The sequence below is a fragment of the Chelonia mydas genome, chromosome 3 (genome assembly GCF_015237465.2).
Source record: "Chelonia mydas isolate rCheMyd1 chromosome 3, rCheMyd1.pri.v2, whole genome shotgun sequence".
In the NCBI taxonomy this organism is placed as follows: domain Eukaryota; kingdom Metazoa; phylum Chordata; order Testudines; family Cheloniidae; genus Chelonia; species Chelonia mydas.
The window spans coordinates 36,879,898-36,950,893 of record NC_057851.1 but is presented as its reverse complement, the minus strand read 5'-3'; the positions used below and the strand labels follow the sequence as shown (position 1 = coordinate 36,950,893).

Genomic DNA, 70,996 nt, shown 5'->3' with positions numbered 1-70,996 from the left:
ACACCAAGCAGAAAACCCACCGCTCTTTTAAGGTGTCAAGGGAGCCAGCAGATGCTGCCCAGAGGAACTCTGCCCCGATGTGTGAATGGATTGAGCAGTGGAAAATAGTATATCTAAAAGGAGCCAGAATAGGGGCTGCAATCTGACGCACGCCAGATATACATGCACCAGCGTCTCCCTCATGCGCAAAAGGGACAGGTGTCTGGGGCGGGTGTGAACTGCGCCAAGTACACGCCCATGTAAGGAATAGGAAGCGCTTACCTGGGGCAGCTTCCATTTAGTGCAAGGGGTGCAGGTGAATATGTGGGCAGGAGGGCGCAGGAGCTCCCCATTTGGTGCTCAGGGTGGGGGTGGGGATGTGGGGGGGGTGCAGGAATCAGGGCATGGGGCTTGGGGGGTATGTGTGGGGGGTGCAGGAGTCAGGAGATGGGGTGTGGGGGGTTGGGTATGTGTGGAGGTGCAGGAGTCAGGGCTGGGGTCGTGGGGGGTGCAGGAGTCAGGGCAGAGGGCTGGAGTGTGTGAGGGGGGTGCAGGAGTCAGGGCAGGGTGTGTGAGGGGTGCAGGGGTCAGGGCTGGGGTTGGAGGGTGCAGGAGTCAGGGCAGAGGGTTGGGTGTGTGGGAGGGGGGTGCAGGGGTCAGGGCTGGGGAGGTGGGCTGGAGTTGTGGGGGTTCTCCCAGCCCCCTGTTCTGAGCCGTTCACAGCAGGGGGCTGGAGAAGGGATTCCACCCCTGTTCCCAAGGCCCTGCCCCCGCCTCTTCTCCACTTCCTCCTCTCTCTCCCCAGTACACAGCTGAACGGGGGCAGGGAGAGAGAGTGAGAGGAGGAGGGACGAGTATGCTGCACGTTGAGGGAAGAGGTGGGAGTTTGGCTGCTGGCTGCTGTGGAGCAGCAGGACACAGCCTGGGGTGCGCAGCACCACCAAGCTTCTGCTCCCGCGGGGGAGAGCAGAGGTGGAGAAGAGAGGCCGGGCCAGGGCTTAGTGGTAGCCAGTGCAGAGTTCGTGTGTAAACTTTGTAGGAAAACAGGCATTGCCATACTGTATCAGACCAAGGGTCCATCTAAGCAGATGTTACATAGTGGTCAAAGGCAAAATTCATGGAACAGTTGTTACCAGAAGATTTTAATTCAATTATATTAAGCCAAGTACACTACCTAAAATAATATTTCTAATTTACAACCTTAATTTCCAATTTACCTAAACCGGTAACCAGCCCGCCCTAAAGGAATTGCCAGGGAAGCAAGTTAACCTTGCTGACCCTTGAAAGAACACGGATACAGCCCTCCAATCAAGAATAGACAAGCAAGCAGTAAATCTTCAAAAACAAAGTCTTATTTATTGAGAGAAAATTAGGTGGTTATAGTATGTTCAATTAAAGCAGAAAGGAAAAGGGAAAAAATACAATGTATAAGAGGTAATAAGGCACAATTGGATTACTCTTTGAGATCATACTTTTAACTGGTACAAGAGACTACAGACTAAGACAAATACAATGTTGTGATATTTGCACACACTGAACTTTTTATACATATGCATAAGGCTTCTAATAAAAAAAAATTGGACTTATTACAAAGTACCATACAAGTCCCTCATGCATATGCATAAAACAGCACTACAATATAGCATTAAAGAAAACTGAATTAACAGTTACCATTCTGTGAGCAGTGGTCGGCCTCTCACAGAATGGGGTTGAGTAAGTCACACTTAAAAGCAGGCATCCAGCTTTATTGACATATGCACACAAAGTTATTCTTTAAAATTGATAGAAAATCAAACTTACAGCTCTTGTATAATTCCTCTGTCTTGTCTGGGTCAAGAGTCAGCAACCTTTCAAAAAAGAAGAGCCATTTTTTGTTTTTGTCTTTGACCAAAATATTTCAAGAGCCACATGAGATGCAAGGCTACTTGTAGAGTTAGAATTTATCAACTAATAATAATTGAACATATTAAAGTTATTACTACTCACCAATACTTTTAATGTGACTTCTGCTGTTGGACATCTTTAGAGAGTTGCTCAATTTTCGGTGAATATTCTGTAATTTTCATTTTCAAGCAGAACTCAAAACTAATATCTTGCAGTTGGCTCCTCAGTTTATTTTTGATGAAATTCATGTTGGAAAACACTTGTTCACAGAAGTACATTGAACCGAAGATTGAGAGAAGCCCAAATATGTATTTCTTCAGATGACTGTACGATCTGGTAGACAATTCCAAACATTGAAGTGCAGTGGAAGTCATTGAACATTTAGGTTGGATATTAGGAAAAACTTTTTCACTAGGAGGGTGGTGAAACACTGGAATGCGTTACCTAGGGAGGTGGTGGAATCTCCTTCCTTAGAAGTTTTTAAGGTCAGGCTTGACAAAGCCCTGGCTGGGATGATTTAATTGGGATCGGTCCTGCTTTGAGCATGGGGTTGGACTAGATGACCTCCTGTGGTCCCTTCCAACTCTGATATTCTATGATTCTATCTGGTCTTGCCGTTTAAGGTCGTCCATTTCAGACCACTTGTGTTGTAGCCCCAGGGTGGATTTCTGCCTTTCCAGATTTTCAAGTTCAGTGATAAGATCTTTCAATTTTGAATTCCATAAATCCTTGTCTTGCATGTCTGCTACTTGAGTTGATCTGTTCCTACAAATTTAATGCAGAAGTGTCAGCTTCAAGCGGTTTCAACAGAAATGACAAAGTGGCCTTTTCCCTTCTGAACTCATGAAATCGGTCAGAAAATGCAGCTTGCATTTTGATGACTGTTTCTGCAAGGAACCTAATGTCAAAGTCACAGTCATTTGTTTGTATTGCTTCAGTGTTGGGAAATGCACTAACATGCCAGTCTCAATGTTCCTTGCGAACAAAGACAGCTTTCATTCAAATGAAAGAACTTCTTTCAGAAGCGAAATTGCAGTATTTCCTTTTCCCTATGTAGCTTCCGATTCAACACGTTTAAAAGAGAAGGTAAATCCACCATGAAACTGAATTTCTGCAGCCACTGAGGATCTTTTAGCGCTGTATATTTAAGGCCCTTTTCTCGGAGGAACACCCTAATTTCCTCAAGACATGACACAAACCTCACCAGGACTGTGCCTCTGGAAAGCCATCTTACCTTGATATACATGAGAAGATCAGAATATTGGCTGTTAACTTCTCAAAGAAACTCACAAAACTGCCGATGATTATTTTGTTAATGATCTGCATGACCATTTCCATTACTTTTAAGATTTCCTCTGGAAAAGTTTGTGCACACAGCGCCTCTTGGTGGGTTATGCAGTGAAATGAAATTACATCGTGCTCCATACTTTTTTTAAGTAAAGAAATGAAATCTTCATGCACCGTGCTCCATCTGTAGCAATAGAAATTATTCTGTTTATGTCAATATATTTTTGTTTCAGATGTTCAGTGACAGCAGATGCAATATCTTTGCTCCGAGTTTGTCCTTTGAGTCTTCTTGAGGACCTTGATCTTTAACGTATCTGCCGAGTAAGGCAACCTGAGTGATGTCATCCACATCGCATGTCTCATCGCAGGGAATAGAAAAACCTGGTGCTGATCAAATGTCACTAACCTGTTGGCTGGGTACGTCTGTTGCCATCTTAATAGTTCTGTCCTTTACAGTCTTCGCAGATAATGGCATTTCTCTGATTTTCTTAACTATTTCATCTTTGTTTTTAAAATCACCAAAGAGGTGCTCAGGTGTTTTAATGAAACATTCTTTCACATATTCTCCATCTCTGAATGTCTTCCCTCTTCTGACGATTTCTTGAGATGCCACGAAATTAGCAGTAGTGGTTCTGCTTGCCGCCTTCATCCATTTAGCAAACGTACATCTTGTTTACTCTGCTTTGCATCGGAGCTCCTCTACTGCTTTTTTCCTCACATCTCCAGCTGGATAGCAAACGTCCAATCTTTCTTTTCAAAATGTCTTTCTAGGTTTGATTTCTTATTGTTGGATAATTTCTTGTTGCAAATGAGGCACAGTGGGAGTCCAGCTGAACTCGCTATACAAGCGTAAGACTCAGTCCAATCATTTTGAAATTCTCGATCTTCGTCTTCTAGCTTTCTCTTTTTGGTTGTAATTTTTTTGATTAAAGGTATTTATCTGATCTATTTTATTTCTGACCTTAGATGTTTTCAAACTGTTGGACACTGGAACATATTAGTAAAGACAGAGCACGTCCGCTTCCTTTCCCTGTAGCCTGACGCTTTCCACAGCTCCCATTGGCCAGGAATGTCAGCAAAATGTCTCGTGGCCCGCAGTCAGATTACCCTGATGGGCACCGTGCACCCTGCGGGCCGCAGGTTGCCCACCACTGCTCTATGCCTTATAACAATAGAACAACTAAACGTGAAAATATATCAGTTAAACATTTAATACTAAATACTTAATACTAAGCATCCAACAAGTGCTGATCAGGCAATTATTAGATGGGTAGGGGGAAGATCTCACTCAGACCACAAACATCCAACTTCATTTACACTCGGCACCCATACACTCTGGGATGCTAAGATAAAAGACTTACAGAAGCCTTCTTAAAAGTCCCTCTGAGTTGTCTTACAAGGGTCCTTCAGCTATGTCAGTAGCTAGAGATCGCCGTTCATAGGGGGTGAATCACAGATGATAGTGGCTGCGTTGGGTGGCCGCTTGCTCCTGCTGAGGTGAAGTTTCTCCTCAGATGGCAGATATGGAAGCCCGATTGGTAGCTGCTGTGGTGGCCTCCTGTTGGTGGAGTGGCAGAAATGGCCGTTGTCAGGGCAATCTCAGAACCTTATGTGGACTGCTGCTGCTTCTGTAAGAGCTGCTTGAGAACAATGCTCGTGAGCATGTGCTGTGAAGCTGCTATAGAAACTAGGGTAGAAGGGCCATTAACTACTTATAAAAGCCGTTGGTTGTGGCTTGTAATGTTGCTGCCGTAATATCTGCCTTGAGAGTGATGGCGGCTAGTGAGCATTGTCAACGCTGTGAGTGAGTGCTGTCGATGCTCATGATCGTAGGTAGCTAGCTACTCTGCTTCTGCAAGGCAATAGTTAGCTTTCTTACCCATGGTTCTGCTGGCATGGTTGCCGCAACTCTGTGAGTGTCTTCTTCCTTCCATGTGTCCTGCAGCGTTCTGTTTTCCTTCAGGTCCCTGTCCCCTACAAGATTTTAGCCTGCTGGTTGTCACCTTTTGTCATAAATATAAAGGGAAGGGTAAACCCCTTTAAAATCCCTCCTGGCGAGAGGAAAGATTCTCTCACCTGTAAAGGGTTAAGAAGCTAAAGGTAACCTCGCTGGCACCTGACCGAAATGACCAATGAGGAGACAAGATACTTTCAAAAGCTGGGAGGAGGGAGAAAAACAAAGGGTCTGTGTCTGTCTGTGTGATGCTTTTGCCAGGGACAGAACAGGAATGGAGTCTTAGAACTTAGTAAGTAATCTAGCTAGGTATGTGCTAGATTATGATTTCTTTAAATGGCTGAGAAAATAGCTGTGCTGAATAGAATGAATATTTCTGTCTGTGTGTCTTTTTTGTAACTTAAGGTTTTGCCTAGATGGATTCTCTGTGTTTTGAATCTAATTACCCTGTAAGGTATTCACCATCCTGCTTTTACAGAGGTGATTCTTTTTTACTTCTATTAAAAGTCTTCTTGTAAGGAAACTGAATGCTTTTTCATTGTTTTAAGATCCAAGGGTTTGGGTCTGTGTTCACCTATGCAAATTGGTGAGGATTTTTACCAGACCTTCCCCAGGAAGTGGGGTGCAAGGGTTGGGAGGATTTTTTGGGGGAAAGACGTTTCCAAACTACGTTTTTTCAGGAACCCAGATAAAGTTTGGTGGTGGCAGTGGAAGTCCAAGGGCAAAGGGTAAAATAGTTTGTACCTTGGGGAAGTTTTAACCTAAGCTGGTAAAAGTAAGCTTAGGAGCTTTTCATGCAGGTCCCCACATCTGTACCCTAGAGTTCAGAGTGGGGAAGGAACCTTGACACCTTTCTATATAATTTCAGCTCATTAGCTATTAATTTATTATACTAATTTAGCCAGTGAGCTTCCAGCAATTTGCATATGCTAATTTATGCCACATGTACTGACGTGATACTCAAGTTCAGCCAATCAGCTTCCAGATATTAGGATATGTTATTAGTAATTAGCGTATGCTAATTAGTCACATGCACAGACTTCTATGGGCTGAATGTATTCCTCTGGGGTTTTTCAGCTGACCTTTAGATGACCCCTAGCTACTTCCTGTCTGGAAGTCCCATTTGTTTCTATGTGCTACAGTGTATTTCTATGGGATACAATACCTTGCCTTGATTGCATCATCCCTATTCATTTCTATGGGCTCCCATACATTCCCATGGGATTTCCCATTACATAACCCCTATAGCTGCCATCATTGTATTTTCTAATTTAAACTATTCTTAATTTTTATTTAATTGAAGATTTATTTCTAAAACTAATTATTATCCTAAGCATGACAAAGAATCCTGATATTATCACCACCTATTTTATGTTCAGTTAAGCAGTTTATAATTTTTCTAATTTTAAACCCCTTTCCGAGGTTTTTCTGCAAATTCCCAGTTTGAATTGTAAGGCATTTCAGGCAACTGAGGCAGAACCGCTGGTCACAGACCAGGTAAACTTTCCAGGAACTCCTCTAAATCTCATTCTATCCAGGTAGAGGGAATGGAAGGTGGATACCAATCTTCCTCATCCCACATCTTGTTCCATACTCCTTCGCTCTGCATTTTTCCTAACTTATCTTTTGCCTGTCTCTATAACAAGAGAGATATTATTGTAACTATTTTTGGTCTCCCTTCCACGTTTTTTAATTGTGATGAATGGAACCATTTAGAAGCTTTCTTTTCCCCTTGTCAAATATCTAACTGATACACTGTGGGACTTGCTTTATTTACTATTCTTACTGGTCCTTCCCATATAGGGCTAAGCACATGATCTTTTTCTTTAAATTGCCTGTATATGACCGTGTCCCGTATCTGCTGTTCCTGAGGGTGCAAGATTGGTCCCATCTTCTTATCCATTTGTTGAGCATTTGCTTTAAGTGCTATTCCCATCTGTGTATGCATTTCAGCAATGGATTTCAATAATTGCATCCATTGGTCTGTTATCACCAAAGTACACTGCCATTATCCAGATTTAACCCTTTACCCCATATTATGCCTTTTCCTTATTTGGCTATTCAACTACACCCTGTTGGTCCTGGTAAGGGGAAGTTATGGGGACTCAGAATACCCCAACTGTTACCTTAAAGATTTTAGATGCCAATTAAATTACCCACAAATTTGTCTGACAAAGGGTAAACAAGGTTGTGGTCCGCTCTAAAGGAATTGCTAGGGTTTTCCCAAGGGGCTTGTCTCTGACCCGCAGAGTGCTCCCCAGAGCAACCTAGTCTTGCTGACCCCTGAAAGGACACAGATACCACCTTCTGCTCAAGGATTGACACACACAAACAGAAATTCTTTAAAAACGAAAATAATCATTTATTAAGGGGATTAGGTAGTTACATAAAAACAATAGGAAATTAGTAAAGCAAGAATTACAGTTTAAAAATAAAACAGTGCATCAAATAACTGACACAGACTGTATAATCTGTCACAAGGTAATCATTCACTTAACACTATCAGTCACATTTAACATCTAACACTAACAATAAACATTTACCATTTGACATTTAAACATTCTGTAGGCGCTGGCCAAGTGGCTACCAAATTAGTAGGGAAGATCTCACTCAGACCACTGGCATCCAACTTTATTTACAAGCAAAACCCACATTCCTTAACAATAGATGAAAAATTACACTTCTATTATTCTTCAGTATCTCTTGAATCTTCAAGGTCCTTCAGCTCTGTCTCAGTGCTGTTCCTCTCAGGTGAGACACGATACTAAAGCTTACTCTGGCAGGCAGCTCAGGGAGCGACTAGTCCTCCAGCATCAGTTATAGAGCTGATGCTGGTGGAGGCCGTTGGCTTGGTTGTTACAGCAGCTGTCGCCAGGACAACCTCAGGGTTCTCTTGCTGCTGCTGCGGCTGCTGCTTCCTGAGGCTTCTTGCAGGCAGTGTCTTTCTGGAACCCCAAAACAACCCCCTCCCAAAGCCTCACAAGACTACACCCAAAGCTGACTAGGAACCCTTTTCTTCCAAAGTAGGAGTCTTGCAGTTTCTGTTCTTCTTGAAGGTCTCGAACCACTACAAGTTCAGCCTACTTGCCTGTCACCTTATATACAATTTCAGCCTACCCAGCTTGTCTCTGATTGGTCATCTCTGAGTGATATAAAGTTTTCTCAGCCTCTGATTGGTTGCTCTTTCAATGGGGTGACATTCTCTCAGCCATTCTCTCAGCATAGATGGTGTTCTCTTCTATAGTTCTGGTCAAGGGTGGGGACCCAGGCAGAGACAGATGCATCCTGGAAGTGAATGCCTGGCTGTTAGGTTACTTGGTGGGTTCATACGCATGACTGGAATATTGGTATAGAAAGGTACAGCTTGCTCAGGAAGGACAGGCAGGGAAAAAAGGGAGGAGGTGTTGCCCTATATATTAAAAATGTATACACTTGGACTGAGGTGAGATGGAAATAGGAGACAGACTAGATGAAAGTCTCTGGGTAAGGCTGAAAGGGGTAAAAACCCAGGGTGATATCATGGTAGGGGTCTAATACAGACCACCTGATCAGGAAGAAGAGGTGGATGAGGCTTTTTTAAAACAATTAACACGATCATCCAAATCACAAGACTTGGTGGTGAGGGGGACTTCAACTACTCAGACAGAGCACAGCCAGGCACAGATTATCCAACAAGTTCTTGGGATGTATTGGAGACAATTTTTATTTCAGAAGATGGAGAAAGCTACTAGGGGAAAAGGCTGTTCTAGATTTGATTTTGACAAATAGGGAGGAACTGGTTGAGAATTTGAAAGTGGAAGGCAGCTTGGGTGAAAGTGATCATGAAATGGAAGAGTTAATGATTCTAAGAAATGGTAGGAGGGAGAACAGCAAAATAAAGACAATGGATTTCAAGAACAGAGACTTTAGCAAACACAGGGAATTGGTAGGTAAGATCCCATGGGAAGCAAGTCTGGAGAAAAACAGTTGATGACAGTGGCAGTTTTTCAAAGAGACATTATTAAGGGCATAAGAGCAAACTATCCCACTATGTAGGTAAGATAGGAAGTATGGCAAAAGATCACCCTAGCTTAACCAGGAGATCTTCAATGGTCTAAAAATCAAAAAAGAGTCCTACAAAAAGTAGAAACTAGGTCAAATTACAAAGGATGAGCGCTGGAATAAATTGCTAGGGAGGTTGTGGAGTCTCCATCATTGGAGATATTTAAGAGCAGGTTAGACAAACACTTGTCAGGGATGGTTTAGATAATACTTAGTCCTGCTATGAGTGCAGGGGACTGGACTAGATGGCCTTCCAGTTCTATGATTCCATGATCTTTGGAGTGTTGGGGAGCCGTAGATGTGATTTTTTGACTTCATGACTTGCCAGTCTTCATAGCAGTTCTTCAGTGGGCAACCCATTAATCTGATCCCTAGGCTCATATTGTGACACTTTTTTCCAAAGCCAATTTCTACCTAAATCAAAAGTTTTCTTTTTCTCATGAGCAACAAGCTTTTTACTTTTCTTTTACTCTATTCTTTGTTCTCCTCTGCTTAAGTTATGCTGTCCCATTCTTTTATCTCCTTTTCCCTGTAGGCCATTATTGGATAATGTTACTACAGATACTCTGTGTTTTTCTTTGGGGATGGGAAAGTTTCACTTTGTATTTTATATAACCTTTTTGCCTTTTCAATTTCATGTAATGAGGTAAGTTCAGGGTGGTCAGAGACCATAACCAGTCTCAAAATCTGATTGAGTCCGAGCAACAAGGCTCTTTTGAATTGTATGGCATCATAATGGGGTTAGCCCAGAATGTTTGTTCTGGCCTTTCCCCTGGTTGTTGTCTTTCCTTATGGAACCACACAACTGGGTCTTCATTAGGGAGAAGAATTTCAGTATTTCTTCCTCTATTACATTTCTATCTCTTTGTTCTCTACCCTGGATTTTGCAAGGAAGTTCAGCAAAGTCTTCTGAGCTAATACATTCTTTTATCGAAGCTCAGAAGTTTCTTCCTGTTAACCCATGCATCCCTAATGCTTTGGCTAAGTACCTGACTATGGTATTCTTATTTAGAAAACCCATGGATTTCCGTATGGCCTTAATTTGTTCTGGGGTATAGGATCTTTCCTCTGTTTGCTCTTCTCATCCTCCCTCATTGCCATGTGCAGTAGTTTTAGTAACAATAGTTTGTAACTATTGGGGCCATAGAAGGCGGCTTTTGTAATTCTTTCAGTTCTTTGCTTAGTGGACCATAAGGTCCTGAGGGAAACTCTTCTGAATTGTTGTAAGAGGGAGAATCAAAACCCTCTTCATCTGATTCTGTTTCGTCCCTGATCCACTGGTTACTACCAGACTTTATTGCTGCTTTTACCCCTCTATTCACTCTTAATTCGTCTTTTAATGTTTGTTTTTTACGTGCCTCATGAGTCTCTTCCCCTTTTTCTCCTGCATCTAAGAGAACAGCTCTCACTGTGACCTGCCTATTTGTTGCCTTTTGTTTCCATTCCCTCATTTCTTGAATAATTTTTTCCTGTTCCTTCTTTCCTTTGTTTAATTTGTTTTGGAAACTAATGATCTGGACAGTTTGTGTCAACATAGTTGCTCTTAAGATTTCTTAGACTAATTAATTCTTTATCTTTTGTTTCTTCTCTTTTCCTTGCTGTGACAGTTTGCACCCCTCCATCTGGGGTGCCACCTGATATACTGGAGTCCCACTGAGCCTGCCCGTTCCACCAGCCTGGGCTTCCTCAACCTATCCGTCAGTTCCAGAGCAGCTTTATGCCTGGCCTGTTCTGCCTCCATTTCTTTGTCAGCCTCTAGCTGTCCCAGTTCCATGGCTCTCTGGGGGGCTGCTTTTTTCTTATCAATTTCCATCTGTTTTAATTCCATCTGTCTCTTATGCATCTTTTTGTTTTCTTCTTCTTGCAACCTGTGGAGCTCCAACTTTTTGGTAGCTTCACTTATTGTCTTACTTTTTTTGTCCCTACTTCCCTTGCCCGAAATAAGCAAACAGAAAATAAACCAGTAACCACTTTCTTCTCTAGCCAACACTCTTAAAATTCACTTAAAATCACCACCAGGGTCTCAGAGCATCAAGCTGTGCACATTACCCTGCTTGCTCCGCCACTGTGATGTTGGACCCCCCCCATCCAGGATGCTACTGTTATACTGGGGTCCCATTGAGCCCACCCATTCCATCAGCCTGGGCTTTCTCACTCTCTCCTTGCTGTGCCAGGTCCTCAAGCCTTCTCTAGCACACACACAGGAGTAGTATATGGCTCGATAGCATTCATCACCATGCATTTTTGACAGGTTTCCACGCCCCCTTTGGGACTTATTTTCCGCCCTCCAACCCTGTTTCCGTTGGTGCCGAAGTTTGGCGCCATTGGCCATTTTGAAAAAAAAATGTTCTTGTATTTGAATGGGGGAGTATTGTGTGTGTTTGTGCTTGGATACATTTAGAGAAAAAGGTCGAAAGACTAGAGTGAGAGAGTTTAAGATGATAAAAGAAAGTCTGGGTAAGGTTTAGAGGAAAAAAAGGAAAGAAAGGTTATTTGGGGAGGTAGAGAAAGGAGAGAGGATTGTAAAGAGAGAAAAAAATAAAGCAGTAAGAGAGTCTGTGTTACTGAACACATGCAGAGTGAAACATCCTACCCCAGCGACTGGTGGTAGTGAAATGATAGCTGTTCTGGGTGGTGCTCCTGGGGAGCTAGTCCCTCCTTTCAGTGGATCAGTCTGTAGCTATTTTACAGCTAGGTCACAGAATGCACTTGTTGAACCTATTCTGTAGTCCCAAAATTTTAAACCAGAGCCTTTTAGAAATGGACTAGTGCGGGGCGGGTTATTTGAAAAACTCTAACCAATGAGCATTTGGCCATGTGTATAAAGCCACATATTTTGGGAGCAGGGCTTTAAAACTGGGAGCCTAGACACAAAGACATGTCCATGTACAAGACACCTACAGAAGCCAAGAAGCCGGAATTGCCCCTGGGTGCACCAGTTCGTGTTCAGAAGAGAAGACCCTTTTACGCTTATTTTGCTAATGAGGCGGGACCATTACTGAACCCCGTATTTCATCCTGAAATTGAACCTAAGAAACAGGAAGACTTTATGGAGCCACAACCATTTGTAAAAGAAAAAAAGGATAAAGTGCGAAAAAATTTGTTGTCGGCTTTGGAGGAAGCCGACTCGAAGGCAGAGGTAAGACCTTTTTTATAACAAATTAATGAAAAATTACAAATATTTTATAAATATTGATGGTTAAATATTTTTATTTTTTATAGGTAGGAATGGAAGAAGAACCTGTATACGAGGACATGGCAACTGAGGGACCGTTGGAGGATAGTGATGTCGAAAACCAACCGATAAACCCCAAATCACGGAAAGACGGCGACGTTGTTACTGGCAAAGCAACAGAAGTGCATGATGAGGTAAAAACAGCTTAAATTATTTGAAAGAAAATAAAATATATCTATGTAAGCCACCAGTTAAGCGCCACTATATGGTTGTGCTTAATAATAGATTGCTGAAACGATGACCGACGGAGCCCCCGCCTGTGGTGATTCAGAAACAAACGACACAGCCTGGGGGTGCAGCGAGTGGTTGTCAAATGTAGACCCAAAAGAACATGATGAGGTAAAAGCTACTTAGAGAATCTTGAAAGAAATATAAATATAAGCATATATGTAAGGGGGCATTAAACACAGCTATATGTTTGTGTTTAATAACAGGAAGGTGCCATGGGTCCGACGATGCGTCTGCCGGGGATGATGATTCAGAATCAGACGAGGGTAGATTGAGGTAGCACAATAAACTGTAGGTCTTTTTTTATTTTTAAAAGATTGCAACAAAGAATTTAATACACGTTTTTCTCTGTTTTTGACAGACATCTTCAGAGGATGAAGAGGATAAAGAGAGGTGGCCCTTGAGAAGAATAACCATGATATGCACCTGTTGTTTTTGCATGAAGCAAGATTGTAAAAAAAAGTCTGTAAAAAGTAAGGAGGGTGACCAGCAGAGCTGCGAAGATGATGTTATGGCCGATATTATTAGGGCCGTTGTAGTAAAAACCATTTACCACTGCTTGCAAAAACAACTTCTGGAAAACTGTGCAGCCTGCGTGGTAGGCGAGCCCAACTCATTTAGTCACCCTTGTATCTTTTGGGGTCGCTCAGAAGTATTTCACCAGATTAGACATATTTCTTCCAAACTGAATGTGACCCAGCTTCTAAATGTAATTATAGCTGAAGGCTACGAACTGAAAAAGCTTAACATGACCACTGAAACTGTAACTGAAGTTGTTAAAATGATCAGGGAGGTTGGAGAGACATCTGACCCGGTGGTCTTGCTGGTAGACCTGTCAAACGAGGTGGCAGCCAAAATTGGCCGATCAGTGTGTAGCAGGATTCGTAAAATGGATTGTAAAACTTTTTACATGCCAGCTCCTCACCCTAAAGGTTAAAAAAAAATAGTGATTAAGATGTATTGTAAAATTAAAAAAAAGTTTGTATAACCATTTTCTATATTACTTTCCTTATGCATTAAATAAATGTGTATAGTCGTACCGTATATTACTTTGCTGCTGCATTAAAAGCTTGTCTTTTTTTTTAAAGTAAAATGTGTATAGCCTCTTCTGTATTAAATAAAAACAAAAGCAAAAACTGGATCTTGTGTATACATGTGTTTTAAAGTAAGATGGGTTAGACATGGCGAGGTTGCTAAAGAAAATGTATTACTCTCCCGGAAAAGTTGGAAGTTTGGGGGGTGTAACACCCTTATTTCAGGCCGCTAAAAGACACTGCTAAAAGACAAAGCAGGTTGCCGCGTGGCTTGCGGATAAAGAGGCTTACGCTTTACATAAATTGGCAATGCTTACATTTAAAAGAAAAAACGGTTGTGTCTGATGTGGACGCATAATGGCAGGCGTATTTGGTTGACATGGCCTCCTGTTCTAATCACAACGATGGTCATAAATATATTTTAACAGTGATAGATATTTTGTCTAAATACGCTTGGGCGGTAACCCTAAAGAATAAGACCGGGGAAGAAGTGGCAAAGGCGTTTAAAGCTATTTTTACACATTTTTGCCTCAAAAATTATAAACAGACCGAGGAAAAGAGTTTTTAAACAAAGCTTTAAAAACTTTGTTTAAGCAACATGGGAAACACCGTTTTGTAACCAATAATGAAGTCAAGGCAAGGGTCATGGAAAAGTTTAACAGAACTTTAAAATCAAAGATGTGGAGGTATATTTTATTTTTGCTACATCGATGTGCTGCAGGCCTTCATAGATGGTTACAACAGAAGTTATCACAGAACTATTAGAGGATGCCCGATCGACGTGACACACTCTAACGCACTGAGCGTGTGGAAAACCGGCTACGGGTTTTAAATAAAAGCGCCACATGTGATTTTTAAGAAAGGGGATCACATAAGGGTATCTAAAACGAAGGGTACTTTTGAAAAAGGATATCAGCAAACCTTTACTGATGAAATATGTTTCATGAAATTGTGTCAGGGGTTTTATTACGAGGACAGAGGCTTGTGTACGCATTATAAGATTACGGAGAGGAGGAAGTCGCAGGTTCATTTTACCCCGAAGAATTACAAAAAGTAAACCCTAACCAGGACCGCATTTACAGGGTAGGAAAGTTTTTAGCGAAAAAAGGTTGGGGAAGGAACGAGAATTTTTTTGTGAAACAGAAAGGATGGCCTAAAATATTTAACAGTTGTGTTAAAGCGTCTCAAGTGCAAGACCTCTAATAAAGTAGGGGGGAAATGACTGAACGGAGACTTTACCTTACCTTACCAAGCAACGCCTCTGCGGGGGCTTTTCCTCAAAATACTAGTTCCAATTTTACAATACAACTAGCCAAGCCTTTAAATTTGATAGGTTATTGGGATGTTGCTTTATCGGAAATTCATTATTGTCACTCGTGAAACACACTCTTTTACGACGCACCATTTATATTAGCATTGAAAAAAGAAATTCAGTCCTACAACATAGACGCCAGCTATTATTCAAGCATTCATCATTTAATAGAGAACATTAAGCATATCGACAAAGATACCGAAAAACCGAAGGTCAACTTAATTTACAACTCGGTGACTAGAAGGGTTCGGTTAAAACCAAACGATGAAAATTACTTTTTTTCCACACTGGGAGAATTGGCAGCAATATTGGGAACGATTCTGGATTATCCATGTAGGGTAGCACCATACCCCTTAGACATTATGGGAGGGTTTAACTCTTTATATGTGTACACGGACATAGTGGAACATCAGTTAGTGGGGGACTACTACGTGCCGCTGTTGCGCTGCATTCCCATCCGCGGTAGCGCTGCATTCCCATCCGCGGTAGCAACAACAAATTTATTACCATCACGTATGACAAACTGCATTACGTCCCCGTGAGTAAACAGCATATCGGTACCATTACTATTGAAATAAAGACGGATCAAAATAAACACGTTTCATTTAGTTTTGGGAAGGTGATTGTTTAACTACATTTGTGCCCCAAGAAAATGAAAGAATGGTGACTATGAAAAAATACGGGGATCTCATTTAGTGTAGGAACTACTACAAGGCCCAGGCTGGTTATTCCTTACCGGGATTTCAAGGATTACCCGTCACGTACAGGGCTGGTTTAGGAGGGATATTTTGCAGTCTTTTTAGAAAAGCCATGCTGCTTTTGAGAAGCGGTTTTGAAATTAATAAACCCCACATGAAAACAGCCACAAAAAATATAACCAGAGAAGTAGTGAACCACGTGTCTAGCACCATTATAAACAAAATAGGAGCGCACAAGCCACAGGAAGGTTCTGGTTTAGTCATGATGAGGAGAAAGAGAGCAGCATCGTGCCAGCCGTTTAAAGGGCCTCCTAGGCCCCTTAAAAAAAAAGCTGTCAGAAGACTCCTCAGTCATAAAACTAAAAGGTGCCCTAAGAAGAGGAAATGATGTATCGCCCGTGGTAAAAGGGATATATTTTAAAATGGCTTTTATTCATTGTGGCTCTGACGAATGCACCAATTCGGAACTGGATTTATTTCAAATAGCCCCCATACAAACCAGTATTGAGAATAGCTTTTATGTAGAGGTGCCGCCTTTGGCTGCTTTAACGGTGAATGCCCCTCTAGAATTTTTTATTTCGGGACACGGGGATCATTACTTAGATCTTAACAACACATTGCTGTATGTGTGCTGTAAGGTGGTAAAAGAAGATGGGTCAGACATTGATGACGACGCCAGGGTTGCCCTAACAAACTGTCCCATAGCCACCCTTTTTAACCAGCTGGATGTCACTCTAGGCGACCGGCTTATCAGCCAGAGCAACAATTGTTACCCTTACGGAGCCTTGATAGAGCTGATTCTGAACTACAGCCATGACACCCTTGCAACGCAGTTTTCGACAGGAGGTTTTCATAAAGACATGGCGGGGACCCATGAAAGCACCCTTTTGGTCGGTGCGACTAATGAGGGGTTTATACATAGGGCCAGACTAACGGCTGGCAGCAGGAAGCTGAATTTGTTGGGGCCTCTACACAGCGATTTGTTTTTTCAAGAAAAACTATTGCTGAACGGTGTGGACTTGAAAATTAAACTGACGCGCAGCAAAGATGGTTTTTGCCTCATGAGCGGGAATGCCAACCAGAATTATAAAATTCACATTATTACACATACTGAATAATTATTACACATTATTATTATTATATTGAATAATCATTACACATATTGAATCTGTTTGCGCATGTTAAGTATCCTCACACCTTCTTGTCAACTGTCTAAATGGGCCATCTTGATTATCACTACAAAAGTTTTTTTTCTCCTGCTGATAATAGCTCATCTTAATTAATTAGCCTCTTACAGTTTGTATGGCAAATTTCACCTTCTCTGTATGTATATATATATATCTTCTTACTATATGTTCCATTCAATGCATCCGATATAGTGGGCTGTAGCCCACAAAAGCTTATGCTCTAATAAATTTGTTAGTCTCTAAGGTGCCACAAGTACTCTTGTTTTTTTTGCGGATACAGACTAACTCGGCTGCTACTCTGAAACCTCACATTATTTCAGTGTCCCTGTTTGTAAAAAGGGTGAAAGTGACCCTGGGGGTCCATTTGGAGCACGCTGAAGCTCTAATGACCACCAGTGCTAAGTACCCGGTAGACAGGGTGGGCATAAAGGCGTTTAGTATTCTGGCCGGCAGTCTTGTCAGTAACCAGGAAAACCTCTTTTTAGGACAGTTACCCAACAGCTCATAATCGGTTTTATAGATAACGAAGCCTTCAGCAGCAGCTACATTAAAAACCCTTTTAACTTTAAACATTATAACATTAATTTTGTGGCCTCGTATGTGGATGGCGAACAGGTGCCGGCAAAACCCCTACAACCCGATTTTGAGAATGAAACCGTGTGAGGGAGTACATGCAGCTTGTGAAGATGACTGGGAAATATGCAAAAGACTGATCGCTCTTGATTGACAGTGGTGAATTTCCCGAGGGCTATACGCTGTACGCCTTCGATCTGACCCCGGACCAGGAGTGCACTGATCATTATTCTTTGATTAAAACTGGAAACCTGAGAGTGGAGATTTGGTTTGCAACGGTGCTGCCCTTTATGGTTAATATGATAGTGTATGGGGTTTTTGATAATGTGCTCAAAGTGAATCATACGAGAAACGTCCCGTTTGACTATATGTGATTATGAACACCGTGCAGCTAAGGCGTATTTTATCAAAGGATGCTTCTTTTTTTAGATGTTTTTCCTAGCGACTTGCTCCCGAAGGGTTTTGTGTCTGGAAGACCTTCGAGGCTTATTGTTATCATGCACCCCCACGACTTACCAGGGGAACACTGGTTGGCCCTCTATTTACCAAAACAGGGCCCTGGTGAGTTTTTTTACTCCTACGGATTTTCCCCAGACAGTGACTTTTTTTCTAAATCTATTATTACTTTTTTAAACTGTAACTCTAATAACGTTGTGTTTCATCAGAGACAACTACAGGACCCTCTAGCTGTAACCTGCAGTTATCATTCTATTTTTTTTTTAAAGCAGCATAGTAGGGGTTTATCTTTTGATCTTTTAAAATTGTACACTGATGATTTACCAGAAAATGACCACCTGGTGGTACGTTTTGTAAAAGGAAAAAGGCCAAGCATGCCCAGACTTGTTCCAAACATGTTTCAATATGTCCAGACGTGTTTGTCTTGTCGTGAGTTTAAAGAGGTGCATCAATAAAGCACACGTTGAATTTTGTTTACGTCTTTTATTTACACCATTAACCATTCAATTTTTTGTTTTTTAAGAGGGACATTTTTAAAAGGGGTGCTGCTACTTATGGCTCTAGCCCTGTTTTAAGACTTTCTAAAAACTGTTTATTGGTAACATGGCTTACAACGGATGTAGGCACGTTCAGCTCCGCCAAGGCTTTCATAAAAACATTCCGCCCCTTAGGAAACCTCTTGTTAGTGAAAGAATACGAGCCGGTTACCCCCCTGACTTAATCGAGCATGTGAGACCCCTCAGTTGCTTCTCCCCAGTACACAAAACTGCCATTATTGGCCCAAGAAGAAACATCTTTATGCTGTCTGAGTTTATTTAACAATATTTCAGCTTTTTTTTTTATAGCGAGGATTTACCCCCTCCAATACCTCCTGAATGACAAAGTCCGATGAACCCCACTGGACTTCAGGAGGTTGAATTTCCTTTTGCTCTTGCTCAGGAAGAAAGAGGTTTATTTTAGTCTTTTCCATTTCACCATGCTTGGCCAATACCAGATATCTTTGCAGGACCCCCTTGTAAAGTTTAGCCTTCTTGTAGTCAGATAAACTGGATCTTTGAAGAATGTCTTTCATTTCTGAATCCAACTGGCGAGTGGTTGTGGTTCTGATATTTTATTCACTGCTGGAAGCACGCTTTATTTCTTCTAACTGATGGCTGTGAACGAGGTACAATTTTTCAACATGTTCCATTATCTGTTAATTAAAAGGCTTGACAGTAGAGGGAGTGCCAAGCTCAACAAAGGTCCGATAAAGCTCCCGGCCTGTTTCACAATTAGCTTTTTTCTTTTGAGGGATAGTTTTTTATTGCTCAGCTTTTAAATAATTCCCTGTTTTCTACTAGGTCATCAGAAGCTGAGCAAAGAATAGCCTTTCTTTGCTGCTGTTTGGCTTTGATGAGAAATCTTAAAAGAGCCAGTTTCTCTGCATGTGGCTAGAAATGTTTGTCAGGGGGATGCTCTTTTTTAAAATGGAAGTTTGATAAAAATAACTATTTTTCATGGAATTTTTTTAAGGCATATACACAGGGCCAGTCTGTGGGGAAAAGGCCTGTTCTTAACCTGAAGGCTTCAGGCGTTGAAGTGTTTAAATCCACCAGCAGATACCTGTAGGGTTTTTTGGTAGCATCCTCAAAAACCTCCAAAAAGAATTGTGTTTTACCAGGGTACATTTGCCGGGCCAGAGTGGTGATTTGCAGTTTATTGTGTGGGTTTTTAAAAAGAACCGTATACTTAGTATTTAAATTAATCGTTCAGCTTTTTTTCCCCTAACAAAACATGTTTTGCAAAATATACACAATACTTAGGTTTTTGTGGTATTCGTATTTCGTAAAAGCTTTTTCGATTTTGCCGCTTTCAGAAGCGGACTCCATTAGATCATCTATAATAACCATATTCATTTTATTACTAGGAAATAAATGTTCACCATTAAAAGTATTAGGTAAACCTTCCAAAAATGTAATACATGGAAATTTTTGCAGCAACTCTTTATACAATGGTTGCCAACAGCTATAACACCACACAATATTTTCAGGCACACACGATAACAATTTATTGCCATTTTCTAACAATTGCTTTATAAAAAATGATTTTCCAGAATTCGAGGGGCCACAAAGCAAACAGGAAAAGGATTGAACAATCTGAACGTGGCTTTTCATAATAATCAGTACCTGTACGGCAAGGTTTTAAAATCCGCCTCGAGGGCTCTTTTGTTGTAAATGACTTTCTGGTTTTTTCCCCAGAGTTCTTGTTTCTATCAACCAGTGCTTTTTTACCCTCATGATTCCTGGCTGCTGTACCACAATTTCTTTTGGGCCCTCTCCCATGCGGTAATCCCAGACGAGTTCTTTTAAGCTTTCAAAATTAATTTTTTCGCTATTCCCTGAGTTGAGCGTGATCCCTTTTAATTTCATACAGGTCTTACCGCTGGACAGTTTGTACCCTATGTTTTAGGCCCAGCAGACACAAACTCCACGATGTGGTCATCTGGTGGTATTTCGCTGGTCAGATCCCTTAAATAATCCCCTAGGGGCGGATTCCACTCCCCTTGTTTACTCCCAAAAATCACAGAATCCGTATCGTGATAAAGACACCGTGCCTGTAAGCGGTCTAACAGGCGGTAGAGCTCTAGCCTGGCATAAGCGGTGGTAAAGGACTCTATAAACATGTTAGTGTTGCTGGAATGGGTGTAGCATCCTTTTGCGTACTTCCAAGACACCACGGCCGTGTCATCATCAATAAACTCGCACGCTGACACGTCGTAAAGAGGTACAAAGATATACTTGAAGAGCTTGTCGGGGTCCGTCACTATACTGGTGTTAGTCAAATTTGTTTGCTGACCAAATTTTCCCCACAAGGAATTTAAAAACAGCTTTGAAATTTGCCTTTTTGTGGGGTTTACCTTAATCTTGTTTAGATGCAGACACATGCCTTCTCATTCACGGTACTTTTTAACGTACTGTTTTTTTTTCAACTCGTCCGTACACCAGTGAGGGAACCCCGAGGCCTCTTGTTTCTATCTCAGGTGTGTTTTAGTGTAGTCTGAAAACAGGGTATCTGAAGAGCTGTTAAAATGCCAGACTTCATAAATCTCAGTGATTCTGTACCCTTTGTCTAAAGCCTCCACCAACTCTATTGTGCACCAAGTCCCTGTTAAAGCCCTCTTCTCCTGACTGTGTGTGCAGGGGTCCTTTTGTCTTCTTTCTGCACAAAGGGCGCATGGGGGAATATTAGTTTACTACCGACCCTGTATGGCAATACGGGGAACTACAGACCTCTTGGAGGGTACACTTTAACCTTGGTGATGCCAAAGTACCCTCTGATATCCCCAAACCCCTCATACACGATAACGGGGTGTCCCACAGGGTATTGTTTAGTCTTCTTAACAAAAGGGTAGAGGCTGGTAAAATCGTAGTAATGAATCTGCACCCCGGGCTGTGGTTTGTAATAAAGGCAGATGGCATTCATTCTACCACCATAAAGGGCATATCTAGGAACCAAAGGTGGTGGCAGTTTTTTTTCTCAGAAAATATCCCCCACCCGCTTATCGTTAGCTAGCATAGCCTGCCATTAGTGTTCCCACACAGTCCTTACCTCAAACCCCTGTCTTTTTAGAAATTCAGCCTTAATCATGGTTCGGTTGTACAGTTGTCCATAGGTAACATTAAGCAACGGATTGTAATCATTTTCACAATAGCAGACAGGACAGCCATGAAAAAACGTTAAATTCAAAGTCTGTGGATTTACCTGCTATGACAGCATAACTGTCCAAAAAATAGGACCCCACTTTAAACTCCCCACCCTGAAAAGCATGTTGGATGTAAATGTTCTCAGTGTGGGCTACGTACAGCAACCGTTGAATGGCCTGGGTGGAATATCTCTTCTGCTGTTTGTGGTAATTGTCTAATGGCAGAAGGGCTATGGTTCGTGGTTTTAAAAAATTAAACCGGTACATGGCCATACAAATCAAGGCTAATGTAAGGTACTGAAAGGGGTCTATACACTTAGTGACCACCTCCTCATCATCCTGTCCTGGGTTTTTAACAATCTGCTTCTCTGACATTTTTATGACTTCATTTCTGAACCAATCGCAAGCCTCTTGCAAAATTTCAACATCTTTTTGACAATAATAGGGCAGTTCTTTCTGGAGATCGAATTTGTTTTGGCGATTGTGTTGGTACCAGTTCAGAAATTCCTTTTTTTCTTCAGGCAGCATGTATTCTACTCCAAAGTACTCTATCCTGGGCATAGGCCCCACACAGTTCTGATTTTCAACGGTGTTCAGCGGAAAGTACCCCTTGACTTCCTCAAACCCCATAGCTTTGGGTAACTTGCTGAGTGTCATGGGAAGAAAATGTAAAAAACCTATAAATCTGATGTCTAAGTCCACCACTGTTACACACATTAGTTTTCACCTTGCATTACCGGGCTGACAGCCATTTTTTCTTTAATCAGCTGTCTAAGAAAAAAAACAACAATTCTAACATTTAGCGTTATGAGCGATAAAAGTGTATCCCTTAAAGCGCTTGTCTACAAAGGTTTGAACAAATTTACTAATACATTCTTTCCCCTTAAATTCCCAGCTGGTTTCCTTTATCTAAATACAAGGCATAAACATAATTTGGCACATGTACCCCTGTTTCTTGCATGCACTCAAAAATCATAAAACACATAATCCTTCCCCTCTTCTGGAGACCAGATATTACGCATATAACACTCGTGACCATCTGTGTTGTTGGTCTTCTGATAACACTGGGGACAATTTTTGCTTCAATGATTTTTAACTTCATAGAAGCTGCACTTATCGCAAAAACTTCTGTTTTTACAATCAACTTTACCGTCCTTTGCCAGAGCATTGTGCCTTTCTAAACAGGCCTTGGACCTGCAAAATAGCTTACAGCTGGGGCATCTCTGTTTTTCACTGGCCACTTCAAGGCACTCAGCACTATTACACAAACAGCAGTAGTTTTTACAGGCATGCTGGTGTTTGTGGCTGTACGTGGCGTAACAGTAGTTGCACAAATATGGTGTGCCTGTGAAGGCTTTAATATTTAAGATGCCGTAATAATGTTTGTCATGTAACCGAACAAAACAGTTTTGGGGTAATGTACACCAAGCATTGTAAAAAAGCACAAGTTCCCATTTTCATGATACATGACGGTAATAGCCACGCCTAAGTGCTCTTCAAAAGAGCTCATGTCTGTAAAGCTAATCAGGTTTTGGTCCGAAAGCCCCAACTCCTGATGGAGATGTCTGGCCCCCTCTAATAGTTGGGCATCTGTAACTTTTTCATCTGATAAAAGACCCAGGGCGCTACAGGCAAAACACAGGTTGTTACCCTGGTTATTTAAATCAATTAATTGTTTTATTTTTTTCCCCGATGATTTTACTGTATGTGATAGTCTTTGAGGGTCTTACAGACCCACCTCCACCAGCCCTGTTTCTAATAATCGTAACAACCAGTTTTAGAGTTCCAGACCCCACAATCTCTGCGTTACTTTGCAACACCGTAATGATGTTATTTAAAAAAATCTATGGTGTTTAAATCTTCCCAAGGCCTCCGTAGAGAAAAAAGCGGTTGATTTAGTCCTGGGGCATCTAAGTGTAGCTGTACAAAATCTTCAGGGCCCACCTGATTATTAATATCACCTAGAAAATTTTGAATAGCGGTGTCAATGGCTGCCGTGGCCTCTGTGAACCCCATTACTCTGTCCAAATTAGTGAAACGAAATTCTTAAAAATATTCGTAAGTGTTAAACTCTCTTCGGGGTCTTATCCAGTGTCTCACACATTCCAAATACACCTAAGGAGGTGTATTAGGAGCAGGAGAATCTGGACCTTCAGAAGAGGGGGTCGGGGGGGAGTCTATGTCTATTTCCCTTTCTTGGTTGGGGGGGTTATTTTCTGTAAAAAGCTCTGGCTTTTTAAAGTTTTTGGCCAAAAGCCTCCTCAATTTTTTAGATTTCTTCCATTTTTCCCCCTAACCCCTCTTTATGTTTTTAGGTTTCATGTTTAGTCACACCCTCCCTTCCACCTTCAATGCGCTTTCCACCTTTTCAATCAGTGCCTGGGTTTCTGTTATCTTTTGGTCTAAAACCACCCTTTCTTCTGGAGCATTTTGCTTTTGAAAAACCTCAAGAATTAGCTTCGAAAACTTTTTATCTATTAAACGCTCAAGAGATGTATAAACACTAAACATCTCATTACAAACAACAACTGATGCAGCAAGACCTACGGGGAGGTTGTTATTTGTAGCAGAGGTTCTGCGTTGCCCAGAAGCAGGGGGGCTGGCCCCTAGTCCCTGCTCAAACCCATCTCAGACATGGTTGCTGCTACAGGGTTGTTTGCTTTTACCCTTTTTAAAGCTGATTCCTTCTGGGCTGTGAAGGCATAGGGTTGTTGAGAACTAAGGGCTTTGACCCCTTTGGATTGCTTACCAATGTCCCTGGAAGCTGCAGAGGTAGATTTCTTGGCTCTGGAGGTGCAGGGCGGTTCAAAATTGGGGGGTCTGATCCCCTATTTCCCACCTCTGGAAACTGTTGCTGTTTCAGAAGTAGATTTCTTGGCCCTTTTTAAGGATGGCTGGCTCTGTGTAATGAAGGATTTGGATGTGCAGGGCTGTTCAAAATCAGGGGGGCTAATACCCTTGCTTCCACTGCAGCTGCCTCAGAGGGAAATTTTTTGCCCCTCTTTAAAGGCAGTTGGCTCTGTGTAATGAGGGATTTGGATGTGCAGGGCTGTTCAAAATCGGACTGCCTAATACCCTTGCTTCAAACCCTGGAAACTGTTGCTGATTCAGAGGGAAATTTCTTGGCCCCCTTCAACGTTTCTTCTTGAGGGATAACGCTTGATAAGTCTGCCAATACACATAGACAAAATGTTTTTAGCACATAAGCCTGTATGTTCTTTTTACTAACAGCAACACAACATATGTGAAATTTATATATATATATATATATATATATATATATATATATAGGGGATAACCTGCCCCTCAATGCTGAAACATTTTTTTTAGTAAGGGGGGCTAAAAACTATGTTCAAATACAATGTACAAAAATAAAGCGCTATTCCCGCTTACGCCATATGGGGGCAGTACAGCTTCCAAATTCTCAACAACGTCCAGCGAAACTTTTTTATAGTAAAACCTTTGGGGGCAAAGGCAGCTTTTTTTTTTTTTTTTTTTTTACTAACAACAACAAACATAGTCCCCAATACACCTGTTAACGCACCCCCCCTAGAAACATGAAAACTATTTCCAATAACCGTTATTTCAAACACCTATTTAAAAACAAATCATACTGTCTTCTGTAATCTCATGAAAACCTATTGGTTGGTTTTGACTTCCATCTTGTTCTAAATTAAAAAAAAAAAACTCCATAAAACCATTTCTTTTAAAAATAAACCATAAATGTGTAGCATATTAATCAGCTTACCAAAATTTAAAACTTCTAGTGAAGAATCTGGTATGTCAAGAAAAAAGGCCTTGTCCTATTTAAAATATATATATCTTGACTGTTAACTAAGCACAACACAGGTATAAAACCATGGTGGCAAACACACAGACACACACCATAGTAATTTTTCTTACCATGGCGTTGCTCCCCGTGGCGGCAGAAGTCTTGTATCAGCAGTATTTCTTTAACAGCGTTGTCCAGTTTTCTGTCCCTATTTATAGGTTTAAACCTGTTGGAAAAAAGGTCTTGGGACCTCTAAAAAATAATATTTAAAAAGGCATTTCTTCGAAAAACCAAGGTGTGTAAAGGACATTTTTTCTAGGAAAAAAGGTGGGTAGGTGTGTTGGGGGGGGGGGCATGTGGCTATATACTTTAGCTTCTTTAAACTTTAATAATTAAAAAGTTCTTATTTTCTATAGTAAATGTGTTTAAACAGTTAATAAAAAGACACTGTAAATGGTAATATACCCATTAACATCTCTGTAACCAGAAGTCTTTAAAAGCTGCAACCTGTATTCTTTAATTCATTTTGTGGCCCTGGCTTTTTAAAACAAGCTTGCTCATTTTAAAATAATCCCTGTTAAACTTATTACTAAAAACCCTTATTTTACATTTTGTTAAAAAGGTTGCTGTGTTTTACTGTGGGTTTTAATTTTTTTTTTAATATGATGGTCTAACCTTTTTTTTAAAAAGTCACAGTTGGTATGGGTTGTAACTGAACCCTGGCTTTTAAAGCTTTCTGCACAATTTACAGGCCATGAGGGTTGTTTTTAGTTATCTTTTTATTATTTTACATTGTTAATAAGTTGAAAAGAGGGGTTTTTTAGGCAACACGTTAAAAAACACATTTTAAAATTGTTTATATTATGTGTTGGTCAGCTTTTGTTACAGGGTGGAAAAAAACAAAGAAGGTCCTGGTTGTTTAGATAAGAGCAGAGCAGAGGCCCTTTTTCTCGAAAAAAAAATGCGGGAGGGCCTCTGGCTACATACTTTAGCTTTTTTAAACTTTCATTGTAAAAAGTTTTTATTTTATATATTAAAAAGCACAAGTTCCCATTTTCATGATACATGACGCTAATAGCCACGCCTAAGCGCTCTTCAAAAGAGCTCACGTCTGTAAAGCTAATCATTTTTTGGTCCGAAAGCCCCAACTCCTGATGGAGATGTCTGGCCCGCTCTACTAGTTGGGCATCTGGAAGTTTACAGTTAAAGTTACCATTCTTTCTAATACAAGTCTTTGGTATCATTTTGTTTTAAAAGCAGGCTTAGGGCTTTGTTATGTTCTGGCCTTCTTATCTCCGATCAAGAGGCTGTTTTTGCTAACAAATGGCTTTGCTGCTGTTTCAAATTGTGCTTACTAAAAAATAACCCACGTTAGTCTAAAACCTAGGGGACAACTAAACAGGTTTTCAGTGTTTTTAACCCTGGGTTGTTTCTGCAGACTCACATTTTATTGAAACACCTATGCCAAGGGGGTTAAATAAAGGAATGTGTCTTCAGCTGGCCTTGTTTTTGAAAGTGGTCGTCTTCTTTTCTAATCCACTACCTTCAAAAGGCTGTTTCAAGTTGTTCTTACTAAAAACCTTGGGGAAAAGCTTTTAAAAACTTTTTGTTAGTCAGGGTTTAGGCTATGGGTGCTTCAGCATGCTCTTTTTTACTGAAACACCCCTATAAATAAAGGAATGTGTCTTCAGATATGTTTGTCTTTTCAAGTCATTATAAAGCAGAGCTTTATTTGTATACAAAGCTTAATGTAACTTTTACTGGTGTTTGTTAAAAAGTTTGGGAAAGAAGCAGACTGCTTCTCTCTGATCCACTGACTCACAGAGGCTGTTTTTGCTAACAGGGGCTTTGCTGCAGCTTCACATTCTTCTTACTAAAAATAATCCATGTTAGTCTAAAACCTAGGGGACAACTTTTACAAATTGTTTGTTACGAAAAGCTTATGGTTTTAACTTTTATGAAAGCCCCTATGTAAAAGGACTATATTGTGGGAAAAAATGCTGGGGGTCTGTTTTTTTAGATAAGAATAAGGCAGTTAAAAGGGAAGGGGGAGAGAGGAGGGGAGCGGGGAGAGAAGGGAGTTGGCTATTGTTTAAAATCTTGGAACTATAGGATTGGTTCTGGAAAATTAATTCCATTACGCTTCTGTAGAACAACCTCTGATTGGGCTGATCCAAAGGCAGTGATAACAAGGCGGAGAGGGTCTGAACCAGGGAAGTTGCCTCATTCTACAGAAAAACTTGAAAGGTAAGAATTCTCTCTCTCTCTCTCTCTCTGATTCAATCATGTGCTGTCTATCTTTGCCCTTTGCAAAGGGGCTTTCTTTTCCCTTTTCTTGCCCTGTTCTTTTTTCTTAACTTACCCTTGTATTTAAATGCTTTTGTATTCACTTTACCATGTGCTTACTAAACAGGCTCTGCCTTAGTAAATTCCCTTTTTAAACCTAGTTTTTATTATTATTTAACTTTTTTCTTAACCGACCCTGCTAGTTAATAACCTTTTACATTTATTTCAAATTTTTCTATTCTTTAATAACATGCCAAACTAGACCTTTAAAATAATCTCTCCTTACTTAAACTCACCAAAAATCTCTTTTCTTTAATAACTTACCTCTCTTCTTTAAAACTAACCCTTTAAAAACAAAAATCTCCTTTTTTCTTCAAGTTCTCTTTCTATTCTTGAATAAAATGCCAAACTAGACCTTTACAATCCTCTCTCCTTTCTCTACCTCCCCAAATAACCTTTCTTTCCTTTAAACCTTACCCAGACTTTCTTTTTTCCTCTTTAAACTCTCTCACTCTAGTCTTTCAACCTTTTTTTCTAAATGTATCCAAGCACAAACATACACAACACTCCCCCTATTTAAACATAAGATTTTTTTTTCAAAATGGCCGATGGCGCCAAACTTCCGCGCCAATGGAAACAGGGTTGGAGGGTGGGACATAAGCCCCAAAGGGGGCATGGAAAACTGTCAAAACATGCATGGCGATGAATGCTATCGAGCCATATACTACTCACAGGTAAGGCTACATCCAGCTACAGACACAGACTGAAATCAGCTCTGTGTGGGAGGATTCAGCTCGGGGATTTACCCAGCACTCTTGAGAACACCTCCTTTGCTGTGTAAACCCAAAATAATATTGTCTTGCACTGTATAGAGAGATCTGTACAGCACAAGCTTATAAAATTCGCCTCCTCCCTAAATGTGGAGGGCGATATGCAGCGCTTTTTACTGCTTCCCTTCCCCCCCAATATGAATTATACAAACTGGTTTATAGAAAACAAAGACAAGTTTATTAACTACTAAAGACTGATTTTAAGTGATTAGAAGGGATAGCAAACAGATTGAAGCAGATTCCTGAGCAAATAAAACACACAACCTCGGCTTAATATATTAAAGAAATTGGCTACAAATAGTAATTTCTCACCCTAAATGTTGTTTTTATGCAGGTTGCAGAGTCTCTTGAAGGTAAACTGCACTGCTTGCAGCTTAAATCTCCAGGTATACCCTTCACAGGCTAACCTTTCTCCCCAGATCAGTCTTAGGTGTTCCCAGCAGTCATCCTGGGTGGGGATTCAGTGAAGAACTGGCAACCTGGATTAACTCACTCTCCAGCCTTAAATAAAATTTATATATGACCGGGATCTTGTTTCCCAATCTGATCCCCTTTAATGGAAAAACAGTGAAAGCCCAAGATTGGGTCTAGTACCCGGTGATATAATCACCTGACTCTGTAGTGTCAAAGCAGGAAACCAGGAAGCTTCTCAGGAAGGTGGGAGGTTAGTATCTTCAAAGTCTTATTGTTCTTCCTAATGGCCCGTTCAGGCTGATTGCATCTGGGAAATGCCCACGAGACAGTAGACAAACACTTTTGCAATTGATACAGAGCTTATATCCCTACCTTCAGATTCCACAATGATACATACATTCAAATAGGACAGTCATAGTCAGTAAATCATAACCTTTCCAGTGATATCTCACAAGACCCATCTTGCACCAAATACAACTTAGTTATGCCATATTCATATCATAAGCATATTTCTATGAAGAATATGGGCATGGTGTGACACTTGCTTCTTATATTTCTTCCATAAGGTTATCTACATCTAAATCTAAAATATTTGTTACTATTCATAAACCTTGTAAAGCTGCTTGTCTCTTTTCCTTTTTGCTGGGTTTTCCTGAGAGAATCCCTTTCTTCTTGGCTGAAGCCATTGCTTACACAGTTGGTAAGCACCAGGCCCAATGCATGCTTCTAATTTCCAAGTGCCGCACCCCATCTTTTTAACAAAGTCTTATAATTCTATCTCCCAACAGCATTTCTAAGTGATATCACGACTTCGTATCCCTTTCATTGTTGTATTATATTTTATTTCAACCACTTAGCCCAGCAGAAATTTAGGCTGTGATCCTCAATTTCCACCCTTCAAACTGTGCTATTATCCTCAGAATAATACTTCTCTTCAGAGGCTCCTATACTTTAATAATTCTCAGGAAAAAAAGTCTGCCTCCCAGGGCTTCTCTACCCTCAGTACCCGATTCCAGAATCTGCCTTCTTGGGTCTTCTTACCCTTGGTGGCTGATTCTGTTTCCTGTGGGCCTTCTTGTCTTGAGCACATAGCATCAGTTTTTTAAAGCAATTAAAAAAAATACTTCCTGCTGTCAATTGTCCTCCTATCTATTAGGGGTTACTATACCTTCCTTGAGGCTTCAAATAACACTGTGGGCCCACCTAGGGACGTAAGATATGTTACCCCCCAAATCAGAATCGAGCCAGCCCTACAATGGCCTGCCTTTACCCGTAACTTAATTCGCAATTTGTCTGTTTTTGGTAGGTGAAAAGGGGTGGCCCACCCTAGGGGAACTGTCAGAGTTTTACCAGCGGGTTTCCCTTCAGCCTGTGGAGAACTCCCCAGAACAGACTAATTCTGTTAACCCCTGGAGGGCATGGTTACAGACTTCCACTCAAAGGATTGACACTCAGGCAGTAATTCTTCAAAAACAAAAATAACCTTTATTTAACACAACCCTAACACAATAAATCTAAAAATGTATATTTAGAGAAACAATACATTAGTTCTTACAGTTTATGTCTTATAAACTGTATTAGCACAGATGCATATTAAGGTATAATCAGGGCTGGATTAAGACCTTTAGAGGCCCTAAGCACTGAAAAGATTACGGTGCCCCCTCATATGTAATTCAAAATAAAAACAATACTATACCGTAAAATAAAATTTTATTTTTCGAAATGACATAAAACTTACATGTATGCTGAAATTAAAATAGCTTCTTTCTAGCTTTTCTGATTGCAAAATTCTGGATAAGTTCATCAAAGCTGATTCAACGAAGCATGTCCATTTCCATACACAATAGGGAAAGTGAATCAAGTCTGTCCTGACACACTGTTGTTCTCTGAGGGTTTTTTATTCTTTTCAGCTGAGAAAAAGAGGATTCTGTGGAGCAATTAGTTATCATCAGTGTTAGAAAAAATATGTAGTGCGATCTCTACATTTGGAAATACACATTGTATTCTGTCTTTCAATATTGTGTCATGAAGATCAATGTGACTGAATTTCATTTTTCCTGTTTCATTAAACTTTGCGTGCATATAACAGTGGAACTGCCATACTTCTCCACAGAGACTTATGCTCAAGTCAACAGGGTATGAGTCAACTGACTTTTGGGAACCTTGTGAATATTGTTTGTCAGATAAGTCCATATCATTTAGAAAAGAAAATCTACTTGATACTTCTTTGTACACTTCACCTCTCCTCTTCATATGAGCTTCAAGTGTATCAATTATAGCGTTGTAAATAGATATGCGAAATTTATCTCTAGGATTCAATGCTGTTTCTGTTGCACTGCTATCATTTGCTTGTTTTTTCCTGATTTGCTTGCAGGACTGGGCTTCTTTGTAGTTAGTATCAGGCAAGATATCTTTTGATATGTCTTCAAATCTTTCGAAATCATTCCTCAAAGTGTGTAAGTGGTCTGCTAATGATTGGCAGAAGTCTGCACATGTTTTCAAATCCAATTATTTTTCTTGGAGAGCTTGACTTGAGTGGTAAAAGTGTCGTAAAATTTCATTCCACATGGTCAACATGAATACAAACTCTAGTTCTTGCATCTTGTTTGCAATGTTTTCTGCCTCTCGTATAGTTTCTCCCTTTTGTGATTGGTCTTCAGCTATACTTTCTAATGCATCCACAATCTTTGAATAGGATTCCAGAATTGCACTTGTTGCCACTGCATGTGCCTCCCAGTGAGTATTAGAAAGAGATTTCAACACACAATCATTGCCCAAATATGTTTTAAGAACTGTCTATCGGTGTGTTGAGGCAGAGAAAAATGTATAAAGTAACTGGACTGTTGAGAAAAAACTTACTGCCACCGGACAACAATCAACAGCACTGCGGCCAACAAGATTGAGAGAGTGTGCAGCACATGGTATGAATATGGCATATTTGTTCTGTTCTAAAAGCTTCTTCTGCATTCCTTGGTAATGCCCTGACATGTTGGCAGCGTTGTCATAAGATTGACCTCTGCACTTTGAGAAATCTACTTTGAAAACTTCACACAGATAATGCAGTACTTGATTTGCCATTTCTTCACCAGTGTGGCTTTTCAGATTGAGGAATGTTATAAATGACAGGATCTGATTTCCTCACATTATTTTGATCTATGTTAGTAGGACACCCCCTAGTTTAGGTGGGGATAAGTAACAAAAAGAGAACAGAAAAATGGGGGAAAGAGTGTGTAGTGGAATGTAAGGAAGTCTAACAAAGTTCTGATTTTTCCCATGATGACTACTTCAATGCTTTTTTTGAAATATCAAATTCCCCCCCCCCCCCAAATATCATTTTTTGGGGTTTCCCCCTGCTTTGCTGGTGCCCTAAGCACGTGCTTAGTCTCCCTATTGAGTAATCCAGCCCTGGGTATAATACAGTTAGAAAGGGCTTTTCAGTGGTTACATTCTATATGCAATGGCAGATCACATACAGGATGCTGGCAACAAACTACTTATTTAAACATTAAAACTACATAATAATAACAACATAATAAATATACATACACAGACATCCAGCTTTATTATTTCAGACACACCCACTGGCACAGTTTATTTCTTATTGAAATCACCAAACTTACTTTTCCTGTAGTCTTCCTTCCTCTGAGTGGTCCTTCTGCGCTCTCTCTATATTTTGCTGCTTTGCTGCTCAATGTTCTGCTTTCCTTTTTCCTGTGATGTCACTCTTTTAGATGTGTTCTTCTTTCCTGCTTCTGCTTCCTTTCCCTCAGGCTTTCCACACATGCACTCACTGACCCAGACCTGTCAGCTCTCTGTCTTATATACAGATGTTTGCTTATTCTGACTGATTATTTTTACAATCCTAAGCATTCCCACCAGTCAGGTTTAAGCCTTCAGTCAATCAAAGCTGGACCTGATTGAGACCTGTGTTATGCTTAATTGACCCCTCCCTTTGTTTCACCTGAGCCTGCTTGCTTGATATTGGCTGATTCTCTCCCAGACCTCCATTTTGGATTTCTCTGACTGTGTTTCTTGCAACTGCCATCTTGTTATTTCAAGCTGTAACCACCTAAAACTATCTTTATTAATTATTAAACCTCTATATTTATAAACAACTATCCATATGTAAGTATACTGTAACACTGATTCACTGTCACCACTCCATTTCTGTTATTTTAAAGAAGTTTAATTTTGATTTCTCCCTGCTTCAGCTAGTGGTGGCAGCACAGTGCTCTTAGTGCTGTATTCTTTCCACAGAACAGAGCAGCTGGAAAATCTCTTGTATTAGTTTCCAGTTCTTCCATCTACTTCTGCTCGAATCTCTCTCTCTCCCTCTGACTCAGACTCTGATTCCAAAACTGTCTGCTGACAGCTGGCCTTTTATGCTGCATTGTGGCTCTCTTCTAATATACCTTTGTATTCTTAGAAATTATTACCTCACTCGCATGTGCCCAGGATCAACCATTATTTCAGAGTTCTGATTGACAGCTCTGACCTTTAGAAGAAGTTTTGACTAGTATGAGTGGGCTCTGATCAGCTAGCTCTTCAGCTAACTGACCTCTCTGTCAGCCCTTACTGTGCTTGCTCAGTAGCCACCAATCTTGCCTGTGCTCACTGTTATTTACCTGAGAGCTGTGATTCTGCTGATCAATACACACACATACCTGCCTCTTTGGCAGGGCACCATTTTAGAAATTCTGGGCTTTCAACTCAGCATACTCTGGGTCTGTAGTATTCATCTCAGTGTGGAGAGATCAGGCAAACAAAGTGTGACTGGAGAATTTCTCTGGAAACAGGTAGAGAAGGTTTTGAACACATTTATAAATTAAAGAGTAAGAAATCACCAGGCCTAGATGGTATTCATGCAAGAGTTCTGAAAGAACTCAAATATGAAATTGTCGAGCTACTAACTGTGGTATGTAACCTATCACTTAAATCAGCCTCTGCACCAGATGACTGAAGGATAGCCAATGTAACACTGATTTTTTTTCAAAAAGGCCCCAGAGGTGTAATCCTGAAAGTTATGGGCCAGTAAGCCTAATTTCAGTGCCAGGTGAATTAGTTGAAAGTATAATAAAGAACAGAATTTTCAGACACATAGATTAACACAGTTTGCTGGGGAATAGTCAACACGCCTTTTGTAAAGGGAAATCATGTCTCGCTAATCTATTACAATTCTTTGAGGGTGTTGACAAACACATGCAGAAGGGTGATCCAGTTAATAATGTACTTGGACTTTCAGAAAGCCTTTGACAAAGTCCCACATCAAGGGCTCTTAAACAAAGTAACCAATCATGGGATAAGATGGAAGGTCCTCTCACGGATCACTAACTGTTTAAATGACAGGAAACAAAGGGTATGAATAAATGGTCAGTTTTCATATTGGAGAGAGGTGGAGAGCAGGCTTCCCCAAGGATCTGTACTGGGACCTGTTCTGTTGAATATATTAATGATAAGGAGATGAACACTGAGTTGGCAAAATTTGCAGATACAATTACTCAGAGTAGAAAAGTCCATAACTGACTGCAGAGAGTTACAAAACCCACAAAACTGGGTCACTAGGCAACAAAATGGCAGATGATGAAATTCAGTGTTGGTAAGTGCAAAATAATGCACATTGGAAAACATAATCCCAACTATACATACAAAATGATGGGGTCTAACTTAGCTGTTAGGACTCAAGAAAGAGATCTTGGAGTTATGTGAGTAGTTCTTTGAAAGATGTGCTTAGTGTGCAGTGGTACTGAAAAACTAACAGAATGTTAGGAACCATTAGGAAAGGGATAGCTAATAAGATAAAATATCATAAAGCTACTATATAAATCCGTATTGCACCCCCACCTTGAATAATGTATGGAATTCTGGTTGTCCCATCTGAAAAAAAATATTAGAATTGGTAAAGATCCAGAGAAGGGCAACAATAATGATATGGGGTGTGGAGCATCTTCATATAAGGAGAGATTAAAAAGACCGGGTCTGTTCAATTTTGAAAAGAGACGACTAATGGGGAATATAATAGAGATCTATAAAATGATGAATGGTAGGGAGAAAGTGAATACAGAAGAATTATTTACTCCTTCACATAACACAAGAACCAGGGGTCACCCAAATAAATTAAAAGGCAGCAGGTTTAAAAGAAACATAAGGAAGGACTTGTTCACACAATGCATGGTGAACCTGTGAAACCCCTTGCCAGGGAATGTTGTGAAGGTCAAAAGTATAACTCGGTTCAAAAAAGAATTAGATAAGTTCATGGAGGATAGGTCCCTCAATGGCTATTAGTCAAGGTGGTCAGGGAAGCAAGTCCATGCTCTGAGTGTCCCTAAACCTCTGACTGCCAGAAGCTGGGACTGGATGAGAAGGGATGGATCATTCAATAATTGCCCTGTTCTGTTCATTCCCTCAGAAGCATCTGGCACTGGCCAGTTGGAAGACAGGATACTGGGATAATGGGCCATTTGTCTGACCCAGTATGGCAATTCTTATGTTTCTCTTTGAAACTGATTAAATGTCTTCTGCTGTATTGCACTGTGTCAGGTGTCCAATATTGTTTCATCCACATCAGACATGCATTTTTCTGCAGCTCCAGAAGATATATACAAGGGTGTTACCCCAACATTTGGACCCAAGGCACTCCAATACTGGCTTGCCTATAATAATAAATTTATCGTCAATTTATTGTGCCCAAATGGGTTATAAGGTGGTGGCCTGCCCTAGAGGAATTGTCAGGGTTTTACCAGGTTTACCCTGTGGGAGGACATGGATACAGCCCTCCGCTCAAAGGATTGGCATTCAAGCAGTAATTCTTCAAAAACAAAGTATCATTTATTTAAAGGCAATAAGCAGTTACAATGCATTCAATAAAGCAAGAGGGAATATATTATAATACATAAAATATAACATTATTAACTTTTGTTTAGAAATTAAACATTAAAGCAGTGCAATAAAAGAAAGACAAAAACTACACAAAACACATAGCTACACAAATCATATAACAGTTACAACGTGATACTTAAGGCACACAGAGACCCTCCGTACATATGTATACAAGCCCTACAATGCTGATATATTATACTGCACTTATTACAATGTAGCAGATGGAGTCTTTCTCTCTCTCTCTGAAAACTGATACTACTTCAGTGTGGGGGCTATGTCTAGGGCAGTGGTTCTCAAACGAGGGCCGCCGCTTGTTCAGGGAAAGCCCCTGGTGGGCCGAGCCAGTTTGTTTACCTGCCATGTCCGCAGGTTCAGCAGATTGCGGCTCCCACGGGCCGCAGTTCGCCGCTCCAGGCCAATGTGGGCTGCGGGAAGGGCGGCCAGCACATCCCGCAGCCCGTGCCGCTTCCTGCAGCCCCCATTGACCTGGAGCAGCGAACCGTGGCCAGTGGGAGCCGCGATCGGCTGAACCTGCGGACACGGCAGGTAAACAAACCGGCCCAGCCCGCCGGGGCTTTCCCTGAACAAGCAGCGTCCCTAGTTTGAGAACCACTGGTCTAGGGTATATGATTTGTGGGGTTTATTTTGTTCAGATTTGGTTGATAAAAATACAGTAATGGTTTTTTATGCTGTATTGAGGCTTAATCAGATATTTCACTTGCATGTCCATTAAAGTTGGCTGCAGTAGTCCAACAGTTGAAGGTTCCTTATTAATACTTGTGCACATAACTTGATGTTGCTCTTTTATCCAATAGTTTCTTTCTAAGATTTTTCACAGAACAATATCTACAACAACTACTTTCCCACAATCTCCAAACCACTTAGAAACACTCTGAAATACAAATATTCTCTAGAGAGACAAGGTGGGCGAAGTAATATCTTTTATTGGAACAACTTCTATTGGTGCAATGAAAGATATTTATTACCTAACTTACCTTGTCTCTAACATTCTGGGACCAGCATGGCTACAACACTACAAACAAGTATTCTTTAGTTCAGTCATCAGGACACTTTTACCTATGTTTTCAACTAAATCTAATTAAATCAGTAGGGAAATTGAATGGCTTCCAGAAAACTTATGGCTGTAACTTTCAACATCAGTACAGGAAGCTGTAAAATGAGAGCCTTAGGCTTTGGCAGCTTGTATTGGTGAATTCTGCACCTCCAGTTAACAGAAACCATTCACAAACTCCACCAGTCTCACGTTTAAAGAACGTTTTAGCCCTTCCTCACTGACCTGATGTGTTACAGTAAGGCAACTATTTTATACCTCTCCTGGGCTACTTTTCAAACGTGGAAGAGGCCAGGCCAAACTGCAGGTGGAAAAGCAGCTTTGGCTCCCTCATAATCCTAGGTACTGCCCCATAATTATTCATTTGAAATAGCTGGCTAATTTGTAACCAACCAGTTTTATTTCAAGAGAATTGCTACAATGATTGTCAGCTCTGCAGTGCCATCAGGTGTCATTTTGCAGAATGGCAGAGAAATGGAATACGTTTTTTTAAACATGTACAGTTGCCTTATTTTCAGCCCACAGTTCACTGTCTTTTTTTTAGTTTGAATCACAGGCCATAGTAATAAAAAGGCAAAAGGAGTTTTAGTGTTCTGATTAACTTTTGTAGTGTCCCCTCTCCACCTGGTTACCTCCTTTAATGCCAATCTTCTTACAGGTATCAATGGACAGGCCTGGGTTGTTCTGGATCCTGCCACCCACTCAGCAGGGTGTAACTGCTTTATTTTCTTCCTAGAGAAATTTATTTGGCAATGCCTCTACTCCACTCACTCCTTCCTGGCAGGGTCACTGGGGCAGCTTGGGAGGAAAATTCAAAACACAGAGTAATCCCCATTTACTTGCCAAATAATTGGGGACTCCCAAGAAATAACACAAACACATACAATATATTCAACTCAGTAATTATATTAAACAGGAGATAAATATAACAGGGTAAAACATTAATCTCAGGGTCACTGGTGCCCCTGTTGATAATACCTGCAAAGTTCCCCAGTCATGTTACCTGATATAGCAAATATAAAGTTAGTGTTCCATTGCTACATGTACTTTTCTGTGGCCCTTGATGACCTGTGACCATGATATCTTCTGTGCAGCAGTTAGCAATGCGACTGACTGGGTTCAGTACAGTCCAAAGGACTCACAAGTAGGATAAGGTGGTAACTCCTTCCTCAGGTTTAATATGCAGCAAGTAATAAAATCCCCAAACCCTTACCCCCTGGCTTGAGGACATAGTTCAGGGAGTAAGGGGTCTCCCAAACAATTTCCCTGACTAGCTAACTAAAAGATGGTGCACTCACAAACTCTGTGAATGATCCTCAGGTTCAGAGATGTAGTGGACTCCTCAGTCTCTGTAGAAGGGCTGATGATCACTGCTGGCAGGCGTCCTCTTCATGCAGGAGTCAGGCTACTTCTAGTCCTAGGATTTCCCCTCACCACGAAGGGGTGCAGGGCTAAAGGTGCACATTACAAAAGTATCCCAAAATCCAAACTTTAGTCTCCCACCCCAGAACTCAGACACGCTCACAGCAGGCAGCAGCCCTGGACTAGCAGCCAGATTAGTGGTGCCATGTGGTGACTGATCTCACCTAGAGAGCTGAAGTGCAAACTCAGCCTGCCTGGGAGAAGTTTTCCTAGCAAACTCTACAAATTGGAAGAATGAGGAGTACTTGTGACACCTTAGAGACTAACATGCATGCATCTTAATTCATGCATGCATCTGATGAAGTGGGCTTTAGCCCACGAAAGCTTATGCTCAAATAAATTTGCATCTCTACGGTGCCACAAGTACTCCTCGTTCTTTCTGCTGATACAGACGAACACGGCTATCACTCTGAAACCTGTCTACAAACTGGGAGTCACCTTGGAGAGGGAAAGGATCAAGATGAGGGATCTTGCCTTTAGGTCCCCAGGGGCCAGTTCTCACATGGAACCCTGCATGCAGACCTGGGACTCACTAGCTCCTGCCCTTTCCCTGGCTGGCTCCAGACTGCTCCAAAATGGCTTCTTCCCCTTCCTCATCTCCCTGGGAGGGACATCTCTCTCCGTATTGGTTGCCAACCAGAGCAGACTCTGACTCTGCCCTTGGCTCTCCCTCCCTACCAGGGTCAGTGGGCCTCTCCCTGAGCTACCAGCACACAGAGCCCCAGGAACCTAGGTGAGCTCCTTGGGGGTTACAGTTTGATTCACAAACCATGAGTTTGCCTGAATAAGGAGTGAATAAAACTAAGGACTTCAGAATTTTGTCCTTAGGTCTATCTGGCTATGGTCTTTGCTATCTTCCAAAATCTGACTTGATGATGAATGAAGGTCTAGTTTAGAATAGCTGGTATCTGTATACATATTTGCAAGATTTTTCCTCCTGTTAAACAGCCTTAGCTCTATTTTTGTTGGTTCTGTAAGCCTCTTGAATGCCTGTCCTTATGCATCAAGAACTTATACATTTGGGTACCTGTTTATCTCAAAAGCTGCTGAATTCCTCTAAATTCTACAAGAATAAATCTTTAGTCTTCTTTGAGCATCTAATTTATGCCACTCATTTTGTTGGTTGTCTTTAGTAATGGACAAAACAATGGAAATACTGTGTGTGAGATCTGTCAAATGGTGATTGATATATGCTTAGGGATAATATTTATGGTAATTCTGAGAACTTATCTTGTCTTCTGTTTACCTCTCTCTCGTGATGGTGAGAGAAGAAGACTGGAGGGAGAGAATGTTGCTTTTGCAAATAACTATGTTGCTTTGGGATGATTTGCTTCTCTACCATCCCTAAGACTCTCTCAACCATGACTCAGGAAAGTAACAGAGATAGAGTACTGAATGGGTTAAGTTGATAAAGTCAAATTTCAATACAGAACATTGCTCTGTGTATATGTATATATGTGTGTATATAAGTAGCCATTTTTTTCTGTTTCCAAAATGTGCAATATATAATGTCCTTCACTGAAAAATGTACATTTGTTTTTTTTTTTAGCTAGAACCGTAAAAAATTATTACAAGCGAGATTTTGAGAGGTTTTTTGAAAGAGTTTTTTCATAGTTATGTTGCATAGGAAAGATTGTGCCCTACCTGCTAGATCATCCTTATGTCCAAAGTCTACCTGATGTTTGTTTTAATGTTTCATTTTGAGTTGACATTGTGTTACAGTACTTTATTAATGGCATACCATGCAATTCTAGTCTTTGTTAATGCTAATGTCAATATGTGTACATAACTAGAAAGAAAATAACTGCAAAGATTAACACAAGTTTTTTACAACAGAATGCAAAGTATAATGAAGGAACATCCTGACATTTTTTTATTACACAAAATAAGAACAGTAGATGGCACTATTACTTGGTATTTCTTGAGTACATTATTTTTTCAGGAACATAATCTTTTAGTGAGCACTGTTGACCACATAATACATTTTCAGGGATATAGTGAGTTCAGAGAAGCTTTGTGATCATAGAACCTAGTATGAATAAAAAAAAATCTTTGGGGTTTATGGATTGGTATCTACACTTCTTCTTTTCCTTACTCACTAGTAGCCACTTAGGTCCCAGTGCTGATTAGTTTGGGCATAGCCCCACTAACTTCAGTGTGACTGTGCATCGTTATATAAAGATTCAAGGTCTTACCAATAAAACCAATAGCTAGGAGAATTCCACCGTGCCTGCTCACTCTAACAGTGGATAGAGAGGGGGGTTTTAGTTTTAGATTTTTTTCTTTAGTCTATGTTCTATTTGGTATATTTATCTGAAGTCTGACACCAAGTAACCAACTGTTTATATCGGCAAACAAAACTGTAAACTTACCAACAATTCATCTGACACAAACATTAAAAAGATAGAAAAGAGACATTTAAGGTAAATATTGCAAAATATAATAGTGATCTCTTTTAAACTACAGTTGCAAAATTGGTATTCAAATAGATGTGTAATCTAGATTTCTGTTCACATATGCTTTCTTTTATGGTATAACTGTTTTTTTTTACAAAGCTTTTTGTCTGGGTTTCTTGGGGTTTCAGACAGTAGTATAAAATAAAAAAGGCAACATAAGTACAAGGGCACAGTGTGGGAGTGGGAGTGCAAATAAGGTAGGTGAGGTTTTTTGCTTGACATGCTGAAAACCCAAATAAGGAATACAGCAAGCACTAACTTGTGATGAATGTGAGTGTGAAATGCAGAAGTTGTATGGACTTGGAATGAATAATTTTATCATATTCCAGGGATGTGCTGGTTGTATGCATTGCTGTGGCCAAAAGTAGTGATTTCATTGGCCAATATAATCATTCTGATGGGAGGCTAAAGTGGGAAAACCTTCCAGGCAGTGATCTTTCTTTTTGTGGGTCTAATGTCTCATGTAAATGCAAGTCTGAAATCTCTGTCTCATGAAATAAACTTCTGTTGGTTTTCTCCTACCATAGGAGGGGAGGGTGAAAGGTAGGCACAAAATATTGATAAGATACATTTCAAGTGATGAGGCTCATCAGATATATAGTGACAGCTAGACCACAGACTAGCATATGCCTGCACCCCGAAAAAGACAGAACTTGTCACTGACACTTAACACATTGGAGATGCTCCCTATTAGCTATGCCAGGGTAGGAAATAAAGCTAAGGACAGAGTGCTTAGGTTGCTTACACCTCAAGGGCAGGGGTTAAATTTTAAAAATTCCAGTGACATCTACTCTCAGCTTTGACAATTGCTGTAAGTTCCATAAAAGAGTGTTCAGATTCCCTGTTGTATAGTCACATCATCCCCTTTGAAAATCCCCCTGTTAATGATTCCATATTCAAAAATTTCTCTCATACAAACATTACAGATGTTATATTAGTTTACAGAAAACAAATACTGAGGAAATAGAGAGAAAGGGAAAATACTACTGTGAAGAAATTGTAGAGACAGAAAACATAATGGAAGACACCTGAATATTGTGTGGTGAATAAGGAGATAATGGAAAAAACTAATAGGATTACTTCTAATAAAATCTAGTTTGTAAACTGCAAAAAACCCACTGAGAGGTATAAATCATTTAGAAAGTAGTATGCAAAAATTAAGCAGTAAGATAGACTGCAGTTTCACCACATTAATGTCAGCTGTAAGCAATCTTAATGATAATTGTGTGTCCTAATTAGTGAAATTAGAGAGTGTAAAAAGAATGTTTAATTTATCATTAATGACAGATGTAATGTTAAAATGTGGTTCATTTTAAGTACTTCACAGCCTATTTCAAATTGTAATAATTTAAAAAATTAACATATTTAACATTAAATAACTCTAAGATATCGTTTACATGTGTGATGAATACATGAAAGTAAAGTCACTTCCAGTAATATTGATGCTAAAGGGGAAATACTTTTAATACAAAAGGAAAATGTTAGAAATGGGAACTTGAACTGAAATGTTGGAAAATAAGAAATATTGACTTACTGGATTGATTCTTTTTTAAAAAATCATATGTGCCTGAAAATCTGTGTATTCTGCATTCTCTGTGCTGTAACCACAAAAGATGGAGCGAAATGTTAAGTGTTAATTGTAGGAAATTCAAGTTTCTTATAGAGGTTTGTTGAAAATACATAATTTCTTTTCTGTTTAGGATCTACCATATTTCTGTGCTGCAGCCAATCTTATCAAGTTTGAATACTTTTGGGTAGAATAAAGCCCATATCCCCTTGTCTTAATAAACAGGCATAAGTCTGACTATCCTCAATATGTCAGCATCTCTCCAGTGCTGTTAGGTTTTTCTTCATATCGCCAGTGTTGACATTCTGATTCTCAGAGTATAGGACATGACCATCTAGAAATATATTAACCTGTAGCATATTGTCTAGGGCACTGGTGGGCAACCTGCAGCCCGTGGGCTGCACGCAGCCCATCAGGGTAATCCGCTGGTGGGCCGCAAGACAGTTTCTTTACATTGACCGTCCACAGGCACGGCCACCTGCAGCTCCCCGTGGCCTTGTTTTCCAGGACATTGTTCTGTGCATAAACTGCAAATTTGCCAATTCTTGTGTTTTCTGTTAACTTTTTATTAATTTTTTAAATATATATATATATACACACACACACACACACAGGATTTCTCAAGTGCTTATATACAAATGCACAAAGCCTTGGAAACAAGCAGGAAGAACTGGAGGTCCTGGTGATGTCAAGGAACTATGACGTGATTGGAATAACAGAGACTTGGTGGGATAACTCACATGACTGGAGTACAGTCATGGATGGTTATAAACTGTTCAGGAAGGACAGGCAGGGCAGAAAAGGTGGGGGAGTAGCACTGTATGTAAGGGAGCAGTATGACTGCTCAGAGCTCCGGTACGAAACTGTGGAAAAACCTGAGTGTCTCTGGATTAAGTTTAGAAGTGTGTGCAACAAGAGTGATGTAGTGGTGGGAGTCTGCTATAGACCACCGGACCAGGGGGATGAGGTGGATGAGGCTTTCTTCTGGCAACTCACGGAAGCTACTAGATCGCATGCCCTGATTCTCATGGGTGACTTTAATTTTCCTGATATCTGCTGGGAGAGCAATACAGCGGTGCATAGACAATCCAGGAAGTTTTTGGAAAGCGTAGGGGACAATTTCCTGGCGCAAGTGCTAGGGGAGCCAACTAGGGGGGGCGCTTTTCTTGACCTGCTGCTCACAAACCGGGTAGAATTAGTGGGGGAAGCAAAAGTGGATGGGAATCTGGGAGGCAGTGACCATGAGTTGGTTGAGTTCAGGATCCTGATGCAGGGAAGAAAGGTAAGCAGCAGGATACGGACCCTGGACTTCAGGAAAGCAGACTTCGACTCCCTCAGGGAGCGGATGGCCAGGATCCCCTGGGGGACTAACATGAAGGGGAAGGGAGTCCAGGAGAGCTGGCTGTATTTCAAGGAATCCCTGTTGAGGTTACAGGGACAAACCATCCCGATGAGTCGAAAGAATAGTAAATATGGCAGGCGACCAGCTTGGCTTAATGGTGAAATCCTAGCAGATCTTAAACATAAAAAAGAAGCTTACAAGAAGTGGAAGGTTGGACATATGACCAGGGAAGAGTATAAAAATATTGCTCGGGCATGTAGGAAAGATATCAGGAGGGCCAAATCGCACCTGGAGCTGCAGCTAGCAAGAGATGTCAAGAGTAACAAGAAGGGTTTCTTCAGGTATGTTGGCAACAAGAAGAAAGCCAAGGAAAGTGTGGGCCCCTTACTGAATGAGGGAGGCAACCTAGTGACAGAGGATGTGGAAAAAGCTAATGTACTCAATGCTTTTTTTGCCTCTGTTTTCACTAACAAGGTCAGCTCCCAGACTGCTGCGCTGGGCATCACAGAATGGGGAAGAGATGGCCAGCCCTCTGTGGAGATAGAGGTGGTTAGGGACTATTTAGAAAAGCTGGACGTGCACAAGTCCATGGGGCCGGACGAGTTGCATCCGAGAGTGCTGAAGGAATTGGCGGCTGTGATTGCAGAGCCCTTGGCCATTATCTTTGAAAACTCGTGGCGAACGGGGGAAGTCCCGGATGACTGGAAAAAGGCTAATGTAGTGCCAATCTTTAAAAAAGGGAAGAAGGAGGATCCTGGGAACTACAGGCCAGTCAGCCTCACCTCAGTCCCTGGAAAAATCATGGAGCAGGTCCTCAAAGAATCAATCCTGAAGCACTTACATGAGAGGAAAGTGATCAGGAACAGTCAGCATGGATTCACCAAGGGAAGGTCATGCCTGACTAATCTAATCGCCTTTTATGATGAGATTACTGGTTCTGTGGATGAAGGGAAAGCAGTGGATGTATTGTTTCTTGACTTTAGCAAAGCTTTTGACACGGTCTCCCACAGTATTCTTGTCAGCAAGTTAAGGAAGTATGGGCTGGATGAATGCACTATAAGGTGGGTAGAAAGCTGGCTAGATTGTCGGGCTCAACGGGTAGTGATCAATGGCTCCATGTCTAGTTGGCAGCCGGTGTCAAGTGGAGTCCCCCAGGGGTTGGTCCTGGGGCCGGTTTTGTTCAATATCTTCATAAATGATCTGGAGGATGGTGTGGATTGCACTCTCAGCAAATTTGCGGATGATACTAAACTGGGAGGAGTGGTAGATATGCTGGAGGGGAGGGATAGGATACAGAAGGACCTAGACAAATTGGAGGTTTGGGCCAAAAGAAATCTGATGAGGTTCAATAAGGATAAGTGCAGGGTCCTACACTTAGGATGGAAGAATCCAATGCACCGCTACAGACTAGGGACCGAATGGCTAGGCAGCAGTTCTGCGGAAAAGGACCTAGGGGTGACAGTGGACGAGAAGCTGGATATGAGTCAGCAGTGTGCCCTTGTTGCCAAGAAGGCCAATGGCATTTTGGGATGTATAAGTAGGGGCATAGCGAGCAGATAGAGGGACGTGATCTTTCCCCTCTATTCGACACTGGTGAGGCCTCATCTGGAGTACTGTGTCCAGTTTTGGGCCCCACACTACAAGAAGGATGTGGATAAATTGGAGAGAGTCCAGCGAAGGGCAACAAAAATGATTAGGGGTCTAGAGCACATGACTTATGAGGAGAGGCTGAGGGAGCTGGGATTGTTTAGTCTGCAGAAGAGAAGAATGAGGGGGGATTTGATAGCTGCTTTCAACTACCTGAAAGGGGGTTCCAAAGAGGATGGCTCTAGACTGTTCTCAATGGTAGCAGATGACAGAACGAGGAGTAATGGTCTCAAGTTGCAATGGGGGAGGTTTAGATTGGATATTAGGAAAAACTTTTTCACTAAGAGGGTGGTGAAACACTGGAATGCGTTACCTAGGGAGGTGGTAGAATCTCCTTCCTTAGAGGTTTTTAAGGTCAGGCTTGACAAAGCCCTGGCTGGGATGATTTAACTGGGAATTGGTCCTGCTTCGAGCAGGGGGTCGGACTAGATGACCTTCTGGGGTCCCTTCCAACCCTGAGATTCTATGATTCGAGACATTAACATGGAAGCAAAGACTTTTTTTGGGACCAACAATGGCATAATCTCTATAGTTACTACATTTGACATTGTTGTCCTTTTTGAACAGAGGCAGAACACCACCTTCTTCTAGTCATTTGGGATATTAGTGTGGTGAATGGTCTGGAAGAGCCTACGCACCTGTCTTCAACTCAGGGGTGATGTTACAAATTTCTGGTGCCTTTCCAGACTTAAATATATGGACTTCAATCTGTATCTCATATTGGCTGAACAAAAGTGGGCCTACCAAAACTTCCCATTCCATTTCAAAAGGAAGAATGACAATAGATGGTGGACAGTTGACAATGACAATGTCTTTCACAATGGTCTTTCACATTGATGCTACTAGTTTTGCAGTCTCTGGTTAATGCAGCCATCCATATTCTTTACTGGACATGCTGGTGCCACCTTCTCCCCAAACTCAGCAAATTTGTTTACCAGGTGGTGAAAATCATGCCTGGTGGCAGTCTGTTCTAAATTGGCTGCCTAAGTTGATGCCCAAGATTCCTTATTTTGCTTACACAATGACTTGACAACATTCTGAAGTCAAACTCATTTAGCCTTTGCTTTTGCTCTCAATGCTTGTCTTTAAAGACTTGAATTATAGCCTTGCTTTTTCCTTAGCTCTGACTGCAGTAAGCATCTTCTCACTGATCCATGGATGATGTTTTAAGGGCTGAGGCTCCATCACTAAGCTGACAGTAGTCAGCACTAATGACTTGAAACAATGCCTTTCCTCCTCATATGACAGAATGACTTAGATTTCAGGCCTTAATGCTCCAATGGCATAAGCAGTTAAGAGCAGAAAGCCATCTGATACCTTGGTTGTAATAAGAACTTTTGCTTGAATCGGGCTAATTTTGGCCCATTAACTGGCTGTCATCGAAGTCAGAGGTGCATTTTTGGCAGCAGAAGTCTGGTCAGTGTGAAGTTCAGCACCTCTGAACTTGTACCTCCATGACTGTTAACTGCAAATGATTGTTAATGAGGACACAGTGAAACCATCTGGGCTGTACAAGGTCAGCTTGTGAATGTTCAGGTGATGAAAGAACAAGTCAGTGATAAAAATGTCATTGGCTGCTCCAAATTCAAGCAATCCCTTCCCCTTTCTATTCTGCTTCCAGATACCAAGAGACCCAAGCATACTTCCTCAGGTATCATTATCCTTTCCCACCTGCACATTAAAGTCACTCAGAATAATGATGACAGCTCTTCTTGGAGTTCCATTATAAACTATCTGCACTTGCTGGTAAAAAAATTACCTTTAGCAGCATTCTTGACTGTGGTGTTGATGGAGTCATACACTACAACAATGGGGTAATACCCACAACTGTTATGGAACTGGATGCTGATAAGTCTCTCGTTAATCACTTGCCAACCCTGCCATGGCTGTTGGACAGTGAGTGAAAGTACAGCATCTATCCCTTGCTGGAGCAGCCTGTTGGGGTGGCCTCAGAACAAAATTTTCTTTTCACTGCTTTCTTTTCACTGCTTCCTGGCCAGCACTCATGAAGCTCAGGGACTGACCCAATGTGCTGGAGTTGTTTCCTACCTCTTAAGTTCCTTGAGCTAAACAAAATAAGTCTTAAAAAGAAAAGGAGTACTTGTGGCACCTTAGAGACTAACAAATTTATTTGAGCATAAGCTTTCGTGAGCTACAGATGCATCCGATGAAGTGAGCTGGAGCTCACGAAAGCTTATGCTCAAATAAATCTGTTAGTCTCTAAGGTGCCACAGGTACTCCCTTTCTTTTTGCGAATACAGAATAAGCGAATAACACAGCTGCTACTCTGAAACCTGAAAATAAGTCTTGTAATCCCTGAATGTCCTCAAGGCAATAGAGTTTTCTTCCAATCCTAAAGTCATCATTAGTCAGGGTTCCGCAACTGGCGAGGCATCACCTGCAGGTCTCAGCTAGAAGACTGTGAGAACTCCTGGAATTTGTCATCCTGAAATTGAGATAAAACATCAGCACTGCCCTTACAGTGCAGTGCAAATGCCCTCAGTAGACTCATTACCAGACCCAGCTTAGCTGACTGTCAGTTAATATGAACTACTGCCTGATTGTCACACCAAAAGCAAACCTTTTTATTTCTAAATTCCTCACACCAAAGAATGACTGCCATCAACACTGGGGAAAAAAATCAAAAAAGTAATAATACTTGTTATATCCTATGCTGCCCATTTCTGTGCACACCAATGCCCTTGTAATAACAGTACACCCTTGCTATAATGAACCTATTGGGATCTAAGCCTTTTGTTTGTTATAGCCAGGCAGTTGTTATAGCAAAAAAAACCCAATCAAAATGAATGATAAACTGCTGAATTAATGAAGTCACCCTGGATAAAGGCATTAGCTAAATTAATAATAATAAAACAACATTAATAATAATTAATAGTAATTAATAACTATTTGTGACATGTATCCAGTATTTTGTGTTAATTAGTTGAAGAATAGAGTACAAAAACCAAAAATCCCACATTGAAACAGAACATTCAAAACCAGTTGAACATGAAAAATTTAAAAGTGCATCAACACATTTTCAATTTTGTTTCAATTCAAAAAATAAAAATTTCAAACATTGATTTAAGTCTCAGTTCAACTTTGCTTTGCAGTGAGTGTTACATGGATGCTGTATGAGCCAACATCAGCATTTGACTGAGTTGCACAGGGAGTAATTGAAATGTAAACCTACTGTCACATTTTGCTTACTGCATCCCTATGCCACATTCCTCTACCTTCTTTGAAAACCTCTGATGGGGCCACCAACTCAATGTATATGACCACAGCTGGGATCCTGGATAAGGTCTGCTTACATTTTTCTCCCTAGGCTGGTGTGGGGTTCCTCCCCTCCTGTTCTTTGCTCATTTTTGCTCTTCAGAAGCTTCTTTGCTGTTATCTGTGTACCATCACACTCTGTATCCAGGGGGAAAGGTCCCAATCCCCTTACCTTGGCTGAGGCTACTGAGAGCCTGTCTTTGTGTGGTGGTGGTGGTGTTTAAAGCTGTGATTCCTTCACTGAGTTCTGGGTAGAATTCACTGCCCTCATACATTGCTATGACTCTCAAAGCCTCCAGGAGGGCTCAGCTGGAACCCTCCACTGTTCAGAGGGACTAAACTCTGCCCTGGTGCTTCTGTAGTTCCCTTTTCTCTGCTCTGCCCCTAGAGTTCACCCCTGTTGCTGCCACCAGGGTCCATTTCTCCCACAAAGAGTAGGGCATGGGCCAGTCCCAGACCTGATTACTGCAGCATGGTTCACAGCTCCTGCATTAAATTTGAGAATACCTGGAGAATGAAGGGGTAATCACTAGCAGCCATCATGGATTTACCAAGAACATATCATGTCAAACTAGCTTGATTTCCTTCTTTAACAGGGTAATTGATTTGATGGATGGGGGAATGCGGTGGACATAATATACCTGGACTTCAGCATGGCTTTTCACACCTTCCCATATAACATTCTGATAAGTGAACTGGAGAAATGTGGACTTGGCAGAACTACCATTAAGTGGATACATAATTGGTTAAGCACCCACAAACAAAGAGTAATTATTAATGGAATGATGTCAGATTGGAGGGAAGTGGGGTTCCACAGGGATCTGTTCTGGGTCCGGTGTTGTTCTACACCTTTATTAATGACCTGGATAGACAGCGTACTGATCAAGTTTGCAGATGACACAAAGCTGGGAGGAGGGGGTGCCAATACTTTGCAGGATTGAGCTAAAATTCAGAGGGATCTTAATGAATTGCTGCAAAAAAGGAATGCAATTTTAGGTTGCATTAACTGAGGCATAGCATGCGTGTCATGGGAGGTGATTGATAGTACTACTCTACTTGGAGCTGGTTAGTCCTCAGCTGGATTACTGTGTCCAGCTTTGGTCACCAGTCCATAGAAGGGCTGTGAGAAAACTGGAAAGAATCTAGAGGTGAGTGACAAAGATGGTCAAAAGGATGGAACATAAGCCATATAAGCAAAGGCTGAAGGGACTTGGTATGTTTAGTTTGGAAAGGAGGAGATTGAAGAGCACTAACATGTCCCCCCTTCTAACACTTGAAAGGCTGTCATAAAAAATGGAGAAAAATTGTTCTCTCTTGTCACAGAGGGCAAGACAAGAGGTAGTGGATTCAAACTACAGCATAGCAGATTTAGATTAAGTCTCAGGAAAAACTTCCTAACTCTAAGAACAGTAGGACAATGGAACAGACTGCCTTGGGAGATTGTGGAAGCTCCTTCACTTGAGATTTTCAAAAGGAGGCTGAATAGCGACCTGTCTTGGATGGTTTAGACACAGCAAATCCTAAATCTCGGCAGAGGGTTAGACTAGATGACCCTTGTGGTTCGATGACCTCTGCCCGTTGGCACTGCTGGCTGCCAATTCTTCCACAAGTGGACGGGGTTGGTTGGCTAAGCTCCAGCCTGGCTGTTTCAGTGGGGCTTGGAGCCACCACCTCTCTTCTCCCTTCCAGCTTTGTTGGCAACTAAAGAGACGAGGGACTCAGTCTGCAACTAAAGAGGGCAAGAGGCCTTGAAAGCCCAGTAAGAGTGTTAAATTGATAGGGGTAGGGACTGAGAATGAAGGCCAATCGGCTCACCCCCTCCCCCTTCCCAGCTGGCCTGTGGAAGGGGGAGAACCTGAGGAGGTAGAGGAACCCAGCCAACCCTATATATTCTCTCCCTCCAGGGTGGTCTGCCAACCTGCCAATACAACCAACATCTCTCTTACTCCTACCTTTGTGAGCCTGGGAACATTATTCCCTTGTCTTCCAGAACAACCAACACTTCTGAATCAAAACTGACCATTCCTTGAGTTAGTTACTGCTCTTCAGTAATATATTTGTAAATATAATATAAATGTTGATTAGATATATGATAGCCATTCATCAGTTGTGCAAAGGATGTCACTGTTTCCACAAATTTAAGATACCCACTTAAATTTGTAGTTGAATGCTATGAATTCTTGAATGGTGATGACAACTTTGACTATTGCAATATTTAAATATTTGTTTTAAAGAAGGAAAGACGAACCAATGTTATCTTGAGACAAGAAAAATATTAGCACAAGGAATCTGTAACAGACATTCCTTTTCCAGAACAGATAGAACTACTGCCACAAATTTGCTTCTTAAAAGTACTTCAGATTTTGATGTGGAATGTAAATATGAAGGTGTGTGTGTGTCAGAGAGAAAAAATACATGATTCAACTCTCTCTCTTAAGCCATAAAGTGAGCCTTTAACCACTTCAGTGTGGCTAAAGGGGTTTCATATGAGTGCACAATTCCTTATGAACGTCTACATGTGGTGGTTGGTGGAGAGGGATACTCTGACACCATCAGAATTAGGGGAAAATGGGCAGAAGAAAATAAAATAGAGCTATCTTAGAGTGCCTGTGACCTTGTGGAAGAGTGCTCCTGTGGCCCTGTGATAGAGTGCTCCTGTTGCTCCTCTCTGGCCAACCTGGATGTGCCATTCTCTGTGTCGGGGTTGCCTCTGACTAGTGGGCAGATGGGTCCAGGAGTCCCAGCCTCACTCTCTGGAGGATGACTATTGAGCCTCTCCCCTACCTTTGAGTGCTGGTGGGCAGGATCCCCTGGGAGGCTAATATGAGGGGGTAAGGAGTCCAGGAGAGCTGGTTGTATTTTAAAGAAGTCTTACTGAGGGCACAGGAACAAACCATCCTGAAGTGCAGAAAGAATAGCAAATTTGGCAGGTGACCAGCTTGGCTTAACAGTGTAATCTTCTGTGAGCTTAAACTCAAAAAGGAAGCTTACAAGAAGTGGAAATTTGGACAGATGACCAGGGAGGAGTATAAAAATATTGTTAGAGCATGCAGGGGTGAAATCAGGAAGCCCAAGGCACAACTGGAGTTGCAGCTAGCAAGGGATGTGAAGGGTAACAAGAAGGGTTTCTACAGGTATGTTATCAACAAGAAGGTGGTGAGGGAAAGTGTGGGACCTTTACTGAATGGGGGAGGCAACATAGTGACAGATGATGTGGAAAAAGCTGAAGTACTCAATGCTTTTTTTGCCTCAGTTTTCATAGACAGGGGCAGCTCCCAGACTGCTGCACTGGACAACAGCATGGGGAGTAGGTGAGCAGCCCTCAGTGGTGAAAGAACAGGTTAAGGACAATTTATAAAAGCTGGACGTGCACAAGTCCATGGGTCCAGATCTAATGCATCCAAGGGTGCAGAGGGAGTTGCCTGATGTGATTGCAGAGCCATTGGCCATTATCTCTGAAAATTTGTGGTGATCGGGGGAGGTCCCAGACGATTGGGAAAAGGCAAATAGTAAAACAAAAGGTTTTGTAAAATGTCTTTCCCCGCCACATAGGCATGGGCAGCTTTCCTGACAATGCTGTAGTCGAAGCGACAGGGACACCTCCACCAGAACGGCCAAAGAACCAGGAATCTGCTTTGAGACCTTTAAGAAGGCTAACGCAAAACAGCACAAGGGTGCAGATGAAGCATCAGGGCAGTCGAAACCTCATAGACGTCAAACCCAAGGATAAAACAAAAACCAACCACGCAAATATCCCTCCAGTTCCTCAGAGGCCACCACCACACCGAGCCCTGAGAAAACTGTGAGCGAAAACATCCACATTCACAAACCCGGAGCACGCGCTCTAAGGGTTGTGAATAAAAAACTCAGGACTGACCAACCATTCTCCCAACACCATAAGCTCATCACACCTCCCCCATATTCTAGTATTTGGGAAAAGTATGATGCTGCATTCAGAAAATGATGAAGATTTGGGGGAAATATGACGCTTTGTTCAGAATACTGGTGGCTGCTCTATCCTCGGGGGCCTAAAAGAAAGGAGGGCTGGAAACGACATCAAAATGCAAAAGCTCTGGCGATGGTGACTTTTTGAAAAATACTTCAATTTTTCCAAAAGGTGGCTCTGAGCAGCCGTGAGTAGCTGTGGAAAGGGGCCTGGGTAAAAAGGGCACCCTCAAGGGTACACATCAGCTCAGGTGTTCAGAAAAGGGGGGCCCGCTCTTGGTGGACAAACAAATGGCTGCCAAAGAGTTCCAGGCCAGGGTCGCTGTAAAATGTTTGAAAAAGGCTAAAGAGGTAATGAGGAAAAAGAACCAGAAAGAGATGCCCCCTACTGGAGGCTCTCAAACTGGCTTGTCTGAAAATGGGGAGGCAGAACCCGACTCTCAGGCAGAGTCTGATTTAGAAAATTCCCCAGAGGGCTCTCTAGAAGGGTCCCCGTCTACTCCTGATGACCCTCCCGGAGGCTCCTCGGAGTCTGACTCTCAAATAGCCTCTGACGTAGAAGATACCGCTGATGGTCCTGTAGAGGAACCCCCCAAGTAACCCTGAAAATGCAGAGGTGTATATGGAGAGAGTGAGAAGTTGGCAACGTGAATTACCCAGATTTGGGGGGTCGGTATATTGTGAGGAATTTCGTTGTGTCAATCTTGAGTGAATAAATTCAGCTCAGCAGGTTGTTGAAGCCATACACAGGGGAATACAGTTAGTTCTGGATGAGGTTAATGGTAGGGTAGGCCCTGATGATTTTGTTCAGTTACATTTAGAGAGCCGAAATTTAACTAACCCTTTGTTTGCGGTCAGAAGAACTAGGGATGAACTGTCTGCTAAGGATTTTTTAAATCAGGCCTCAAAGCTGCTACAGAGCAAGAGAGAGTTGCATCTCGATGGGACGTTGTGACAATTGGAACAAACAGGGGTGGCGGCGCTCGTAGAGTTTTAAATTCTATCCTCAGTAGTCAAATCATGCATATAAAGAGACAATGCTTAGTAGACCTGACTTACACCGGTTTTGCTGGTGGGCTCTTGGCCGTTTTGTCCGACCGTAAACCTACGGATGCGGACTCGTTAGCGGGGGCGAGAAAGTTGCATGGGAAACTGGGGTGGTCAGATCCAAAACAGGTTCTGCTCAGTGCCGTAGCAACGTTGGAAGAGCGTTGAGGAGTCACCATACAGGTGGTGCTGTCTGCGGTGAAAGGCGGACGGGGCTTCTTTAAAATGGGCGGGGGTGGGGGGGGCCATGTACCCCAAGACTTTTTTCATCCTCTTGCACGATGAACATTACTATGGGGTTCTGGACGTGAAAAAGTTGTTTGGTGAGAAAAATTATTGTGAGTTTTGCCACACAGGGTACAGTCAGGACCACTCTTGCAGGTATCGTTGCCCCCTCTGTTTGAGGGTAACATGCTTGGACAGCATGGGCGTGCAGCTGAGGTCTCCTAGCTGTAGACTGTATTGTTGGTCCAAAGGGCATGCATCGAAAAAGCGAGTCGAATGCCCGTCTAAAACTTTGTGTGATAAGTGTCAGACTTGTGTGGACAAGCGGCACAGGTGTGAAGGGAGGCGCTGGAAGCAGGGTCAGGGTTTGATCGCTGGTGATGTAGACAGTCACCTGTGTTTTCTGGAGAGCATTTGAAAGCCCGAATCCTCAGAAAAGTATATATTTTTTATGATTTTGAATGCACACAGAAGACTGGGTTGCACACGCCCAATTATATTTTTGCTATGTCCCGAAAGCCTGAAAAGTCCTGGGAATTTAAGGGCGACAAGTGTCTTTCTCTGTTTGTTTAGACCTTTATTGGCAAAGAGTTCCAGGACTACACGTTCCTAACGCTCAGTTCCAAAGGTTATGATACATACTTCATCGTGAGACAGTTACTGAGGGAAAAGATGTGCACAGAACTGATCACTCAGGGTAGTAAACTAATGTGTGTGGAAGTGAAAGCCCTGGGCATTCGTTTGATAGACTCTTTTCAAACTTCTTGCCCATGAAGCTTAGCAAGCTCCTGCAAGCGACGGGGTTTGAAGGGTGCAAAGGGTGTTTTTCCACCTCTTTTTAACACTTTAGAAAATCAAAATTACATGGGGCCTATGCCCGGTGTGGAGCACTCTGGTGTGGAAAGCATGATGCCCAGGGAGAAAGCAGAGTTTCTCGACTAGTGTCGGGACCACAGATATGAGATGGTTGACTTGCAGAATGAGCTCGCGTATTCCTGTCAGGAGGATGTCAAAATTTTGAGACAGGCTTGTATCCTCTACAGAAAAGAGATGATGAAAATGACAGAGATGGGAGATATAGTAGAGAAAGAACCTGGTAAATTCACCGAGATCAAACTGTGTATAGATCCATTCCGGTACATAATCCTGGCATCTGTCTCCATGGCTATGTACAGGATTTTGTTTTTGGAGCCTAAGACGGTAGCTCTTCTCCCTCCAGACAACAATCACAGGTAGAAAAAGAGATATTCAACCCCATCTATTCAGTGGCTGTTGTATACCTCTCACAAAGAAAATATACAGATTCGGCATGCTTTACAGGGTGGGGAACTACAGGTAGGCCCCTACTTTTTAGACGGTTATGCCAATGTTGATGGGGTAAGCACGGCCTTTGAGTTTCATGGGTGTTTTTTCTGCGGTGTTGTCACCTATCATTGTGAAAAAGCACAAAATCCTATGACGGGCACAACTTTTGGGTTTCTTTATTACAAGACGCAGCTCAAGCCCGACTATCTGAAAAGACTTGGTTTTGTAGTGAGGACTCTCTGGGAGCAGGAGTGGGAGGTGATGAAAGAAACAGACAAGGAGCTTGCAGATCTTCTAAACCAAGCCCAGTTGCCTCTCCTGCCTAGGGATGCACTTTATGGGGGGAGGACAAACGCTTTCCGTCTGTATTACAAACCTAACCCTGGGGAAGAAATCCACTCTTATGATTTTACCAGCCTGTACCCTTTTGTAAACAAAACCAAGGAATACCCCATCGGACACCCTGATATAATTTACGATAAATTTGGACCCCTTGCAAATTATTTTGGAATTACAAAAGTTAAAGTGTACCCCCTGCGAAGCCTCTTTTTCCCGTTGTTACCTGTCAGAGTGGGTGGCAAGCTTCTGTTCCTGCTATGCCGAACCTGTGTGGACACCGAGCAGCGGGAGATGTGCACCCACACTGATGAGGAGAGGGCCATCCTGGGGACTTGGTGCACGGTGGAATTGAACACGGCCATAGCGAAGGGGTACGTGGTGGCTAAAATCTATGAAATGTGGCATTTTAATGAAAAATCTGATGAACTCTTTTCAGTGTACATAAAATTACACGTCTGCCAGAAAGAAGAGGCTTCAAGGTATCCCAGCTGGTGCACAGAGGAAGAAAAACCAAATAAGTATGTTAACGATTTCTACCAGCAAGAAGGCGTGCTTTTACGCCAACTCGAGATCAGGTCGAACTCCGCTAAATGCCAAATCGCTAAATTGTTGTTAAAATCTCTGTGGGGTCAGTTTGGCCAAAGAACAAACCTACCCAACACCAGCATCGTGAGAGATCCTGACAAACTCTTTCAGAACCTGTTTTCCCCCAATTACGAGGATTCATCCTGCGAGTTTATGGAGGATGAAACCGCGTGTGTGTCTTGGAAGCACGCAAAAGACCTGCACTCTCTCTGGCAATACCAGTCTTCATAGCCTGTTTCACCACCGCTTATGCCCGCTTAGAACTATACAACCTCCTAGACAGGTTGCAAGAGCGGTGTCTGTACCACGACACTGACTTGGTGACATTTGTGAAAAGGGAGCATGACTAGAATCCCTCTCTGGGGGGTTATTTAGGGGACCTCACAAGCGAGGTCCCGCCTGATCCACACATCACCGAGTTTGTGTCGGCAGGCCCAAAAACATATGGGTACAAGCTGTCGGGAGGAAAGGCCTTAGGAAGGTCAAAGGTATTATCCTGAACGTAGCAAACTGTGAAAAGATTAACTTTGATAGTATGGAAGACGGAGTTCTGGACTATTGCACGGGCCTGCGAGAAAACACCTCAAAAAAGAGAGAGGTGCAGCAGCCCTCTATCGTAAGGAGCAAAAATCAGTGGCAAATAGGGACAAAAACCCTTCAGAAAACAAACACAGAAAGTCGTTTACAACAAGAAGGTCCAAGGAGAGGGTTTAAAACCCTGCCCTACGGTTTTTAAACATGGATAATTTCGAAACACCCCTTTTCTGCAATTCTCGCGGGGCCTAGCAACTGCCGGAAAAGTTACTTTATAAAAAATGTGTTGGATAATGCCCAACAAACACTGTCTGTTATGCCTGAGAATATCGTGTGGCGTTACAGTTGTTGGCAACCTCTGTATACAGAATTGCTCTGTAAATATCCCTTTATCAATTTTGTGGAGGGGCTGCCTGATGCTTTTGACGATGACCGTTTGTTTCCTACCAGTAAAGTAAAGACGATTATCTGATGAACATCTGATGAACTCTGCTTGTGAAAGCGCTGAAATCGGGAAAGGCTTTACCAAGTACGTGCATCACAGAAACCAGAGCATTATGTTTGCAGTTCAAAGCGTATTTTGTCAGGGGAAAAAGAGTCACAAGATTAACCTAAACACAAAGTACATGGTTCTGTTCAAAAACCCCAGGGATAAATTACAAATCTCTACCCTCGCTCGGCAAATGCGACACTCGGGGACACCGGTACTTCCTTGAAAAGGGGACGCTGATACAATGATACAGTGATACAATGCACAGTTTAAAGCCTTCAGCAGCACTGCCCGTTAAACAGAAAGCATCTTTACTGCGCGTCAGTTTAATTTTCACATCCACTCCGTTCAACAAAAGTTTTTCTTGAAAAAACAGGTCTCTGTGCAGATGAACCAGCAGCTCTACTGTCCTGCTCTGGGCCATCAGCTTTGCACACCTCACAAACCCTAGATTCCCTCGGTCCAACTCGAGTTTCTTCCTGTTGTCCAGCAGTGTCTTTGTAAAACAGGCCGGTGGAAAATTGCGTGGCGAGGGTGTCGTCACTGTAATTGAGTACGAATTCTATAAAGGCCCTGTAAGGGTAACAGTTGTTGCTTTGGCTTACAAGGCGGTCTCCCAGCTTGACATCCAACTGACTAAAAATAGAGGCCATGGGGTAATTCACCAGGCCCACCTCGGTGTCCGCGGCGAGTTCAGTTTCGTCTCCTTTTCCAATCTTGCAACACAGCTCCAGCAGCGGGTTCTTTAAATCCATACAATCTACACCATTCCCTGCCACAAAAAAGTCAATGGGGGCAGACTCCATAATGACCGACAGAGGCGGCACCTCGATGTAGATGCTTTTCTCAATGCTGGTCTGCGTAGGGGCTATTTGGAACAAGTCTAGTTCGGATGTGGTCCACTCTTCAGACCCGCAGTGAACAAAAGCCATGTTAATTCAAATATATCTCTTTCACCAGGCAGAGAGCGTCTCCTCTTTCCCCCAGGCTTCCTCTTGGACTTTCACTTGTGGCTGGCCCTGCGGGTCAAAGCCCTTCTTTTAAAGGGCTTTGGGGGAACTGAGCATCGCGGGTATGACACATTTCTTGTGCTCTTCCTCCTTTTAATGTACATCATCCCCGATCCTTCCTGTGAAACTGTATTCCCCACTTTCTCCAGAACAGTGCGGGAGACATGACCTACCACGTCTGTAGCTATGTTTTGAGCAACGGTTTTTACGTGGACATTAATAATCTCTAGCCCCCTCCTCAAAAGTGGTACAGCTTTTCAAAAGAGGCTACGAAATCTTCCACCCACACCAGCCCAGTATATCACGGGGGCCCCATGATATCCAGGAAGGGCGTATCCAGCCTGGGCTTTGTAATAGTTCCTGTTGATTGCGGGGTCACTGTAATATTTTAGGATCGCCAAAATAGTATTTTGCTTTTTAGAAACCTCGCTGTCTCCACGGACGCAGGTGGAGCTTGACGATCATCTTGCCGAAGCAAAATGAGACGCGTCTGTTCTGATCTGTCTTTAGTTCAATGGTGATGGTGTCAATGTGGTCTTTACTGACAGGGACGTAGTGAGGTTTATCGTAAGTGATGGTGACAAACTCGTTGTTCCTTCCTCAGATGGGGACGTAGCGTAACAGGGCAACTGGTGTTGTATGATATCTGTGTACAGATACAAGGAGTTGAAACCCCCTGTGATGTCTGCCGAGACAGGAAATTTTTGGGCGCTGCACTTGGGGCCCAAACACAGAATGTTAGCTAGCTCCCCGCTGTTAGAAAACATGGACGTAAAATTGGCAGATTTAAGTCTCACTTTTCTACCCACAGGGTCGTAGTTCATGACCACCTCAGGTGGTGCGGAATGACGAGCCACGGTGCTGTTCATATGATCCAGTAATTCGGGTATGGTCAAGTAATAACCTCGTCGTAGGATGAAATTCCACCTCATATCTCCAAAGGTGATTTTGAAAGGGGTGTCTTTGTTGATAGTGTTCCAGCTGTGCGGGTATTGTGTTTCCACTAACCCCACCTCCCAGGCACCCGGGAGATCCAAGGGCTTAATTAGTCCTATTGTAATGTTGGAGCTGGTGTTTTGAGGAAAAGCTGCAGAGCTGGCATTGCTGGGCAAAGTAATGTAAAATCCGCCGTCCCTCATTTCTCTCTCTCTCTCCCTCTCGCTCTCTCTTTGGGTCTAAGTGTCACAGAGTTGAAAAGCTTTCACCTAGCTGTTAAACTCATCGGGCCACCCCAACCATTTCACCAGTAGCTGCTTTCTTCTCCCTTTTCCTTTCGCCGCTCGCACTTTTTCAACCCTGTAAATCCTGTCTTGTTTGGGGTTTACTTTTTGTAATCCTAGTTTTTAAAGTTTTCTTCAATCGCTCTACAACCCCTGCTTTGATTCATTATCATTAACAATATGGTGAACTCCATGCCGCTTTAACAATCTCCTTAAAGGTTTGTTTAAAAATTCTTTCCCCCGCTTGGAATCTAATTTTTGAGGCACGCGACCTTTGTTGAAAATAGCTTTAAAGGCCTTGGAGACCTCACCACTCGTCTTGTCTTTTAGGCCGAAGGCCCAGGCATATTTGGATAGAATGTCTACGACTGTTAAGATGGACTTAAAACCACTGTTGCGTTTGGAGGACCGGTGCATATCCACCAAATCTGCCTGCCATTACACATCCACACCTGAAACAATGGTCTTATTTCTTTTAAAACATATTTGAGCCGGTTTGTGTCAAGTGTAAGCATCCTGGTCTGAAAGCCAAGCTCTTACCCGTCTTCATTTAAAGTTTTACTCTGCTTTTCGGCCACTTGAAAAAGAGGGTTCACCCTGCCGAAGCTCCCAACTTCCCCGGGGGGTCAAATATATTTTCTTTCACAGAGCTGCCTGTGTAGACATGACTCTTACTGGTACCGTCTTTTACTCACACAAATATGAAGGGGGACACATTCATATTGACACATTTAACTAAGTGTTATTAATCGCCTGGTTTAACATGACCTTTTACAGCCCCCTGTAAAAATGGACGCCATGACCCCTACCATAAGGGAGTGATTCTTCCATTTTGTCCTTTTCTGGATTTTCCTCTTGAGATCTGTGTCTCAGACATGAGCAAAACCAGTGGATGCATGAAATATTTACTCCCACGGGGCAACCGCTGTAGAAGTTCTCAAAGGCCTCTAGAAAGGTATCGTCGAGCTGCTGAGAGATTTTCAGAAAAGAAACAGTGTAAGCACCCCACTGCTTGTTTTTAGATTTACACAGCCCCCCGGTTCTTAACCCCATTACACCCCATCATCAGCCGTCACTTCTTAATCATTCATTTCCTGAGCGACGTCTTCTCCGTTCACCTTGTCCTCCGGTGACTCCCCCGAGCTACGTTTGCCTTCCACCTCTCGGGGGGCTGACAATGAGAGCCCATCATGATCCTCGGGGTGCCTCAGAAGGGTTTGGGTTTCAGGTTCCGGCGTATCCATCAACGGCTGAGTCAAAGGGCCCTCGTCGGACCTGTCCCTAATGCAGCGCTTTCTCCACACAGGTCCAAAGGCCCTCGAGGCTAAAACAAACTCCGAAGTTCTCACCCGGGTGCTGAAGGAGTCCATCTTTCCACGATTTCTAAAGCACGCATTCTTGGTAAAAGGTGCCCTCTTCTGCCCCTGCGCTGGGGCTTATGGGGTGAGGGTGCTGCGCTCTGATTGGCAGAGGGCGCTGGGATGAGTTCTTTGAAGGGTCACGTGACCCTCTTCGGTGCGGGTCACCCGCCCCAGTACACCCCTGATTGGTCACATCTGCTCTCGGGGCGGTCCTATGTAGCCGAAACCTATCGCGACTGGTAGAGGGTGGTGGAAGGAGGTCTTAGAGGGGTCACACGAACCACTTCCAGATGGGTCACCCTGCCCTGGAACACCACTGATTGGTCAAATCTCCTCTCGCAGCGGGCGTATCGGGGTGAAACCAATCCTGACTGGTAGAGGGCAGTGGGAGGAGTTCTTAGAGGGGTCACAGGACACATTTTGCATCCGGTTATATGTCCGCCTTCATCCCGGTAGTAATATCCCCCATTGGTGGGACTTCCAGGGACACGTGGTCGGGGCTTAAGGGGTCAAGGGGCGGGGTTTCAGGGGACAAGGGGTGGGGTTAGGGTTTGTTTGACAGTAGGGCCCTTCTACTACTTCCAGTTTCCATATTACTGAATCCCACCCTGCCAGCATTCCCACTCACAGAAGGGGCCCACAAATTGCACCATCTCCCTCGCATCCAGCGGGCCTGATAAGCATGGACCAAAGTGGCTGAGAACAATTGCATGTTGTCCTGGGACACAGAGACCGATGTATAAGAGACTCTCCTTGGGGTATGACGTTTAACCCCAGATTCCAAGGTGAAAGGCGGGCCTGGGGCTTGGATGAGACTGAGGGTGTGAATAGCTCACTGGATTTGTTACTTTACCTCATTTAGTTTGAGAATAAATCCTTCCTTTGCAGATTCATGGCATAAGTCTCGTCCTTTCAGATGTTTTGGCCACAAGTGTGAAGAAAAGCCAAAAATCCATGGAGGAGGATAAGAGCAAACCCTCCAAGTTTTCAGAAACTGACTGGTGCTAGACATGGAAGGGTGGTAGCAGTGGGGGGAAAGCCCCAGAGATGTTTATGCTGGAGGGTGGAAAGCAGGGGACTCCATGGGGCACTTAGATTGCACAGGGCTCAGAAGAGAAACTTACTGGGAGATAAAGGGCAGGTCTTTCCTGGGGTGATGGAAAGACAGAGTTTGGAATTTCCAAGGTGGCAGACCCAAAACCCGAGGGAGGGGCTGGGGTAGGAAGGAAGTGAGGCCCTTGAACCAAAGAGAGAAAGAAGGAGAGATCTGCCACAGACCTGAGGGGAGTGCCATCCACCTGGAGTGATGACCAACCCCCATTTCCCCTCTCTACATCACACCTTCCAAGAGCTGAGATGTCATGGGCCTGGGGTGTCGGAGCGGGGGAGGAAGATACCAATAATTAAAGGGGGCTTGAGCATAATGAATGGCCACGGTCAAGCTGTGGAAAACAGAGATCTCAAGAACTGAGGCTTGGATAACTGAAGTGCCCTGCAACTTAAACCCCAGTCCATTGTGCCTGCATTGCACTTATTAGCTGAGCTTCCTGGGCTCTATTACCTGCAGCACAGGGACGTAGGTTTGGAGAGCAGAACGTGGGCCATCTACCTGGTATCTGGGAGCAGACAAGTGGCTGGAGATAAGGTTCTGCTAATCCTCTGAGAGAGGCAGGTACTATTACAGCAGGAGTCTCTGGCCTTAAAGGGATAGCAGCCTCAAGTACAAGCAACCCAGTGGCTAGCCACCCCCAGCATCACTGGGCGTGGGGAGAGGCTGGATGGGGTGGCACTAGGGCCCAGGGAAGGTGTTGTAGCTGATACCTCTACAAGGAGCTTCTCAAGCCTGGGAATTATTGTGGTATCTAGCCCAAGGAACCTGATGAGATCAACTGATGACAAAACCAAGTCCTGGTTGGTTTGCCCCAAGCCATAAGGGCCCGGGGAGGTTATGGGTCTATTAAAGGAGGGGATGGGTGAGGTTCTTTGGCCTGCAAGGTGAAGGAGGTCAGACTAGATGATCACAATGGTCCCTCCTGGCCTTAAAGTCTATGAGGAACTTCTTTGCTTTCCAAGAGATGGGAATGGCTCAGAGGGGATCCCAGGTAGTAAGCCCCTAACCTTCTTGAGCCCATCCCAGTTGTGATTTCTTCTTCCGATGAGCTCATATCTCTTCCCAGCTCTGCCTCCTTCTTGGGGCCAGATTCACCAAAGGGCTTCAGTACCTACCTGTTCGTTTAGGCACTTAACTGCCAGAATCAGACCCCACTGGGATTTCCAACCCCCCGCCCAGCTGCTGCTCACTATTGCAGGGTCCTAAACATTTTTTGTAGTAAAAGTTCACAGGGCATCTCTGTTTCTGAGCATGCACCCTGCAGCCCCCACACCAGGGACGGTAGGAGTTTGCCACCTAATTTGGCTGTGGGGCCCAATCAGGCTCCTCTAAGGGAGCTTACATAGGTTGAAGGAAGGATGGGGAGGTGGAAGACCCAATGTCCAATCTCCCTGCACCAATGGGTTTTTTTTAGTTATTTCCCCCATGATAGAATAGCTTCAGCGGGAGTGTCATAAATATAAAGGGAAGGGTAAACCCCTTTAAAATCCCTCCTGGCCAGAGGAAAAATCCTCTCACCTGTAAAGGGTTAAGAAGCTAAAGGTAACCTCGTTGGCACCTGACCAAAATGAGCAATGAGGAGACAAGATATTTTCAAAAGCTGGGAGGAGGGAGAAAAACAAAGGGTCTGTGTCTGTCTGTATGATGCTTTGGTCGGGGATAGAACAGGAATGGAGTCTTAGAACTTAGTAAGTAATCTAGTTAGGTATGTGTTAGATTATGATTTCTTTAAATGGCTGAGAAAATAGCTGTGCTGAATAGAATGACTATTCCTGTGTGTGTGTCTTTTTTGTAACTTAAGGTTTTGCCTAGAGGGATTCTCTATGTTTTGAATCTAATTGCCCTGTAAGGTATTTACCATCCTGATTTTACAGAGGTGATTCTTTTTTACTTCTTTTAAAAGTCTTCTTGTAGGGAAACTGAATGCTTTTTTCATTGTTCTAAGATCCAAGGGTTTGGGTCTGTGGTCACCTACGCAAATTGGTGAGGATTTTTACCAAAGCTTCCCCAGGAAGTGGGGTGCAAGGGTTGGGAGGATTTTGGGGGGGAAAGACGTTTACAAACTATGTTTTTTTCAGGAACCCAGATAAAGTTTGGTGGTGGCAGTGGAAGTCCAAGGGCAAAGGGTAAAATTAGTTTGTACCTTGGGGAAGTTTTAACCTAAGCTGGTAAAAGTAAGCTTAGGATGTTTTCATGCAGGTCCCCACATCTGTACCCTAGAGTTCAGAGTGGGGAAGGAACATTGACAGGAAGTGATTGAGGGAGCCCCTGTCAGGCTGTCCCAAAGCCCAGTGTATTCACCTGACAGCTGGCAGATCCCCATTCAAATTCTTCTCCCCTCAGCTAGAGGGTGGGACATGAACCTGAAGTCTTCTCCATTGCCAGCTTTTGTGAATCCCTTTCTCAGGTGTCTGTCTCTCCCCAGTTGTTCTACTGGGAGCCCAGGCACCAACGCAGGGTTTGTGAATCATCCAAAAGATCGGCATGGTGACGTTCAGTGTCACCGCACCTCAGTCCGTTGTGAATTTAGCTTTTGGTGTTCTGTGTAAAACTGGGTGACATTCTTTGGATGAGGAGGATTATTACATGAAAAATGCACTTCTGAGTGACCTGAAATGAATAGCGCATTTGACACACACAGTTTTGGCCAGTCCCAAAAGGGCCAGGAGAGAAGGAGAAAGGTGGTTCCCCTGGTGTTGTTGCAACTGCTCTGTCTTTAGTCCAGTGGTTCGGGTGCATTTCCCCTCGCTGTAAAAGACAGCAGTTCAAATCTCTGCTCTGGAATAGACCCACCACAGCCTGTCCTTCAGTCACGGAAAAGTTTCACATTCAGTTTGACCCCAAACAAAAGAATGTATTTCTTATAAGTGCCACTGAACGAAAATATCCATTATTTGCCCAGCTCTAGCTCTGGATAGAGCCCACTGTGGTAGTGCCTAGGCGTCCAGTCAGGGAGTCTGGGCCACTGTGTGATCGAGGGGCATCCCCCCTTCGCCCGCAGTAAACCCCATGTCCCAGGGGAGCCTGAGCTGCAGACAGGAGGCGCTGGGGCAATCTGCATTGGTTTCCACAGTGAAGCAAAACCACCACAACCGAGCCCAGACAGAGGCCCCCGGGGCAAACAGACTGATATCAAGCTGTATGGGATGGGAACCGTTCCAACCTGGTCCCTGGCAGATGTGCTGAAGGTTTTGTCAGGGCAGCCCCGGGCTTCCCGTGCAGTCGGAAGAGGGACTGGAGGGTGGGTGGATGAAGAGCCTGGAAGGGGGGAACCTCCGCCAGATCTAAGGACTGTTTGGAGCTCCAAGCGTCAGGGGCTCCCTGTGTGCGTTTTGAACCCCGATTTCCGGTTCAGTCCACGGGGCCTGCTCTGGAGATCGGCTCTAGGCCGGTGGGAGGGGGCTGCTGGCCCCCACTGACACTCAGAGGGGTTTCTGGCTGGCCTCTCCCAGTCCCCAAAGAAAGGGGAATGGAGGGAGAGAAATCAGGGTCCTGAGACTGACAGTCCCCAGGGCCAACGGGGAGACGCCAACGCTCCAGCTCAGCCCGACTGACAGGGCAGGCCAGCCAGCGAGGGAGCCGGGAGCCCGGGGTCCCGTCCTGCGTGTGAGGGGAGCTGCTGGCGGCGAGCGGGGCCGAGCTAAGGGCAGAGCAGCAGCCAGAGCGGGGCCAGAGCTGGGGGAGCCGGGGCAGCCGGGGGCTGGGGCCGTGCAGACCAGCCGCGCCGTCGGGGGCCCGGCCAGCTCTGGCCTGAGGGCCCATGGCCAGCACCAGAGCCGGGTGCGACCCACGGTGTCACCGCACCCAGCCCGGGCCTGGGAGGGAGGCTGGGGGTGTGAGGAAGAGCCGGTGAACTTTCCCTACGTCCCGGAGACGCCGGTGGTGGTGCCCCCGAGCCCACAGGGCGGGTCCCTTGTTCCCCTTCACCCTCTTCCATTTTTCCTTATTCTCCTCACCGTTGCTGTTTAATACATTGTCTTTGGTGTGAACTCAATGCACTCAACCCTCAGTGAACTCAACCCTAACCCTAACCCTAACCCTCTGCTTAATGTGATGACAGTCCAGTTTACCCCATTCCATCCCCCCCACCCATTCCCTAGTGGCTCCCAACGTGCTCCCCCTTCCCTACTTACTCCCATAGGGTTCAAGGGAACCACCTTATTTGCATTTCCTTCTCATGGTATCATAGTAACAATTACACAAGAACTGTCCCCACAGGTCGGGGATGGGGATGTTATTTTCCAGGTAGATGGGTATGTTTTTGCAATTATGGATAGATATGGGCTAGCCTCCCGATTTAATACTGAAGGCCATTGTTCTGACCAAGCATCTCTCATAATATCCATTAACATTATTAACTGAGCATTTTGAATACCTACGCACACTTCTCCCCATGTTAGTCTTCTGAAGCCATCCTCTACCCATGTCACCAGGTCCCCTGCCCAATGAGTTAACTGCAAGTTTACCTCTACTGCTGTCCTCCACCCTGTGGCAACTGCTGATAGATGCTGTGCCATTAATTCATTAATTTGTTGTTGAAATTTCACATTTTGGCTTACTAATTGTTTGGTTACCCACTTGTCCTCCAGATTCCATGTACCCAGCATAGTGTTCCCAGCTGCCCACAATCCCCTTTTCCGACGACGATTCCAGGTGTGTCCCCTCACCCATGCATCGAATTGTTGTTTCAATCCTTTTATGTACATACTACAATTAGGATGGATTTGGTCCACCCACCATTCCTTGGGGCGTCCCATCCCTGGAATAGAGTGAAAGGACACGTCAAAAAGTGCTGGCTGCACCTGCTCCCACAATGGCTCCCAGACATTTGCTCGTCGGGGAATATTCTTGGCTCCAGGCTGTGGCCACTTTAAATTTGGATTCTTCCAACTTGGCATCCATATTACCTGTAGGTTTCAGAGTAACAGCCGTGTTAGTCTGTATTCGTAAAAAGAAAAGGAATACTTGTGGCACCTTAGAGACTAACCAGTTTATTTGAGCATGAGCTTTCGTGAGCTACAGCTCACTTCATCGGATGCATAGCATATCGTGGAAACTGCAGAAGACATTATATACACACAGAGACCATGAAACAAAACTTCCTCCCACCTCACTCCCCCGCTGGCAACAGCTTATCTAAAGTGATCCTCAAGTAGAGCCATTTCCAGCACAAATCCAGGTTTTCTCACCCTTTCCCCCCGCCCCCCCCCCCACACACACATACAAATTCACTCTCCTGCTGGCAACAGCCCATCCCCCTTTGAAACCCCTCTTTATAATGCGCATGATAATCAAGGTGGGTCACCTCCAGCACTAATCCAGGTTTTCTCACCCCCCCCACACCCCCCCCTTTTTTTCAAAAACCACACACACAAACTCATTCTCCTGCTGGCAACAGCTCATCTTACAATGTGCACAGCAATAATCCAAGTTTAACCAGAGCGTCTTGGGGGGGGGGGGGGGTTGCAGGAAAAAAAACAAGGGGAGACAGGCTAGTTACATTCTGTAAAATGGTTAACTCATCGTACACCCAGCGTCCCAAAGGGGATTTTACGCCTAATGTAATATGTACATAACAATCACACCCTCGGGGATTATCTTCCATGGAAGTACCATTGTGGTTACATATGGTAACATCACACCCTAAATGTGGGGCCCTATTTTCCCAAGAGGGTTCATTTGCTCCAGGGGACCAGAGGGTTATATTCTTTGGACCCTCTGTAACAAACCACATAGCTGGGTAACTGTGTTTTCCACTATCGTTAATCATTGCAGCACCCAGGGAGTACCATGCGATATTTCCTGATAAATTTGATATTCTCCACTTGGTTGAGATTCCCCCATCTAATCCATAAACCGTATACCGACACTGCCAAATTCCTGTTGGAGTATTAGTGGTACATCTTTCTATGGGGAGATTCTCATAGTCTTCATTAGCTTTATTACCACAGGTTGCATGTGTAGCCGTCCATGTGTTTCCTCCTTTTGACACTTCACATCGTGGGATCTGAATAGAATTTGTAAATGTGACAATTGTGATTAGCACTAGTAATTGTTCCATCCAGGGCCAGGGAATTTTCATCCTTTTCTCCTTTTTGAATTAACCTGTAATACACACATAACAAAATTTACACGTCCCCTTTCCCAATCCCCTGTTTGTACCTTTTTATTTGCGTGCAGTGAACCCACTCCCGTCCTCCATTCTCTGTACCCAGTAATAGCAGACTGGGCCCTAATTGGTCAAGGACAAGATAGGGGCCCTTCCATTTAGGAGCTGGGAATGGATGGTGTTGACCTGGAATCTTGTACATCACTAGATCTCCCACCATGGGTAGATTACGCTCCCCAGGCAGGTCATACCATGCTTTGACTCTTGCTGCTCCTTGCTCGTCTCGCCAGGCCACCGCCTGCTGTACTTGTTTTACATGTTCGATTAAAGTTAAAATCCATTCTTGTGTTAAGCCATGTGTAGTGACTTCCCCAGGTACTGGGGTAAGTAGATTTTCCCACCGTTCCATAGGCCTTCCCATGAGAGCTTCATATGGAGAAAATCCTGTGCCCTTTGATTCTCGGGCCCTTATTCTCATTAAGACAAAGGGCAGTAACTGTGACCAGTTTTTTCCTCCGATTTCCACTCCCTTTCTTAGCTCACTTTTCATGGTGCGGTTCATGCGTTCCACCTGCCCCGCAGCCTGGGGGTGATAAGCAATATGGAACAACTGTGTGATTCCAGTGAGGGCTGATAGCTCCCCTAACAGATCTGATCGAAAAGCAGCTCCTTGGTCTGAGTCAATCACCTTTGGGACCCCCCAGCGAGTGAATATCTCATTTACCAGTATTGCAGCAGTTACCCGGGCAGTTTGATACTTTGTGGGGAAAGCTTCCACCCACCGGCTGAAAGCATCCACTACCACCAACATGAATCGGTTTTTCCTGTGATCTGGTGGTAAGGGTCCTGTGTAATCAATCTGTATTCTTTCCCATGGTCCCCTTGGGGTCTGTCTCATTAATTCTCCCCTTAGCACCTTGTGAGGTGGGCTGTGCCTGGCACAGTCCAGACAACGTTCCAGATGTGACTTTAAATCAGCTGCCATTCCTGGCCACCAGCACAACCTTTTTAAAGTTCCCAGTGCCTCCTCAAACCCAGGGTGTCCCCCTGCCAAACTTCCATGCACCCAGCTTAAGAAAGCCATCCGACTTCCCTGAGGGCACAACATTACCGGTCCCTCAATTGTTAAGACACACCAAATCCCTTCCATTAGTTCCACCTTTGGCACATGCCTGTCCCCAAGTTTCATGATGCCTTCCAGTCCTGGGTCAGATTCCTGCAACTCTCGAATTCGCCCCCCCCGATCTGTATCCACCCCGCTTCTTGTTATCACTGCTACAGGCACTCTCTCTTCTGGCTCCCAGGGCCATGGGGGTGCCTCTGTTGCAGCCCGCCTGGCCTCTACATCAGCCAGATTATTTCCTTTGATTAGGGGTCCTGTTTTCTTGTGTGCCTTTACCTTTACCACATTGATCCGTGTAAAACAGTGACTCAGCTCCTCCACTCGCTTCCACCAGGTAGCATGCTTGATTGTGGAGCCGTCTGTTGCCCTGAAATGATTATCTGCCCACCATCTCAGCATTAATGTGGCACCACGAAATACATAATCTGAATCTACCACCACCCAACATTCTGGCTCAAATTTGGGATCCACTTCATTTAAAGCTGTCAGCAAGGCTGCCAGTTCTGCCTCCTGAGCTGACTTTGCTTCTAGTGAGAAACCAGTGGTGCTGACTGTCTCATTTCCTCTGATTCCCACAACAGCTAAGCCCGCAGTTTTCCGTCCCCCTTGATACCTACAACTTCCATCCAAAAACCATACCAGTGTCCCCTCTTTTACCTGATTGGGGTTAGCCGCCCGAAACACCTGATGTTGGGTTTTACCTGGGCTGGCTTCACATTGGTGTGGGGTGCCAGCCAGATGTAATCCAGCTACCCAGACTGTGGGTTCCTTTAACACCTCTGCTGTAATGTTTTCTGCCTGTAGAGCCAGCAACCATTTAGCAATACGCTGCCCACTCACTTGTCCCTGTAAGATAGTGTGCATGTTTAACAGCCGCAGGGGGTCATGATGAGATTGGATTATTACTTTCTGCATTCCCGTAAGGTATTTAAATTTCCCTACCCCCCAGTAGGTGCAGAACAGCACCTTTTCACACCATCCATACTTCAATTCCACAGCACTCAAAAGTCGAGAGGCAAAGGCCACAGGTCGGTCCTTTGCTCCATACTCCTGTGTTAATGCACAACCAATGGTAGTGTCCGATACCAAAGGGTACAGATAAAAGAATTTCTCCCCATCCGGGGAGGCCAGCACTGGAGCACTGGCCAGGTTTTCCTTCAGCACTCTCACTGCCTCAGTACACTCTTCTGACCATTCCCAAGTTGAGGCTCGGGTTAGGTCAAATAGAGGCTGGGCTATTTCTGCATAATTGGCCTCAAAATCCCTGCAAAATCCAGTTAGACCCAGAAAACTTTGCAAGCTTTTAACATCCGTAGGCAGTGGCAGGGACTGGATCAGTTGCACCCGTCCCTTATTGATTTCCCTTCCCATCTGAGACACTTCCACTCCTAAGTAGGTCACTCTTGTCTGTCCCATCTGAGCCTTTTTCCCATTGACCTTCAATCCTGCTCTTGCCAAAGCTTGCAGGACCTGCTCAGTTAGTTCCCTGTCTTCTTCCTCTGTCCCTGACATTAGCAACAGGTCGTCTACATATTGTATGCACCTTGCTGAATCCACCCCCTCCAGAGCCTGTTTCATGTATCTGTGAAAAATGGCAGGGGAGTCCCTATATCCCTGGGGTAGGACTGTCCGGCAGAATTATCTGCCCTCCCATGTGAATGCAGTTTTATACTGACATGAGGTAGCTAGTGGCAGAGACCAAAACCCATTAGCTATGTCCAAAACAGTGAAAATTCGGAATTGGGGTCCAACACGGGCCAACATTTCAGGGTACGCTGCCACCACTGAGGCTGGCGAATTGGCCAGAGCATTTAGTGCCCTGTAGTCCACAGTGAGGCGCCAGGTACCATTTGGCTTCCTCACGGGCCACACAGCAGCATTATAAGGGGATGCAACTGCCCGAATCAGTCCCCTCTGTTCCAATTCCCCAATAGTTGCCCCCACCTCTGCCAATGCCTCCCGAGGAATAGGGTACTATTTCTGTGGGGGAGGGTCCCCTCCCTCCATCAGTATCTCCATGCTGCCCCTACCACAATCCAGGTTATCCTTCGCCCACACAGGGATGTGTTCCCACCCAGCCGG

At 43.2% G+C, this 70,996-nt stretch overlaps 2 protein-coding genes and 2 long non-coding RNA genes across 5 annotated transcripts in view; 3 read left to right on the top strand and 1 right to left on the bottom strand.

Annotated features, from left to right (window-relative positions):
* Positions 1-5,061, top strand: part of LOC122464942 — a 5,577-nt gene extending 516 nt beyond the window's left edge. The window contains exons 1-3 of the long non-coding RNA XR_006289393.1: positions 1-239; positions 3,384-3,567; positions 4,117-5,061. The exon at positions 1-239 is cut by the window's left edge and continues 516 nt beyond it. This is a non-coding gene — a long non-coding RNA (uncharacterized LOC122464942). The remainder of the gene's footprint in view (positions 240-3,383; positions 3,568-4,116) is intronic.
* Positions 5,062-11,830: 6,769 nt separating this feature from the next.
* LOC119565688 lies at positions 11,831-13,741 on the top strand. 2 transcript variants are annotated; one of them, XM_043542322.1, is made up of 5 exons: positions 11,831-12,284; positions 12,368-12,514; positions 12,606-12,719; positions 12,815-12,884; positions 12,970-13,741. In XM_043542322.1, exons 1-4 carry the CDS (start codon positions 12,024-12,026, stop codon positions 12,881-12,883), a joined length of 591 nt encoding a protein of 196 aa, XP_043398257.1. In that variant the 5' UTR covers positions 11,831-12,023; the 3' UTR covers position 12,884; positions 12,970-13,741. The 2 variants fall into 2 exon arrangements, with proteins under 2 accessions (XP_043398257.1, XP_043398256.1); XM_043542321.1 differs by lacking the exons at positions 11,831-12,284; positions 12,368-12,514 and having other exon boundaries at positions 12,521-12,719; positions 12,815-12,874.
* Positions 13,742-24,854: 11,113 nt separating this feature from the next.
* On the bottom strand, positions 24,855-32,557 carry LOC122465328. The gene is made up of 3 exons (XR_006290076.1): positions 32,473-32,557; positions 25,454-25,548; positions 24,855-25,218 (listed from the first exon to the last, which is right to left on the bottom strand). It is a non-coding gene; the product is annotated as an uncharacterized LOC122465328 (long non-coding RNA).
* A 6,539-nt stretch (positions 32,558-39,096) lies between these two features.
* Positions 39,097-56,954, top strand: LOC122464941. The gene is made up of 3 exons (XM_043542320.1): positions 39,097-39,107; positions 50,266-50,269; positions 52,063-56,954. Exon 3 carries the CDS (start codon positions 55,183-55,185, stop codon positions 56,185-56,187), a length of 1,005 nt encoding a protein of 334 aa, XP_043398255.1. The 5' UTR covers positions 39,097-39,107; positions 50,266-50,269; positions 52,063-55,182; the 3' UTR covers positions 56,188-56,954.
* Positions 56,955-70,996: the final 14,042 nt, after the last annotated feature.

What these genes read in the sequence shown, in the direction of transcription:
- LOC119565688 (XM_043542321.1), top strand. Translation starts at nt 12,618, where the DNA reads ATGACCGACGGAGCCCCCGCCTGTGGTGATTCAGAAACAAACGACACA. An exon ending in ACCCAAAAGAACATGATGAG is followed by an intron (nt 12,720 to 12,814) that starts GTAAAAGCTACT and finishes GTTTAATAACAG; the next exon opens with GAAGGTGCCATGGGTCCGAC. An exon ending in TGATTCAGAATCAGACGAGG is followed by an intron (nt 12,875 to 12,969) that starts GTAGATTGAGGT and finishes TGTTTTTGACAG; the next exon opens with ACATCTTCAGAGGATGAAGA.
- LOC122464941 (XM_043542320.1), top strand. Translation starts at nt 55,183, where the DNA reads ATGACGGGCACAACTTTTGGGTTTCTTTATTACAAGACGCAGCTCAAG.